A 72,089-nucleotide genomic window follows, 5' to 3' on the forward strand; every position below is an offset into this window, starting at 1 on the left:
GGGTAAGATTTACATGCCACCTGCATATTCAAAAATAGAATAAAGCAAATAAGAAAGAATCATAAAATTATGAGCAAACTGACCATTCTTGACAGCATAAATCTGACAGTTCTGGGACCATAAACACGTTGCCGTGATGGCTTGTGGGCCTTTGCATAGAAGGAGGCAATGTCAGGCAACGACAAGCAACCTCTTCTCGCTCTCACTAGGCTACAATCTGGCTCGGGATTGGTCTGGTTATGCCAATAAATCAGCTGCCCCAAACAGTAGTTCTCACCATATGTCTTGCAATACTCCTTGAAACCTGAACCCAACTTATCCGAGTACTTGGCGCCCAGGTCAAGAGGACTAATATAAACAGGCGGAGAAGTTACAGTCTTGTACTCCTGCAAGCAGAGAGCTCTCTTTAGTCAAAGCAAGAATGTCATTTTACAGGGTTCCAATCCTAGTCTCTCACCATTTCGAAAAGTCAGACAGAAAATTTAGACTCACCCGGACTCTAAAGAAGCATTCTGTGTAAGCATATATGTGGATCAAGTCAGCAGCGGCATCATTCCGGCACTTGTATGTGCATGGAAGATTCCGAACCTCATCCCTCAACCTTAATTAGCAAGAAAAAGAAATTAGTAAGAACCACAACTACTACCAGGTAGTAAGAGAACTACGACAAAAAGAATCAAGCGCTTGTGCTGCTCACCATAGTAAAGATTTCTTAAGTTCTCTCCGGATATCATCAGAACCTGATGGGTCGTGAGCAAGAATCCTGGACTTAAGGTCATTTAGAGCGTCCTCTTCCATATGAGGAGCCATGCACTGAAGTAGTTCCTCAACAAGTGATCCCTCCCCTTTCCAGAGGAGAGAAACTACTGCTTCAGGATTCAGCTTCTCTAGTGGGGGTGGAGCTTTCTTTGAGTCACCAAATACACATCTCATTACATACCTCACCTGTAATACGAATGACATTCAGAACAAGGCCAAGTGATCCCAAAGCTTAATCTATGCAAGAAATTGAGACATTAGGGCTTCAATTCATAACATTCAAAAGATCCGAAACAACGAACAACATTCTTAAAGCAGAAAGAAGATAGAAATCAAGTAATCACTCGTTTTTCCTTCAGTAAGTAGGTATCTTATTTGCTATTTAATAGATGGGAAGAGATTATCCAGAGTAATCATAGTCATCTTGATGACTTATGAAGCAGTAATTTGTGGAGGAAGCAGCAAAAATGTTGGAAGCAGGAATTGGAGAAGAATAGAGATTTGGGAGTGGGACCAATCTCCGTTTTCTTTTGCGAGAACAGCTCCATCTATCACTGCTCTAGCAAATTATAGCATGGATTCTAATATAACCTTCTAAAATGAAGCACGTGGGGGTTGGAGGAGAGAAGGAGGCCAGGGGGGTGGGGGGAGTTTTTTCCTCCCCCTTGATAAATAGAGTTCCCACGGAGTCGAACAAAACTTTCTTAAATTGGGTTATGGCATTTCAGGAAGACTCTTGCATGAGGTTGTATATGCCATTGTGTCTTTTGTTGTTTCAGCTCAGTAGATGGAGGATCTTTTATTTCACCAGGACCAAGCGGATTACTACATTTCCACAATCAATCTAGCTCATGGATAGATTAAGTTGCTCTTGTCCTCGCAATTCTCTGAATACATGATCCCTGACTGGACATCAGGCCCATGACCCAGACTTATTAGGAGTCCAAATTTGTTAGGAGTTATTTCCTTTCTTAATTTTATTTCTGTTTTAAGTTTTTAATTAATGGGGACAGATTAGACTTTTCCTACTTAATTAGGATTCCAGCCACTTAAATGATAAAAATAGAATTTTCTTTATTTTATTAAGTCCCTCTTCAGCTAGGGTGGGTTGGTACGATGGAATAAAGAGTCACAGCTTACTTTAGGAAATTTTTGTAGTTGGTTTCTATTTTAGGAGTTAAGAAAGACTTTCTTTACATATAGCATGTATTTGGATTTATTTACAGAGAAGTGAATGAATGAATAAAGAATTTTCATTTTTTTTAACAGAAACTCCTATAATTGGTCTGAAGCCAAAAAAGTGTGGTCTGAGCCCATTATTGCCTTGGAGTAATTCCTTGGTAAGTTAATTCTCCTTCTTACTCTTAATTGTCTTCTTCTTTATTTCTTCTCTCTCCTATACATTCTGTTTCTATTTCTATTTTCTAGTTTTCTTCAGCCAATCAATCCTCCAAAACCCTACCCTTGCTGTCCATATCCTTCTCTTTCATCTTCTTCTTCTCCTTCACTTTTTATTTTCTGGGTTCGATGTCTGAACCTAACTAGAAACCCAGCAGACCCAGTAACCCTTTCTGAAATTCCAATTCCAGCATTAAAAATCTAAGCGAATTGCAACTGAGATCCAATCAGAACAGGGAAACTTAGCTGCTGACCTTACTCTACCAATTAACCCTAATTTTCATCCTCAAAAGCATCATAAGCCATTAACCATAGGCTGAACCTTCTGCCGCCATTTTCCCAATCCAAATCATCCATATCTTGGCCAAACTTACCCTACCCCTTTTAAATCTACCAAACTACTCAGCCCTTAACCTTTTCCCTCTCGTCCTGCATCAGTGCTCCTAGGGCATCTTTCCCTTGTAATAGATTCATGAAATTGTTGCAAGCTAATTCCAATTATACAGTCAGCATGCAGTATATTTTTTCATAAATAATGTTTCTTATGTAACAACAAGAACAATATGGTATCTTCATGCAGGATACAATTTACTGGCATTATGCTATTCAAAAGTTGTCAATTGTTTCAGTCAAAGATATGTCAAAAAAATGTGGTCCAACCAATTTATATTGGATTTTATTGAAAATAACTAGGATTTATTAAAAACCATAATAAAAATTGTCACCTTGTCAAGAGTCACAGACAAATTCTGAAGCCTTTGGTTGTAGACACCCTCAGCCTGCCTCATGCAAGAAAATAAGAGATGAATATTCATTTAACCATAAATAAACTCACGTATACACCTACTACACACCCACATACACATACACGTGGCCACGCACATTCAAACAGTATAAAATTGCAGAAATCATCACCTGAACGTCAGCATCACTTTGCTCAACCTCAAGGCAAATATCCGAGAAAAATTTCCTCTTCTCCTCCATATTATACCTTAGAATCTCCTCGGGAAGCTTCGTCTTTTCGAAATTTATAAATCTCACCTTAATTAAAAATTTACGTCGATTGTGTCAGAAACCATACTGAAAATGTTAACTGACAGCTAACAATGAGAAGGCAAACTAATTTTGAAGAAGGAAAAAAAACTATGAGAGGCTAAACAAAGATACGCACCAGACGAGCTGAATATGCAATGAGCCAATCTGGCAAACCAGCAAGCAAACAACTGCCCAAACCAGCACTTCGCAGATCAACATAATCTTCTTCAGAAACAAAATTCAACTCACAAGCCTCTAGCATCAGCTGATGGCGGTTCAGCAAACCATGGCATTCCTTCAAGACCTGAAGGATGTTGGAACTCCAGTTAAAAAAAGAAATATAAATATAGCATCACAAGGAAACTGAATCAAAAGAGGGCAAATATTCAATTGATCGTCGCTTCCAACAACAGAATACTGGTCATGCATGCCTTTCAGACTTGGACTGTCTAGGCAGGGCAACAAAAGATCCCCCTTGAAACTGTTTATACTTTTATAGACTTCTGACAGATTATTTTTTCTCAATCTGTATTCTACTGCAAAGGATATTGATTCCATATCTATAACACCAAATTAAGTAATAGGGATGCTGCTGAGAAACATTGTTTCCGAGTTCGTACCTTTTGATAAGCCCCTTCACCAGTCAGATTCAAATAGCTTCCCCGGCAAACTTGGCTGCCACACAGACAAACAGATGCTTCATACTCCTCCTTACTCTGCAGCACAAATAATTAGCATTAATCATTGAGAAATCATCTTCATATGATGTAATGGAGGGTCACAGAGAGAGGATACACACCTCCGTTACCGAGTTGTAATCGAAAGTTATCTCTTCACCATATCCAATCGGCCTTACAGTATAGACTCCAATCTGGTACTGACCATTTACAGCAGTAACTCTGTTTCCATAAAGTGGATGGTTAAGTAGAGAATTTACAAATGATGACCATACAATTCATACCGATTTCACAAAAAATTACTAGATGTGAAATTACTAAATGTGATTGGGCAATTCCTCTACTCTCCTAGCAAGGGAAAGAAAGTCCAATTAATTAGTGGCTATATACGTGTGGTGTTTAGGTGATTGTTTAAATTAGAACCAAGAACCAAGAGTTAAATAAGAACTACAATGTCTTTTTATTTAATTGCTCAAAAATTGAATAACTTCATAATGAACTGCAGGTGTAAAGTGATCAAGGCCATCAACAAAAGATAGTTGGTCTCGCTGAGAATTAAACTCGACTGCAATATTACTAATTCTTTGTACTCTTCGATATTCTATGCACATCCCTCTCTCCCTTCCCCACATAGTCTTAGCTAGGAGAGACAGGCACCATGGAGTTTTAACACCAATCAAAGGTAATTGACAGCTATGCATATAGCTTATATTCCCATGTTTCATGATAGGACGAAACACATTGAAGTTGACTACCATTTTATTCATGAAAGGCTTCATCATAATATTAAAACTAAAGATCAATTGGCAGACTTGTATACTAAATTGTTGGGACGCGATAAGTTGACTTATATTTGCAACAAGCTGGGATTTTATGATATATATTCTCCAGCTTGAGGGAGAATGAGTTAAGTTCGACTCCTCCCACTTTCTCCATTCTTTTCTCTTCTCTAAACCATAATTCAATCTTCAACCTTTCCTATGAAACATCAAGGTGCAGCTGAGCACATCTGACACAGATCTCATACTTGGGGTTTGGAAATTTTGGGAAAAAATCATCAAAATTAGAAAAAATTGGGAAAATTTTGTCTGATGGTTAAGCTGGACTTGAACTCAAGACCTCAAAGTAGCTTTGCAATGTTTCAAACCAACTGAACTATGGAAAAATAAAAAATATATATATTTCAAACATTACACATTTATTATAAGTTCTCAATATATCTTTCAAGCAAAACATATCATTAAATATTTAACATGTACATGAATATAAACCATACTTCCCATTCTCACTAGTCACACCGTTGCCAGACCAAGAGGAGAGAGGAGGAGGAGAGGGTAGCAGAGAGAGGAGAGAGAGTTTTAGCGCTTAGGCTGAGAGAGAGGGGAAATCAAGTGTGTTTGTGTGTGTGTGTGTGTGTGTGTGAGAGAGAGAGAGGGAGTGAGATAGACATTTAGGATTTTTTTTTTTTTCGATTTTATATCATTTTTTAAAATAATTTAAGTGGAAACTTTTTAATAAAAAATATCGTGATGTAAGCAATGAAGGGAAAAGGCCGTGATTAACTTGCAACCTTTTCAGTAAGTCACTGAATTTGATGACAATGCTCATATCCATTTTTATTCATGTCAAAAGGTAACCAAATGGGATTGAAGGACCCCGGTAAAATGGGATAGAAACAACCAATGACAACAAAAGTAAACAACAATAAAACTTACTTTGCTTCGCAATTAGGCCGGCATGAGTGACAGATTCGGCTTGCATAGTTTGCCTTGTGCATGGCATCAACAACAACTAAGTCATACCCATTACGGTCACCCTGCCAAATAAGAAAAATAACTAAATGAATTCATAGACCTAGAGAAGCCAATGATCATACACCATACTCGTACACCTAATGAAAAAAAACCTTTGGTCTCTCCAAATATATGTTGTAGAACTCGGGAGCCGGATCTTTATTGTTTTTTTGCAAAGATCGAATTCCATCCTGCTTCTCAAACCATTTCCAGGCTGGATAAACCTAAACACATTGGAGAACCATGAAACATAAGTGTCAAAACTTTTTTTTATGATAAGTGTCAAAACAAAAGTCGTTATACCATACCTCTCCCAAGAACTCTACAACAAAATCGTCATCTCCAAAACCTTCTTCTTTGTTGCAAACAACTCCAAGCCCCTGATCACCACATTCCAGAAAGGTCAGTGTCGATAAAAGTGAAAGGAAAACAACCCACCCCATTTGAAAGACGGATGGAAAAAAGTCAATAGCGTGTGCAGGATAAGCATACCTTTCTGTAAGCAACATAATTGTCCTCAGGACGACTTCGCATTGCCTTCAAGATGCCCTGACACATTTTCATCATGCGTTTGTCACCACTTTCTTCATAAGTCCTTTGAATTTCTTCAACAACGGGCTGCAAAGTATACATCATAGGGGCATTTCCACTACCAGTAAAGTGCCTGACTTTCATATTCAATGTACGCAGAAGCACATCTTCGATAAACACATGCTTATCTAGGAGTGGCCAATCCAATTCTTCTGGCATGGAATCAAGGAGAAGATTATGTGTATAAGGATCTATACCATAGACTTCCTGTTCTAGGACCTCTTCTCCAAGCTGTTTTCTAGGTTTGTAGTCCTTCACTTCAGGGATTACCATATCCGACTCCTCAATGCCATCTTTCTGTGCATTGAGCTTCTCAACATAATCTTCAGGTAAAGAAACCCGCATCTTACGTTGCACTTCCTGCTCATCTGCTATGATAACATATCGATCAATGACTTCATACTTCCGGGTGACAGGAGGAACAAGGCTTGCTTTTGTCATGCGAGCACCCCATTCACGGTCTTCAGCCATAGATTCTAAAGAATCATCTTCCGTAAAGTATTCACCTCCTAAATCTTGCATTCCACCTTCTGACCGAAGTTCCAAGTCACTTTCTGTATCAGAGGCGGTAGTCTCGCCATCAACCCTACCATCTTCAGAAGACCGGTCAGGGTCATCAGATGTTTCACTTTCTGAACCTAAATGTTTCTTATTCAATTTGGATAATCGCCTTCTAATTTCCCTATCAGATGCATATTCTCCATAATCTCCACTACCGTTGACATAGGTGGTGCCATTACTCCTACTCAAGTATTTTCCTTCACTCATTATTTTATTATAGTGTTTATTTTTATATTTGGAGGCTGTTGAGCAAAACCCGGCTGGTGAATTGTCCTTTAACATCTTCATCATCTCATTTCTTTCATGGGAGGACTTAGAGTTCTCTTCCAAATTTGTGACAAGACGGATAAATAACATAACGATATGATTCATATCACCAGCATCACCCCGATTTTTAGCTCTGCATTGATGCAATATATGAAGTTACAAAAGGAAGGAAAGCATTAAAAAAGAAAAAGTAGCACAAAATAGTACAGAAAAACCATGGCAGCAACCACAAGTTGCAGAAACAATAGCATAGTTAGATAATATTTTTATGAGCAAGTTATAAAACTTGATATCTAGAAAATCATTATTAGAGCTTGGATATATAAAAAGAGAGCCAAAAAAAAAAGATCAGTCTCACTTCAATATAGTCAGTTCCAACATCTATAGAAAGAACCTCAAAAGCATCTTTTGCCATTTAATAGGGGACTTCTATTGTTATTTACTTCAAAAACATCAAATAGTAAAAGAAAGTTTACTTTATAGCATCCCGACACATTCGACTGATATCCTCCTTCACTGAGGTCAAGCCATGGCCCATATAATAACCATTTTTCATCCTATCTTCAATTTCTGCAACCTGAAAAGTTTAAATTTACAAAAACAAATTAAGATAAATACAAGAGTTCAAATGCTAAGTGTAGCAGAGTGCACTCTGTCATCATAAAGAAACTTAAAAGAGGTTACTCATACCTTGGGTACAAAGAAATTGAAGGTATTCTCCTTCATAATGTCCTTTAGACTGAAAGCAAGGAATTCTTCCATCCTCTTATATCCATTTTCTGATTTCCGGCGAAGCCACCGCCTCATGTGGGCATCCCTCGAAAGAAGAGATGAGGACTTTCTGGCATTAAGTAGCTTCGTACGTTTGTAAAAGCTTTGTCTGAGTGAACCACTAGCTGAAACTCTACCATCCAAAGCAGAATAATGATCAAGCGAATATCCCAGCTCACTGGACTCATCCAAATTACTACTCGAGCCCTTGGAAGCCTTAGAAAGTGTGAGACTTTTCTCTGTAATCTGTTTAAGGCTCCTTATCTTAGAATGTGAATCCCCAAAAGTCTTGGTCTCCCGCAAACTATGGCTATTTATCCACTTTACGTTCTGAAATTTGTGCGTCAACTCTCTAAACTGGCCGCAACCTCTGATATCTATAGATGACATACACGGGAACAAATGGAGAACTTCTGCAAGTGTGGTAGCACTAATATTGGTGCAGCCGATTAAGATGATTGACGTTATCTTTGTTTTATTATAACCATTCTGCAAGGCCAAATTAAGAGAAAGATTGAAGTTAGGGCTCAGGTGAATATCTTGATATCCAGTATAACTATAACCAACCAAAATGAGAACATACCATGATCTTCTGAAACATGGAATCAGTGCAGTTGGGGCCTTCAGCTGACAAGTCAACCTGTCTGGAAATATCTCTATAAAACTTGACCGCTTCATTCCAGTGCTTGCAAGTAGAGGCAGAGAAAACAAGGGACTTCATGTTGGCCCTCAGAAAGTAGAAAACTCGTGCTAGAATATGACCTTTCAGCAGACCCCAGCTTTCCATCTTGGATCCAGAACTCGTGCTATTTTCTTCGCCAAAAGAAGCATCACCGCATAAATCTTCAAAGGAGTAATCATCCTTTTGACCTGTCAGTAGACCATCTTCCAAGTAATCTTCTTGACTATCATCACCCAGCATACGAGCTCTTTTACCAGCACGAACGCGATCATCATCTGTTACGAGAAAAAAACACCACAAGAATACCTTTGTAAACATACAAAAGAGGAATCCTCAGAATGGGATTAGAGGATAAGTTCGAAAGAGAATTTCACATACCTGATTTTCGAAAATTGTGCATCAAGTCATGGGAGAGTAAAGAACTCTTTGTGATCGATGAAGTAATTGTGTGTTTCTCCAGCTCCTTCTTCGGCTGCTTTGCATTGATCCATGGATCCAAGACCTCATTTATAGCTGCAGCAAACTCCCTGCTCTTGTAAGATTTCATGACCAACTCATGCAGCTTACCTCGTGTATACCCAATGAATTGTGGATGAAAGCTGTGAAACGAATTAGTACCCGGGTTGACCGCACCAAGAGTACCAACCTCAGAGTGTGAGAGAGGAGCCGAAGATGAATCGGTGGCGGGACCCACTTTTTGTTCTTGTGCAGCAGTAGAACCCAGTCTAGCCGAGGTAACTGGAACCCAAATGTTATCGAATTTCCTAAAGACACTTGTATGCTTCTGGATGATACCTTTCTCAACTAAACCCTTAAGGTCGAAGAAAGATGAGGGTCCATGTTCATGGCCAGCCCCATCGAGGTAGTACCAATCACCCAAGTGTAACTGTAATTCATCTACCGTGCAAACATGGTCTTTTGGGGTGTTAATGGGTATTATACATTTTTGCATGCCCTGCAAGTCTTGGTCGCTAAACCTTTTGGATCGAGAAGCACCTTCTGCTAATGAAATCCTTCCATCAATACTTGAAGAGAACGACCGTGAAGATCTCGAAGAATGCCGTTCGTTTCCTCTAACTGACATCCGAGGCTCGGAAACAGTATGGGCATTGACCACGCACGCATTTATCCTGACCACTGGAAGTATGGTTCCTTTCATGCCCCTCGTAACGAGTGGTGGCTTGATTTGACTCTCTTCCGGCAAGGAAAAAGCCCAAGATGGTAATTCAAGCCTTCTGCTGCACGAAGGGTAGTACAATTCATCTTTCTTATGCCACCGAGGGTCTTCGTACCCAGACTTTGGCATCAGACAAAGTGGGTAACCATTGTTGAGAACAAGTTTCCTTTTAAAATATCTATCTTGAATGGCTTCATCATTCCTCCTCCAATCACTGCCTTTGCATGACCATTGGCCAGAAAATAAATCACTAACGTCACAATTGGGAAAGGCATAATCCTTATTACATGGCGCAATTGACTTGGATTCTGAAACTTCTTGTGATGTAACCTCCAAGGATCTACTCAACTCCTCATCTCTTCGATGACCATATGGCTCCCCAATACCTTGTCGAAATCTTGTGAAACCTGCACATGCACGAAAAATAGGTTATTCATCACGAGATAAAAACCAAATATGTGCATCATATTTTTAGGAACTAGCATGAAAATAGTTACATCCAGAGGATCAATGTATTACGAAAATGGAATTTGAAAAAATAAAATTTGTAGTATTTTGTATTATACAGTGCTATTAGATTAAATTAGTGCTTCAAATTTGAATATAAATTTTATTACTTATGTTATAAATATTAATATGGGAAAAATGATTCTTCCAGAGAAGTTTTCATTTCTCCAGAGAAATATTTTTCATTTAACGCTATAATTATAAAGTAAAATGAGATGTAAACGACAAATATTTTGTGCAAGAGGTGACAGTCTCTCTGAAAAAAATCAATTCCTTGGATCAAAAATAAAATAAAAAATAAAAAAACTTTGCAATATTAGCACCTTTGTTAGAATAAACATAATACAACAACCAAGGGTTCAAATTCTAACCAGAAAATACGAAACATAATGTTACTACACAAGATTTACATAATATTACATTCTAACAGAGGTATTTGACAACAAGACAGCACGAAATTTCAGGCTTCTTTGATCCGTTCTCACCATGGAGCATGCATCTGCTTCACCCAATAGGATAATCAAACAATACAATAGACTACTTTTCCAGACCATTTTATCAAAGATTCACAAAGAAAAGTTAATTGGATGGCCAGGTTCCCCAATGAGGGTGAACATTATGCTATCTGGTGAATGCTCCAATGCCCCTGTCCCCCACTGCGCATGTGGGAATGTGCACCACAACGACATCTCATAGAAGACAAAGCATGAAAATTCATAAAGTCTGCATGGTACTGCACAGACCTGGTATCAAACCCCATCTATACACTTACACCTATCAAAAAATTCATATCTGAATACATATGTAAGAATGCAATATTACATTATTCAATCAGTGTTCATAAAATTGCATGTAAAGGGCAATCCAATATAAGTGGAGTATCAATTCAAAACAGCTCACAGATGGCAACAGTCGTTCCAAATCAACAAACTGATGATAATAATTAAAAAGACAGCCAACGGCCAGGATTTACCTTCAGAACTACCCCATTTTTCCCATTCCATATGTTCAAACGTCATGTGCAAAACTTCTGCAGGATTACAGATATCCAGAAATCAGCAAGAGAGTCAATATCTAAACTGCAAAAAAAAAATAGAAAGAGAAAAAGGAAAGCATACCGCCAACAGTCTCAAGTTCCTTCCCCGGAATAACAGTGTGACCTTTTAACAAAGCTGCAACCCTTTCATCAATGTGGAGGTCTTCCAAGTTCCCCAATTCAACTGCATTGTCATTAGAGTGCAACAGCGGCTGCAACGAAGCAACAGATGATGGTTCCTCGTCAAGCTGATTACCAGATTGACTAGCATCCCCAACATCAGCCAACACATTTCCAGGAGCCTCGGGAGGACTCACTAGCTGAGTTACAGCATCCGAAACAATAGACTGCAAGTTCCCGGGAACCAATGGAGATGCAGCATTTTCGACAGTAACCCACCAGTTACTCGCTGAGTGCTTTACCAAATGATCTGACAATAGAATTCCTTCATCAACAAGCCTCTTAAGGTCACACAATTTAGAAGGACCTTGTTCCATACCAAAATGATCTAAATAAAACCACGTTCCCGACGTAGAATCAGACACAAATGGGACATGTGGTGGTGTGTCAGATATATCCATATCCTCTTCCATTGACAGCAGTTCTTCAGGGGCTCCATTAACTGAAGAAGGAGGTTCTTTGCAATCAACATTCAAATTTTGTGACTTTTCTTCTTTGAGTGCCTGATCATCGGTGTTACTTTCAAAAGAACCACCACCATTATCTAGGGGTTGTCTAGTTGAGGAATGCCTATGAGAATCTTTTCCATTAGAATCCCTCCATCCATGCTTTTCTCCACTCTTTCGACTACTTGTTTCCCGATAATCATGGGGCCGCCCCCGATCAAGTGGGGACCTCTCTGAGTAACCTGGGGTCCGGTCCCGGCGATCATGATGCCGAGCTCGAAAATGTGGGGACCGCTCGCGAGGAACAGGACTTCGGTTCCGGTGATCATGGTGACGGGCATCGCGGGCCCGATCATGTGGGGACCTATCTGAATGGGCCGGGCTTCGGCCCCGATAGTCATGAAAACGGGCCCGATCATGTGGGGACTGCTGCTCATGATAACCTGGGCTTCGGCCATGTCTATCATGCATTCCTCCTCTAGAAGAAAGAGAAGAATCATAATGCCTTGAAGCATACCTACTGGAGGAAGAAGCCCGAACCGAAGAAGAAGAGTGTTTGTAAGACCTCTCTACTGATGAACGTGAATAGTGCTTCTCCGAGTACCCGGAACGGTTAATATCATCAGAAATCCTACGGGATTTTGAACTGGGATGATCACTGAAATCACCATGGAATCTACGGCTGCTACTCTCGGATTCCGTACCATGCCGTTTAAGCCAACTACCTGACGAGTACTCTTTTCGATAACTCTTCCCATCGCTTCCATCATCAAGAATTTTCGATGCGATCTTTGAATCCCTCTCGTTGTTGGGATCCCACCTCAAAGACCTCTTTCTCCATTCACTCCCACCACTTCTACTGAATTCTTTTCTCTGAGAAGCGTCCTCGTCCGAAAACTTTGTTAAAGGTGGTGTGCGCTCTTGCTCACATTTCCATCCTTTCTTACCAAACTCATCCTTCTCTACTTCTCGTTTCCTTGCCTTTGTGAAACCAAATTCATCCTTCACAACTTGACCACCCCTTCGCCATTTATCTGGGATGAACTCTCCTTTCTCTAATTCATCTTTTCGTCCTCTCCCAATACCTAACTTGGACTTCTCGACATCCCCTCTTCGCCATTTCTCGTGAAAATATTCACCTTTCTCTACTTCACTTTTCCGCAACTTTGGTCGAATGAACTCCCCATTCTCCAATTCTCCCTTTGAGTCCTTCCCCGAACCCAATTCTCCTTCTTCGATTTCATCTTTCCGCGATTTTTCCGATACAATCTCTCCTTTCTCGGCTACTTCTCCTTTCTTCACTCTCTCCAAATCGAATTCCTCCTTCTCCAACTCCCCTTTACGTGCTTTCTCCGAACAAAAATCTTCTTTATCTACTTTCATTTCCTTCTCATGGTTTCGCTGAAGCTGAGATTCTGAAAACTGGATTGACTTTGAAGTAAAACCACCATTGCCGCCTCTGCAGTACGTATCTGAAATCGGAAATCTTTCCATAACATGCTGCGAAGGCACACAGGCGACTCCGCCATCGCCCATGGAAATCCAAAACTGCAAAAAAGAACCCTAATTCTCCCCTTCCCTGGGGCTATCGATGCTCATACTGCAATTTCTTCAGCCGGATCAATCCAACCACCAAACTCGAAACCCTAATTTCCACCAAAACATAACCATAAACCAAATCAAAATTAAACCTTAAGCAATGTAGGGTTTCAGAAAAAACAAGAAACATAGAAGCTTAGAAACACGATTCAACGAAACAAGAAAACGATAAGTTTAAAAATCGAAACTTTTAGTTTCCAATCTAAAATCAGAAAAAACTAATCCAAATCAAACCTGGAATTTTTTTTTTTTAAACTCACAACGACAATCGAAGAGCCCGCTTAAACGGATCTGAGAAAAGGCTTCAGAAGCTTCAACTACAAATCACAAACAGACACAAACTCGCTTGCGTACGGATCAAGAGATTCCATGGAAGAACTCGAACGAATCTCTGTATCTCCTTCAACACTTCTCAATCTTTCTCTCTTTCCTTCTCTCTCTCGCGCGTTCGTTCTCTGTAGTTGTCGCTGAGAGACGAAATCTTTCGTTTCTTTCCTTTTTCTTTCTCTTTCACCCTTTACCCTCACGTATTTATATTCTCGTCCTCGAAATATAGAAATACTATCGAAAGTCATGTATACGTAGAAGGAACGTATATGAAATCGTAAAATTTTGTAAAATATACGGTTCGGTCAGCGGGCAGAGGAAAGATGTCTTGCTCTACGGATCTTGTGTGTCCTTGAGATGCAATGTCTACGAGGAGGTTATTTTTTGTTAAATACGAAAACGTTGTAATGTCGTATATGTAGTTTATTGGTTGGAGAAAAGGGTGTTTTCGTCATTTCAAAGGTCATTGAGCTGGGGATGTTGTGGACTTGTATAATATATTGGTTGGTGAGCCCAAGTACTTGGAGTTTCAACGCCTTCTCCTCCAATGGTCCAATTGCTCTCTCCCTCTCTTTCCTTTCCAAGAATGCATGGTACACTACTATTTGTAGATTTTTTTAAATTTCAAATAGAAGGTAGAGGAGGTAGTCTACACTCACAAAAATAATTAAAAATATTTTAAAACTATTAAGGGAAAGACCAATGAAAAAAATTGTAATCGCGAAAGGAGATGGCAAAGGAAAGTACGAAGAAATGAATGACGAAGACGACGGAGAAAATATGTTGGAGGCGACATTATCAACTATTAGGACTATGTGATTGTTTCACATAGTTGGTTGAGAGTCTCGCATTGGGATAGAGATGCTCGTCGAACCATCGTTTCTATGTAAACTATTCATTCATATTTTTATGGTGTGGTAATATTATAACTCAAAATTTATGCGCCTCTGATATATAGGTAATGTGGATACATATCAAGTGACTATGTTAAAATAAAAGCCAAACCTTAATGGGACATTTTGATTTGAGAGACTCAAAGACAAAGGGTCCAAAAAATAAAAACACAAGCAGCCAACTGAAAAAGATGAAAGAAACTCGCTCTAAAACATATGTTGATAATGCATTATCCATATTATGTAGCGAGAAGACACTAAATACACATAAAATTCAAGAAGTAAATGGTGATAACACATTAAACGAGCAACTACCCGCAAAACTTCATGAACGTATGGTAAAATGATATTAAATGACTATGAACAGCTTATGAAACTTAAAAGAACGATAACTATCTATCAATTTAGATAAGAAGACATTAAACGGTGGATCTCATTCCGACCAACTATAGTTGTGGGGTCTACACTATCATATTTTATTGTCTTTCCTTTTCATTCCCCTTTAATTTTATTATCTTTCCTCTCCTGTACCCCCCATGCCTTTCAAAAGGATTGCAATTTAAAATAGCGTCCAGTTCTTATAGGAACAAGCAATGTCTATGTGCCACTTTTTGGTTGGGGATAAAACACATTGGGTTGTGAGATATATAGAAAACAACTTGTTTAAGAACCCAATGTGTTTTAATGTCCAACCAAAAAGTATCACATAGACACCGTCTTGTTGCTATATGAACGGGCACCGTTTTGGATCTTAATCTCTTTTAATAATATCCCCTCTAACTTTATTATCTTTCATTTTTTATTATATTGGCAAATATTGATATATAAATAAAAAGGATGATCACTTACATAATTGAATTTTTTTATATTTAAACTCGGAGTATTTTTAGTAGGTACTTTATTAGTGCGAGAACTACTTACCAAATCTAAAGGGGGAGGAAGTCAACATGCAATTGTTTGTAGCCAAAATCTCGAGGTGTGTGGTTAATCAATAATTTCCTCTTTGTCTACTATATATTTATCAAGTGCATAGCTCTTGTGATTTTGGGTCTATTTTTCACAATTAAAAAAAATCTTATAACTTAGGTTATAAATTATAGAAATGCCATATAAACAAGGCTAATAATATAGTTTTTCGTTGGGATGCACAAAGACTAAAAGATCATTCAAAGTTGTACAACCTATCATGATCTTAGCATCATAAAAAAATAAAATTAAAAACCAAGCTATTAAACTTATATCTAATTTGGTGATTATTGGGGAAACAAAGAGTCCTAAATGGATATATCAACACAATAAAGGACATGTATACAGGGGTATCAATGGATAATCGAAAAGTCAAATCCCAAAATAGTAGATTTGAATTCAAATTATTATTTATATTCAAATGCTTTTCAGATATTAATACATCTTAAATGTAATATCCGATCCAAATTATAAAATATGATTAAAAAAGTGTTTTACAAAATTTTGAAATATCCCTCGATCTCTCCTTTTGCAATCTTAACTTTTCATACCTCGATTTAGAGCTTGCAAACTCAATGGCCATCTTCTTCATTGTCAAGGTAAATCCTTCTCTTTCATCTACTTAAAGGACCTTGGCGGAGGGACTTTTTTTCTTAATAGTCCATAAGTTTGTGATGATTTCTTAATAGTCCATTTAGCAAACTTTTATCTTTATTAACAGTCCTTGGATTTCATTTCCCACATTTTTCGCAATTGAATGTCATAATCATTCAAATTCATCATTTTCATAAATATTAAATTTTAAAAAAAATGAATTTTTGGCATCTCAATCGAGTTTTGGAGGCTCAATTCCATCAAAAATGATTTAAGAAGGAAGAAAAAGTCATTTTCAATGGGAGTTTTCAAACATTTTGAAAATGTATGTAAAAAATTAGGGTTTTTTTTTTCACTTTTTTCTTTTTAGCTTTTGGATGAAAATTGATCAAGAATGATTTTTTTGGGTTGAAATCATTTAAACAAGTCATTATCTCAAGTTTTTTGTTGATCTTTTCATATATTTTGGTTAAAAAAAAAACTCAAAAATTGAAAATGGGTGGATTGTAACAATGTTAATAGTGGTGAGTTCGACAATAAAAATTGTAAACTCGACACTAAATAAAAAATGTAGAGTTTGACAGTAATAAAAAGTGGTGAAGTCGATAATAAATAAAAAAACGGTGAGTTCGTCGGTAACAAGGGACCATTACGAAAGAAAAAATTTACTAAATGTCCTATCAAGCTACCATGCAAAATTTAGGGACTATTTAGAATGAGATCCCTCTGCAAGGGTCCTTTAAGTAATTTTTCCAAAAATCTTTGATTTTTCTCTCATACTCTATCACCTTCAATCTCTTTAACCTTTATGAAGTAGTTGCTTATGTTCAATAGTAAGTCCTTGATGTATATTATATGTTAATGAAGTAGTATTAGTTGATGAGATAATAAAGGAAAGCAATGTAGTACGAATAGTATGGAGAGATACATTAGAATCCAAAGGATGTAGGATAGTAGAACCAATGCTAAGTATTCGAGGTGTACATTTAGCATTGACACCCATGAAGATGAATTCACATATCCACTTAAAGTTGAAGGTCCAGTAATATCTTGACCATCTTCGTTATTTTTGATATATTATATGAGTCGTGATTTTTTGACACACGTCCCTATACGTTCCTGACGTGGCATGGGTTAGAACCATATATTTTTTTACCTTGGGCCGGAATACACAACTTTACACGAGTAGTGATTTTTTGACACACATCCCTATACGCTCCTTAACGTGGCATGGGTTAAAACCATATATTTTTTCCCCTGGGCCGGAATACACAACTTTACATCCCAAAAATATGTACAATTTTGTATCCCGAGAAAAATAATCTATGGTACTAGCACATGCCACGTTGGGGGCATGTGTTAGAGGAGGGCGTCAAAAAAATCATTATTTATATTTTGAGGACTAAGAGATTGAGGAAGGTTTTACCCATAAAATTAGATTTGCATGGTTAAAATAGATGTGCGGTTTTGGAGTATTATTAACATATGCATACAACTTAAACTAAAACATTTTATAAGATGGAAGCAATACCAACTATGCTTAAGGTTGGGTAGTCAAGAAGCATCAAGTTAATAGATTGAAAACATAATAGAAATAAAAGAGTCATGCTTGGGTGACATAGGATTTATTGTGATTCTCACAAGTCTGACATGGACATGCATACATAACCGTAGATGGTTTTTACTCGTATTGCAAGGAAACACATCTATGGTTATATGCACATCCCATGTCAAACTTGTGAGAATCACACTAACTACTTTTTGTCATTTCAACATTTTCCGAGATAAAATGATGAGTGGAAATACTAGGATGGATGAAATGAGACAATAAGAAAATTAGGAAGGATTGCTTATTAATATCTATGAATATTGCTGAAATGACCTCAAGATTGTACCTCACATTGCACTTTTCTGATGTAATTGTGTGTAAGAGCCATAAATACTTTCATCGAGATATGAGTGAAAAAGCATTTATCGTTCTTACACACTTCCACATCAGGAAAGTATGATGTGAGGTAGAATCTTGATGTCACTCTAGCACGACTCTCTCTCTCTCTCTCTCTCTCTCTCTCTCTCTCTCTATATATATATATATATATATATATAAATCTTTTTTAATAAAGTAAGTTAATCTAATCAAATTGAATTAATGACAATGGTCCCAAGGGTATTAATGGGTGCCCATTATTTAGAATAGAACTAAAACCAAATTCGAAAATCCCAATTTCTAATCCTTATTTTCAATATTTGATTAGAGTCAAGTCTAAAGGATTGTGATTGAATAGGAACTAGAATTGATTGATTTTACCTGATGGATACCCGTGGGTATTTAGAACCATTTTTTTAATATTACAAATGGTTGAAAGTTTTTGTACATTTTAAAGTTAGTAGAGATCATGTACAATTTTTCATATTTTCACAAATTATGTATTGTAATTTGAAATGTCCATCTTTCCTATAAGTTTATTACTTCTAAAGATGAATTTTAATTTTTTGAAAAAAACAAAAGTTAACTCATATATTTATTAGAATAATTTATAATTATGTTGATGCTTTTATAGATAATGAGTAACACTATTGAAAGATTTTTTTTTTCAAAATAATAAATAATATTTTATGTCTTTTATTGTGAAAAAAAAAATTCATATAAAAAAATAATGATATCATCACTTGAGTTTTTATTTTTTATTTTTTTATTTTTTATAGGAAAAAACATCCATCTATCAAGAATTGAGATTGATGAGTACATGCGTTTTTGGCAATTCCAATCTATAATTTTAGAAGCGCTATGATAATCTAACTCAAAGGTACGTACTCGATCTATACACGGTTGATATAGCAAGCGCATGGAGTCATAGACATTTTTCTTCAGGATATATAAGGAAAAATATTTAAGGTTCTATGCACTTGCCATGTCAACCGCATATAAACCGTGTATGTTTTAGAAAGTCATTTAGAATTGGAACCAGAATTGACAAGAACTAGAACAAACAAAATAAAAAATGATGATTCATGCTAGGACTTAAAACTAGTTGGGTTCAGGTTGGATGTGAGTAAGTTCATATCCATATCCAAAATCTTATCTAAATTCACATATGGATCTGAATCCAACTTGAATCACACTAGTTAATATCATATTCAAATCATTTTTTAAATGTGATTAAATGATTACTTGAACTTGAGATCTCTCTCATTTTGAAGAAAAACCTTGACCATTACACCTAACTATTATTTGTTGATGAAAGATAACTTAAAAAATATAATAATATAAATTGCAAAGTAATATATCATTCAGATCGTGACGGATATAAGGATGAAATCGTGTTTAACCCATATTCAACTCGATTTAAGGGGCATCAACCTATATCCAAATCAGATTTTAATTTTGATATACTTAGTGAAACCAAACCTGTTAAATTTAGGTTCGGATGATTCGAATATTAAAAAAAAATCCGTACCATTTTAAACCTTAACTCATGCTCCAGAAACTTTAGGGTTGTAACAACACCCCCTACACATCGACCCGTCGACATCCTAAGGTCCCACCAATTTGATAGATTGCTCTAAAAGGGGGCGATTCTTAAAGCATCAAGAGACAGTGGTGCTTAAGGTGAGATGGTCTGGCGGGAGTTTTTAAGTACCAATATCATTTCATGTTTTTGTTTCCGCGCTTTTTGTACTTTTGATTTTGGATCTTGTGAGATCCACTCTCTCCTTCTGTACACTCAGCGAAGCCAAAAGTAAGAGAGAGATAATGAGAGAGAGAAGATCTGTCATGACTTTGAAAGACTTTCATGGTGGTTCCATCTATATTTTTACTGAATTTTTTGTATCCAAACCCTAGATCTGAACATTGAATCATTGTTATATACTCTGTTTGATTTAATGCACTTTTATTGCTTTTCGTTTTTATTAATTTGGAGTTTGATATTCTAAAATATTAGATCTATGGAATATGGATTGAGAAAATAGTTGATCACTAGATGTAAACTCTATTAGGTTTTCAGCATTGTAAGGCCTTCAAATCTCTCTGGTTTCGATCGACAGTTAGGGAACCCTTCATATAGGAAGATCAGGTCATTGTTTGGACCACGATTTTCTTGTGTGATCGTAATTTTGATGGATGGATCTCTATTTCTTTCGCATTCTGCACACATTGCCTGGAATTTCGATGAGTGATTTCTGTTCCAAGAATCAAAATGCATATAATGTGTGAATCCAATGAATGAGGAAGCAAGTTTCAGTATGCTGAGAGGGGTTGGATTGATCAAAATGGGCACATTATGGTGGAAAGAAGTTCTTGGGTTGTGAGGTGGAAACTTATTTTCATTCTTTCTTGCAAAGCAATTTGGGGTCTAAAGATCCTTCCAAGATATCGTTCTTCATTCGGTCAGCTTCTCTTGGAAAAATCCCTATAATGGACTAGATCATAGAATGGGGTAATTTCTGTTAACTTTTTGTTCTCTTTGCAAATTATGGGGGCTTCTGCCAACCCAATATGTATCCATTGTTCTTTTGCAAGAGAGGAATTCCATGGTGCTTTCTTTCTTCACTTTTATCTTGTTTTAGAGCTGGCAGATAAAAGCAATCCTTTGCTCTTTAATCGTATTTGTGATGTGTTGGGGTATTTGGATGGAACAGAATTGCAGGATCTTTGAAGGGACGGAGCAAGTCCTTCTCGAGGTTATCTTGTCCATAGTTGGGCTTTTATTCTGTTGGAGTAAAGTTTTCAAAGAGTTTAAGGGGCTGTTTCTGTTATGGTTTGTGGAGTCTGATGCTATTGGTCAACAAGGTGTACTATGCACCATTTAACACAATACTCGCTCGTCGAGCTATGTTTTCCTTTCGGTATATATTTCTCTTTTCGGTGAAAGGGTGTAATCTGTAACTGTGACTTTTCTCTTCTTAGTGCAATGGGCGTTATCCATGACTTTTCTCTTTGTGTGTGCTTGTGTGTGATTGCAGCTTGTTTCTTTTTTTCTGGTTCTCCATTGTTTCTGCTTTTCTTAACAGCTTCTGGAGGACTTTTGGTCTAAATGAGGTTCATCTTGTACATCATTTGTATTTATCTTGGCCGCCTATCTCTTTTAGCTTTCTAATAAATCTGTTTACCTGTCAAAAAGAGAAAATAAAAGAAGATAAATGGAAACATATTCATTGTACCCAGAAGAGAAATAGTGCGACTCACCAATTGATGGGGTTCAGTCAGCTTTCACTAATGCTTGATAGAGTCAGTCCCATTGAAAGCGCATCGATATCTTCAGAAGTATCGGAGAGGCCTAAGTCGAAGCTTCTTCCAAGATTGAAGCTATTAGAGAGCTCAGAACCACTTGTCGTGGATCAAGCAGGTAGGACATTGATTATTTGATGATGCTTTCTTGAAGTTTTATGTGGGTTGATGTACTTAATGTTAGACATTTGAGATTCAGGGAAATACCAACAGCCCTCTATTTATGGTCATGTAGATGCTTTTAACCAGTTATAAGGAGAAATGCAAGTCCTCCAAAACCAACTTGTCTTGAGGTTAGGACTTTGGAGTCTGGTAGTGGGTTGGATCAAATCGAATTTGAAGCCCTGCTGCCAGACTCTTCAATAATTGGAAGAAAATGTTGAAAGAAGAAGCTCAGTAAGCTTGTATCAGAGCTCTTTGCCAATGTAAATTATTCTAAGGGATTTAATGAATTTTACTATATGCTTGGAGTTTATTGTTTCCACTTTTTCTTGTAGTTTAAGGTCTGGGAACCACAATTGAATGATGGTTTGGAGTAATTTTTTTTAAACATAATTTTATTAAAGAAAATCATGGAGGTATGGGAGACCTCCAAAGAAAGAAAGACAACAATCACAAGCTACCAGCCCCAATGCAAACCAAATCTCAATAAAATAAGTGATCCTCAAAAAACATCCCCTTAAATTCCTTAAAAGCTTTGCACTAAAAGAACAAGAAGCCAAAGATACCAATAAAAACCTTCTGGAAGAGTGACCCTTTCATTCAAGTAGGCAGATATTCCTTTCAATCCAAAACCCTCAACAAACAAACCTCCACAGAACCCTTCTCTAGAAGCAAAGGCCAAAATCTGCCAGTTTTGAAACTACGTTTAGTACAGGGGAAACAAAAATCAGGTTTGTGGTTGGTTGTCTGACGAAAATTTGTTATTCAACATGAATGCATAAATTGTAAAAAATGAGTTCATATAGGAAATGATGAAAAGTTGTCTTGGCTATCTTAGTTTTAATGTCCTTATTTTGATGCTTCTTTGTCTCTCTAAATTTCCAAATTCATTTTGTTCTCTGGTGGTGTAAATGTGTGAGTTCTTACATTATTCTTGGCCGTGGAAAGTTTTTCCATTGGAAATCCAGTAAAATATGGATGTTACAAAATACAAATTGTTGCCTATAAAAAAGTATAAATTACTTTATTGAATGATTGAGTTTTAAGCTGTAAATTAAGAGGTTATCACTTTGATGGGAAAGTTTATTGGTCCTTATGTCTTCTTGCTCTGTGGCTGTTCTTCTCTAATGACTCTTCTGATGAACAAAATATTGACCAATGTTAGCAAACCATGTTCTTGTAACTTGTTTATCCCTCAACATTCTTGATCGATTTGATTAATATCCATTATCCAAGTTCATATTCAAAAAATCCTCAACGTCTAGTTGCCCCAGAGATCAACATTTCCTTGAACTTCGTAAAATGGACAATAACAGATACTCTTGGTCAAGTTCTTTCAGCCTATCCAATTAAGAAAGTCTTTCTAGTTATTGCTGCAAAGAGAACTGTACAGACTGTAGGCTTCTGTTGGAAATGACACAGGTTAGGTAGCTGGTAAACATGTAGGGGTTTATTATCGGACATGTTTAGAATTGGAATTTCCCCACATTTTAGAGATTTAGAAGTTGTGCCCTCCGACATAATGATTTCCAATCTTAGGGGAAAATACGTTTAGTCCCGAGTAAAATGTGCAAGTGAAACAAATGACCTATTTTGTTTGCCAGAGAAGATTCTCCAAGAGATTTGCTAGTTATGGTTTCATTCTCAGTTTCAGCTGGTTTTAGAACTGAAATTTTAGCTTTACGATGTTGCATATTTTCTCAGGTTGTTGAGGAGTGAGGTTGATGATGATGCCATCAACAACCTTGACTTAAGGCAACCATCTAACAGGTACTTCCTTGCATGACTCTGGATTTCTCTCTATGGCATTTGTATTTCTGAAACCTATCGATTATGTGGATTGATCAAGACCTCAAGATATCACAAGCAATGTTTTTTTTTTTTTTTAAACTTTTTCTTCATATTGGTTAAAAGCAGCCTAAAACATTGTCACCCATTGGCATGCGAACTATGGGAAAATGGCTTTTCTTTGGAGCTTAGCCAAGCATTTTCAAGGCCAGTCTCTGCTGTGAAGACGTGCTGGCAAATTAATGCTGAATATCTCGTCTGCTGTTGCTCAATGCCAGCCAAGAGAAGCTGAGGGACAATATTTCCAAACACGGTCAAAAAGGTATTGTGTGGGTAAAAAGTGGTAGAAGACACGTGGTGTAAATAAGACAAATATCAATGATTGATCACACGACAAATTCAATGCGTATCTTGAGGCATCAATTGATATATTTTGAATTAAATTTTATTTGGTTAAGATTGTAATCTTATCCAGGAATAGAAAGTCTCATAATTGACTAGAGCGTATCTATTTCTAAATAAGGATGGATTTGAGGAGAGAATCCCGAAATGTTTGCCATTCCTTTTTAGGATTTTCTATTTCCCAGAAAGAATTGTGTCAATCCTATTTGAATTATTGTGGAATGTTTTGTTTTTTTTTTGCATGGCTCTTTTTATGTATTTTGCAGGCTTATAGGCCCTTAAACAACATCAATGTTTGACACAAGTGGGGATTCTAACAACCTGACCCAATGTCATCCATCCCCTCAACCACATTTAATTATTCTTTCTCACTTTCTATTCATTCTATACTTACCAAGTTTCTTTAAAATAGAGATTCCACTCTTCATTACAGAAGGACAAGAACATGAAAAAACTTTCATTCCCTCGATCTTCCATTGATGAATCTTTATCTATATTAAAGAGTGGGCATCTACACAAGTCGCCTAGAGATACAATTTGGACTGTAGAATGGTGAGGGATTGGATCCAACTCCACCAATTGAGATAAAAAAAGGAGTATTAAATGAGATTATCACTGATCGGGTAAGATCTTTGACAAAGTAAGGATTCACTCAAGAACGTCTCTAATATAAATCGAGCAAGCACATCAGGACCAATCGAGCTATGCACAGTCAAGAAGAGGTATATTTTTGGGTAGGGGTGGAGTCAGGATTTTTTTGTAGTGGGGGCAAATTATGGTTAGTTGTATAGTTGAAGAACTTTCAGATGAATGATTTTAGGGAGAAATTCAGAGGATTTGGTTAAAAGTTGAAGAAATGATATTTAGATTATTTCCAATTATTATATGAAAAGAACCGATTAAGAGGCAATGTCATCAACAAAAAATTGAAAGGGGGGGGGGTTTTGGTTTTGTAATTACCCCCACCAGCTACTTACTAACTTCCACCCTGGTTCTTGGAAGTTGTGAGGCTGAAAGAAAGCATTGTGTCACAGACCTAGCCCCGTGTGACACTCAAGCTAAAGTCAGCCTTACCCACGTGTCCTAAGGGTCACCGCAACTCACTTAGGCACACATACTCAAAAGAATTCTCACACACAATTGTGTATAACTCGGAAGGGATGGGCTATGGTCGAGATGATTCAAAGGACATTCTATTAACGAAGGGCACGAGATCTAAATAAGACTCCAAGGAGGGGATCCCTACTGATCTCCTCCATTTGGTTGTAACAGGGATATCAAATGAAAATCAAATTGTGCACTCTCTAAATTTAAGTTGATAATCGGCTAAATTGATTACTGACTTCAACATCAGAATGAAATAATAGGTCTTTATCAAACTGAATAAGAAAATTAAAAGAGTTATCTTGGATATGATCTTCCACACCACAAATCTCGAGACCATCAATAATTTTGCTCCACAATAAATACTACTTTTGCTCAATATTAACAACCATAATATTTCTATACAATATATAATTATATAGAAATAAATAATATACAAATTGAGATAAACGGCGAGATCAAAATATAAATGACGTCGGAGAGAACACAGGAATGACCGCCGGAACAGAAGTTCGCCTGAAAATTAAAACAAAAAAAAAAAAACCCAATTCAGTCCCACGTTATGAAAGAGAGGGTATGTGCAGTGAGGGCATTTTAGTCACAATGTGAATTAACATATTTCACAGGTCATTCGTCAAACAAAAGAAGGTTGTTTTGGTAATTTCATATAAATAAATGTAGAGGTGAAGATGATTAGAGAGAGACCCAGTCTTATCTCCTCGTACCAATTTCACTCCCATCACCTGAAAAAGTCCTCTTTGGGCTCCATATATTATTTTACTAAAAAAAATCATTAATTAAAAAATAAAATAATATTTTATTCTTCTTCTTCTTCTTCTTCTTTTCTTTTCTTCTTCGTGAGTTAGATTAAAATAGGATTTTTAAAAGTATGAAACAATATTGCCTCATGATTGCACACGTACATAAGACACAATAGCATGTTCAGGGGTATTTTCGTCATCTAAATATTTCAGCCATTACTAGCTTCTAAGGAAAAAAAAAAAAAAAGAGAATTTTCACCAAATTATTCAAAAAAATAGTTTTATTTATTTATTTATTACCGATATTCATTGTCGTTATGGTCCCAAACGCGATCCCTAACCCTCGATCTGTCCTTTGCCGCGACTTTCTTCCCAGATCTGACCGTCCGATCCATTTTTCCACCCACAATAGAGACAACGTTTTCCTCGGAAATCGCACAAAGAGATGGTCGCCACTGAGTCGAAGACATCGAGTTTGATCTCTTCCCGCGTTTCCTACATGGTGAAGGATCGCTCCCGACATAGAATCGAGGCATTAGGTATCGCGATTCCTCTATGCGAGGAGGAATCGTTGGAACCGTCTCACGTTCTATGGATCCACAACAAGAAACTAATTCCAAGAAGAATTTCATACTCGCAAGTGAAGAAGATTCTTCTGATTCTAATCACAACGTTCTCCATCTCTGAAACACAACAGAAAGAAACTCATTCTCTCTCTCTCTCTCTCTCTCGTTATCTGCTTTTGGACGATTCTTTGAGTCCAGTATTTATAGATTCATTAGTTTTACTCCTTTTCTTTAGGGAAATTCTATAGCCACACCAACCTTTTTAGGACGTCCGAAGACGCTGAAATCAATCACTTATTTACATATGAATTGGTGTGTTATAAGCAATAGTTAGTATATTACTAGTAAAACTCTCTCTCTTTAGTTGATTCGTCGTTATCCGAACTTTTATGTTTTTATAAAACTGATTAAATATGTGTTTCTTTATAATTACTCATGCGCCCTTGTTTGGGATTATTTATAGAGGGTATTTTAGTCATTTAAGATAAACTGTTGCATAATACACTAACGTTGGATCATAATGGTGTGTGTCCCACTCTTGATGATATCAGTGCTTGATGGGCCCACATAAATCTGACATTTGATTTTGGGATTTCTTTTTTTATTGTGAGATATGTGAAGTAGTTGCCAAAACGTGCCCAAATGTCCGTGGAAGGTCCTTTAATAGATTCCATAAAATAATTTTTTTTAAAAAAAATAATTTTTTAAGGTTTGACAGTTGGCCTCCAAAGTTTAACGTTAAAAAAGATTCTAAATAAAGGAAAAAATCTGCCGACAAAGTTTGTTACACGGCAGACATCTATTAAAGATTCTTACCTGGATGAAGGCAAAATTGAACCAACATAAAAATTGATAAAACAATTGTGTCCACTAATTAATATTGGTGGGGTTTTGTTAACACGTGTGATGTGCCCTCAAAATTTAAATACACCTCAAAGAAAAGTTTTTATACCTAAAATATCCTAAAAGAAAATTCTACCAAAATTACTCTAAAAAATTTATTAGCAAAGTGCATTTAATGCATCTTAACATATGCCCTTAGAACACACTAGTAAAAAAAAGTGATACTATCACATTATTATGTTATGTGATAAGTTTAGAGGTCTAATTCAATGAATTGATAATGAGTTGAGAGGTCCAAGAGCTTATAAGGAGAAGAATAAGGCAATGAGTATTCGAAGTGGGACTAAACTCTACATTTCCCGCACGTTTGAGTTGAATTACAACAAAACACGTGGAGATATGAATTAAGTGACATTGAAGAGAGAAAAACTCGCTCTAATACGATGATAAGGTTGGGGGTCCAACTCAGAACTAATTGACAACAAGTGGAGATGCCTACAAACTTTTAAAGAGAAAGACAAGATAATGAATGTCTGATGTGAGGCTAAACTCAACATTATTAAAAGTCTTGTTAAAGTGCAATAAATACATATTGAAAATTGAATTTTATATCGAAAATCCCTTTAAAAAATTATTTTTTACTAAAATATTCTTAGATTCCAATTACCAAAGTCTATTTATTGCACTTTACGTGTGCTCTTAGAGCACATGGTAGGGGTGGAGCCAGAATTTTGGCCATGTAAAAGCAACCAAGAGTAGAATTTTTTGTTTGAAGACAACTAAGAGTGGAATTTCTTTTTTTTGTGGGGGACAATAATGACATTTTTTTTTATTGGTAGAAAAAGATGGTTAATTTCCTTTTATAGCCCTATTATGGATAACAAAAAATGATCACAATTTTGTTAATAATAATCAAAGAGTCCAAATTATATGCACTTAGGGTGCCAGGGTGGATGATTGATACCCTCCTCATAGGCTCCCATACCTCAACACATGCCACGTAAGTTATAATTCAATGATTTAATGCCTAAAATATATCCTTTTAAAAATTTCCTTCGATTATGGCCTGTGTGGCATGTATTGGGGTGTGGAAGGAGGATTTCATCCTTCGTGCATACGCTTTGGACTTATGAGTTCAAATCATATACGCTCAGGGTGTAGGATTGATACCCTCCTCCCACACCTCAACACATGCCACGTAAACTACAATTCAATCACTCTCTTGATCGGCATAATCTACATTTTCTCCTTGTTATCAATCAATTTTTACTCTTATGATGTAATAATAGAATTTCTTTTGCCTAATCGGTACTCTCTCAGACTTCTTTCTAGTTGAATTTCTCTTGAAATATCCATATTATCCAACAATTTTTTGGATAATTTTTTTAACCATCTCCCAAAAAAGTCTTACTCTTTTCCATTTATCAATTAAAATAAGGTCATTTAATTCACATGTTTTCTCATAGGTGTATAAAGAAATTGAAAAAACAGTCTTGAAAAAAAAAAATTGGTTTTAAACTATTTTGATAAATATTTTGAAAATCTGGTTGATGTGGTAAATTTACCAAAATCTCTACCATTTAAAAAAAAAAAAAAAAAAGCCCAAAACCCCAAGTAAAAAAAAAAAAGTTACAGATTCTTTGATTAAGATGTAATAGGTACCACCATTGGGGGATGAATCTAGATTCTATACTGACAAGACACAAAAAGGACACTCTACATAAGGAAATTAGTAAATTCTGTATCTGATAAATCATACTTTCTGCGAAAAAAAAAAAAAAAAATCTCACACAATGACACAAATCCGTTTTTCAATTTAATTTGGAAAAAATGCTGGAATGACACAAACGAAATACAAATCAAATGGTGGTGTGCAGATAACCGTAGATATTTTTTATTCGTATCTCGTGAAAAAACCTTCTACACTTAAATGTACATAACCACATCATCCTGTCACCTTTGTGTTTCCCTTTAATTTGGTGCAACCAAATTCCATCTAACCATTGTGACTCATTTGTCCTAAATAGGTGAGGTTGCGACCAGACTTAGAAATATCCATTGTTTAGTATCTTTCAAGTTTTTAAGTAATAAAGGCAATTTAGAATTTTTCTGAATATTGGAGAGAAGGAAGATAATGAAACAGTGCCACGTGTTGAATTATAGGTTAATGTTTTGCCACGTGTGGAGCCCATAGCACTTATATATATATGAGTGGTGGAAGATATTATTTGTACTTTTGATTCTAATTCAATCAATCGAAACAGACTTCAATTGTAGCCACCCAAATGGCTTATGGATGGATCGTTATCATAATAAATATCACCTCGAGATGCCAATTTAGTCAACGATGTAATCATCCGTCTTAATCTTAAATCTTAATTAGGTTACAAAAGGATCGGCATTATGATTCAGTGCTAACAGGGTTAAAAAAAAAGAAAGAGAGCTGCTATTGCTACATCAACTTTTACTAATACCACATCAATTCTTGTGTAAAACTCCAAAGAATTGTACATAGTTGGTGAGGTGTCAGTAAAAGTTGGTATGGCAATAATAACTCTTTAAAAAAGGTAGAGAAATTTATCCGACAGACCTTTCTATTGCATTCTATTACAAGAATTCTCTTTCTTTATAAAATTTATTACTCAACAAGCCTTTGTTTTTTTAAAAAACAGGCTAGCCTACGTTACGAAGTAAGATTTGGAATCTTATTAAAGGTCATTGGGCCCATGTGTACCATCAAATTAGCAATTCAACATCGTAGCCTTTAAATTTCGTGGAAAACTAGATTCACAAGAAAACAATTCAAATAATAATAATAGAATAATGTTGAAATGACTTTAGGATTGGACCTCACATCACATGCCTTGACGTGAAAACGTATAGGAACCATAGATGCTTTTCTCTAGATGCAAGTGAAAAGCATCAATGGTTCATATCCACTTTCACGTCAAGATGTATGATATAAGGTCAAATCTTGAGATCACTTCAGTACGACTAATAATAATAATAATAAAATCTTATTTTAACTTCATCGAAGTGTTGAAAATAGAAGTTTATCAAATTCTCAAAGTTAAAATTGAAAAATTAACTTTATTTTTTGAATTTTGTCCTTTACAACCCTATGGCATCAGATCATATTTTTTGGATGCCAACAATTGATATACTATCTTAGTAGGGAAAGTGTTTTTCTTTTTTAACAAACCTTATAGTGCGATCCACATTTAAAAAAAATTAAATACCTATAATACTCTTGTATAATGGGTATTTGATTGAAAATTTTGAGATTATTATAAGTATTTAATTATTTAAAATGACGTGGATTCTATTCAAGGTTTGTTGAATAACAAAGTTGGTAAAGTAAGGGAGTATTTATGATAAAAATGCAACATATACGTTTGTTTGGTAAATCTCTCTCAAAAAATAAAAATAAAAAACCAAAATTTATCTATATACTATATAATGAGAGAATGGTCTATATTACTCAATGAAATTAAGTAGTTTTTTTAATTATAAAAATATCCTTTCATCTTACCTCTATATAGCACTCAAAGTAGCACTTCAGTGTGGTGAAAATCATAGATTTCTTTTCTCAAGGTACGAGTGTAATGTAATCGAGGACAATTGAAGGTTCTTTGCACATTTGAGTGCTACGTCAAGTGTTATTTCAAGTCATTGTAGCAAGCTTATTTAATTAAAGAGGTCAAGTTATTTGGATTGAATGACTATTTGTCTATATCGACGACATGTTAAGGAGATATTAAAATATATGATGAGTTCCTATATAGATGTAGAGCAAAAAATTTTAAGAATTCTTAACAAAAAGGAAATTTTTTTTGTACATTTTTTATGTTGGTTAATACATTTTAAATTTGGCGTTTAGATTTGGAAAAAACCTTTTTCTTTAAGTCTAATCTAAATTATAAACCCTAAAGGATTAATAAGTCATTTGTGCAAACATGATTCAAATGAGGACCTCAGTCCAACCTCTATATGATCATTCGATCTATATAACATTTTTTTTTCTTAATTAAAATATCCTTTTATCTTGGATTTTTTTTTCATATAATAAAAAAATTTAAAGAATTCATTCTTTTATCTTCCACCTTACTTATGCACACCACAATGTAAATTTTTTTTTTACTCAGTGATTAACTAGAATCCTAAAAACAAATCAATATTTTTTTCTTTATTTTGATTGCATATTGAGAGAGAATCCCATATTTCTTGGGGAAATTCAAATGCACCTTGAGTTATGAGGTGGTATCTTAACAACCCAATTAATAAAATCTTTCTTTCTTAATGGCACCTCACTGCAATCGTTGAGATCAATGTTTTATAATCAAATTTCAATAGCTGAGAAAGACCGATTTCTGCAATTGGATCCAAGGTTGATTTGACAATTTGAATTATTTATCTCACCAATTAGAAGGGGGGAGAAATTAAAAAGAAAAAAAAGTTTATTTAATAGACTATCAAGTTATTGTGAAAAATTTAGGGGGTATTTAAAAAAAAAAACCTCTACCAAGATACATTAAGTAAATTTCCATTTCTAAACCATTGAATCTTATGTGAGGTGACTCCACTTCTCAAGTATCATGGCACGTGTTTCTTGCTAGTAGCAAAGTTGTATCCATTATTGATTTGATCTTTAATGGATATAAAAATAGAATAATGATTTTGTAACTCCCCTCACCCCCTCTAACATACTCTCTTGACGTGACATGTGATAGAATCATAGATTTTTTTCTCGGGATGTATAATTATGCATCCCGAGAAAAGAACATCTATGATTCTGTCTCATGCCACATTATGATAGTGGGAGTGGGAGGGAATAAAAAATCAAAACTCATAAAAAATATAATGATGTAAGACAAGTAAGCTTTATTACCGAGAGAAATCATATCTTTGATTAGATATCACATCTTTAATAAATTTTAATATTACATTAACATCATTCTCATATGATTTACATAATTGAGTCTCCTCAAATACTTTGAACACTCTCTCCTAAAGAACTCCATTACCAATGGGGTCCATCTTTTTTCTCACCAATAATTCTTCAAAAGTCATCGATTAATTCCCACCATCAAATTTTCTTTTATTTGACTTCAAAAGGGTTATATTTCCTAGGAAAAAAAAAAAAAAGAAAAGTAGATTCAGAAACACCAATCATACAAGGGGCTTTTGCCACTAGTTTGGGTGGACTTTGTCTTTGTGACTCATCATTTCCTTTTCTGCCTTTTTTTAAACTATAAAGAGAACTACAATTGCCAAAACGTTTTTTGTTTGGTGATTATGAAAAGGGATTCCCATAAATTCAGAACTTGGATCATAATATTATTATTATTTTTAATATTATGATAAATGCATTAAGATTTTACATTTTTTTTTTCTAAATTGAGGCATCAGGGCCTCTTTGAGTTTCTGACTAATCCTCAGAACATGTAACAAGTAATTTTTGGGACAAATCCTTAAGATTGGCCCCTAAGGAGGGATTCAAACTTAAGATCTTTGCTTTCTTGAGACGTGGTCATGGCCATTTTCTAGTGCGAAAAATATTTTAAGGTAAATTGCCATTTCGTGAGTTGAATATGACGAAATTCCAATTCCAGATAACCGTTCATTTTAATTCTCAAAATATGAACACTGAGATCACAAGTTTTTCAAATGATGACCTCGTAGGTTTAAAGTGGTAGTCCTGTTGATATTTTTATTCCAAAGTGACAATCTAGCTAAAAATAGTGAATCTACGAGATTGTCACTTTAACTTGTGAAATCTTCATTTGAAAAACCTGCGATCTTGTTGCTCACGTTTTATGAATTAAAATGAATAGTGAGTTGGAATCAAAATTTCGTCCAAAGTTGATCACATTTTGGAAAATTCTTAATATTTTAGAGGGTGCTTTGATAATTAACTAAAATAAGTAAAGACATGTTGTATAAGATATGAGAAGACAGTTTTTCACACAACTCAATCTACTTCTTTGCTCGTTCTTTTCACTAGAACTTGTCTCAAAAGTTGAATTGAGATTCGTATCCAAAAATATCTTCTGAATCCAAACCAACTAATTCCCTTGGCTGAGGTCGAGGACTTGGCCAAGGGCCCCAAGCCAAGTCCCCTGCCCCCCAGGGTAGAAGACTTAACTTGAGTATTGCCTAAGCATATACGACCCATTCAAATATACAGAGCTTGATGCCCAAGCTAGCTAGGCACCCCATTAAAAGATTGAAAGTTCGATCGAATCTTGATTAAGTACTCTACCTCTCCTCTAAGGAATAAAAAGGATTAACTAGAAAATCCAGGAAGCCAAATTGAATACTTCAAAGAGGTTGACCACTCGATCCAATCCTAGTCTCCTTGGGTAAACTCAATGGCAATTAAGTAACCATGCTACTTAACCCATGGTACCACATATGGACCTTAGTGCTTTAGCTGTTACAAAATCAACGACATATTGAACAGTTAATTAGAAATTAAGAGAAAATGATGGAGGATTATAAAATCAAAACAGGCACTTATATGAAAGAAATGATAATAGTGGAGACAATTTTGATCAAGGCACAATGACCCTCATTCCTAAGTGCCAATCTTGAACTATTAAAAGGGACAAGACCCCATTACACACTAAAAATCAACTTGATTGATGACTTACATGAGTTTGGATTGAAGCATTTTCATTGAAGACTATAACTATATATATAACTATAAATATAAATAATAATAAAAAAGGCTATCTTTTCATTCCTTCAATGATAAAATTTGAAGCCCAAAAACAAAAAAATCATGAATCGAAATATTTATTTGAATAATGATTTTCTACCCCCCCCCCCCTTTGACATATGCTCTCATCACAGAACCGTAGATCATTTGTCTCGGAATACATAGAATCATAAATCTTTTTCTTGTGTATCTCGAGGTAAATGATCTACAGTTCTATGATGAGGGCATCAAATTATCACGACTCTATTTATTTAGTTTTGAATTTTAGATTCATAAGTTGGTAGACCATATACTCATGGAAGTAGAGGACCCTAAAAAATGGGCCACCTGACAATATTTGGCATCTCAGTTGGCGATCCCAGAGAGCTTAATTTTAAAAGAAATCACTTATTATCTCCACATAGAAACATCCTCTTAAAGACCCATATTTTATATGTCTATTAGAACACCTCAATGTTGTGACTTGCCACTATCCTTATCGAGTGCCATCACATCAACTAAATTCAAAATGCCATCAACAACAAAAGGTTCCTCTGCCAACATTGGACCTCTCTTATATGGCCATGAGACAGATGTTTATGTTCATAAAGTCAAGTTACTCGTTTTTGAGATAAGGAGTGGACACCTGAAAATTCTACATGAAATGATCACAAATTCGTTTCTATCACTTTAAAAATGAATAACTAGGAATAAATATTTCCTATTTAACTTTTGAAGAGCTCTATGAGTATCAAATGGACCTTTTATTATTGGGGATCGATGTTGCTCCTACCTTGTAATTTCGAAGAGTTGTTCCTTCTCTGTGCCTCATTCATAAGATATTGTAGTTTTGCGATTGAAATTCTTGGATTCAGTCTGATCCCATTAGAATTATGGGAGAGATCGGGTGTCGACACTTTATCTAAAGATTGGGTGGAACCTATTTTATTGGACAAGGACAAGAAGGAATCTTTATCGGAGTGAGTTGGTAATGATTTTCAAAATTCAATGTATTTGCTCAAACGAGAAACCGCGCTCCCCTTCGTCCTTGTGTTCACTTTTTCTTTACATGGTATATGAAAAAAAAAAGTCATGTTCTATAATTGCATTTATAATATCTTTAGGGGTAAACTTCTAGTGATCCTAAATGTATTATAAAATATCTTAAATGTACTTTATAATATCTTTAGAGTGATTACTGATGTATCTTAAATGTTACCTTTAAACGAAGATGAAGGGAATAAGGTATTTTTTATCCCTAAAGATATTATAAAATACATTTATAAAAAAGTCATGTTCTATAATAACGATAGTTATTTTTTTGGTCAAAACCTCATTAGAGATTTGTGGGTAATAAATATTGATTTCTTGTGGCTTGTATGATTTCAATCGTAACAACATGAGTGAAAATGTCTATTATGTGCATGGACAATGAATTTGTAACTAAACTATGAATATGAGAATGAAGGAAAGGAAGATGAATGAGGCCATTTTTAACCTTGAAATGCATTAGGTTTGGCATATCCTAAATGCAATTTATAATGTCTTTAGGGGTAAATTTATGACGATCCTTCAACCTTTTCTCATGCATTCTCCAAACTGATGGTCTCGTGGGAGGTCCTTACAAAATATTCTGACAATCAAGTTAACTTAGAATTTGACAGAGTAACAGCCTGAGTATCAATAATTGCATATCTTTGCCTTTGCTTAGCCCCCTATTTTCTCCAAAAGCGGAGAGAAATCCTTTTAAAATAATTTATAATTTCAATTCTGTCCCTTGATCTCTTTTAAGATGTTTTAAAATTTCGAAGTTGTCCCAAATTCTCTTTTGTCAATCCAAACATGATGGAGGTAAATTGAGTTTCTCTTCTCTCCACTTCTCTCAATCCAAACATAACCTTAATTGAATAAATGCTTTGCGTCATGCACTGGGCATTTGCATATTTTTTAATTTAATTAATGCAGATTTCGGTCAACAATATCCATCCTTCAATCATTCTAATAGTAAAGATCCACATGTGCGCATGGGTTTCAATACTCGATTTGATGTCACTGACGAGACAATCCACTTAACTTGGTTTATAATAATTGATTTAGATATATTTAAATTAAATTCATTAGATTTTTTTAATAAGATAAGATAGATTAGAAAATGTTTAGTCATAAAATCATGTTTTAGTCATATAATAAATATTAATTTTTTAATAATTATTTTAATCAAAATCTACAAAATCCAAGTTGACTCGATTGAGATTTTCAAAATATCATCAAAGACATCTCAGTTATCTCGCGATATGATGTGAATATTGAGACACATCGTATATCCGTATCGTTGCTGAACAAGACCGAGATTACTTGGGCGAGTCATCTCGGACGAGATTTAAAACCATGCATATGTATCATTCTACAAAGCCCTTTGGACCATAATTTTTTTTTAAAGACCTTCAATCTTTTATTAAATATAAATGATTCTAATTTCTAACTATTTGATCAAATCCCATTTAATTTATATGTTATTAAACATATGTTGCATGAACTCATGTGATCAATTTTTACTCTTTTTATAATAATTTTATCTAATCATACCCATCAAATCCATTCCAATTTTGAGCCAACTAACATTTATTGTTAAAAAAAAAAAATGAAAAAACAAATGCGGTGAGCGTGGATCGAACACGCGACCTTCAGATCTTCAGTCTGACGCTCTCCCAACTGAGCTATCCCCGCAAAGGGCAACTTTTTATTTGGGGTGAGAGAGGCTCGAACTCTCGACCTCAGGATTACTCAGAAGCTATGAGACCTACGCGCTAGCCAACTGCGCCACCACCCCGTTTGTTGACATTTTTGTTACATTAAACTATTTGTACAAATAAAAGACGGTCAAGTTCTACTGAGACTGAAAGGGAACCTTTTACAAGAAGAAAAAGAGAAACACAGGAAACCACGACGAAGCAACAACACGTGAAGTCGATTAAGGATTTTTAGGTTTTTCGATCTTGCCTTTTTCGATTTCTATTTTACTGGATCTTGATCTCCTCTTTCTGTAAGGAAAACGAGATGTTAGAGAAGATCGGTTTACCTGCAAAACCATCTATGCGAGGAAATAATTGGGTGGTTGACGCGTCTCACTGTCAAGGATGTTCTTCCCAATTCACCTTCATTAATCGAAAGGTTTTTTCTTATTAATTCATCGTTATTTTTTCTCTTATTTAATGATTTTATGAGATTTTTTGAGAATATGAATCATTTATTTTTTTAATCATTTTTTATATATGTTGGGAAGTCTCTTGTTTCTTGATTTTAAAAAGAATATTTGATTAATTTGCATATGTTAGCATGTTTTCAATCTTTTTATTTATTTATTTATTGGTGATTTGATATTTATTTTGGGGTTTGGGTTGTTTGTTTGCTATGCTAATCTCCATGTAGAGGGTGCTTTCGATGTTGTGTTTTATGGGATAAATTGGACTGATAGAACCCTAGAGAACTCGTTTAGAGTCCAACAATTTTAGAATAAGGAGATCAATGCAGAGCAGATGGAATACAATTTTAGTAAGAACGCATCATTAATAATTTTAAACAAGAAATCCTAAAAAATAGCAGGCCTACTGTATTAATAATCACTTCCCGTTCGTCTATACTTATAGATTGCTATGTGAATGATACTTTTCAATCAAGTGAAAAGGAATTATTTTTATAAAATGATAGTAAGGTTGGCTATGCTTGACAAAGCTGAATGATGGGCAATCAAGAAATAAGTATCTTGTTAAAAAATTGAGTATGGAAGAGATGCTGCTTTGTTGAGATGAATGAGTGGAAAGACTACAAAAGATAACATTACAGATGAATGCATTTGTGAAAATGTGGGAATAGCTCCAATAGATGTGTACCAGGGAGACTCTATTGAGATAGTTTGGTCATGTATAATGAAAACCGTCCTCAATTATAAGGGATATATAAGCTGATTGTTCCAAAAGAGGGAGAGAGGACGACAAAAAGAGACGTGGATTAAGATAGTGAGTACAGATTTAAGGACTTCTGAATAACAAATGGCATGAATTTAGATCAATTTAATGGAGGAACATGAGTCAATCAACCGACCCCATATTTTTGAGATAAAGTGTCGATGATGATGATGAATTGAGTTGAGTAATAGCCTAAGAATCTATGAAACTAGTTAGGATAGTTGGAAATGATCCTTGGCACACGATTAGAAAGGTTGATCTTAGATGGTTGATTCCATCAAACGACTCCATGAACTAAAAAAGAAATGCTTTCTACTTGTTCTAAAAGGATATTGTAGCACTTGGCGCAAATCTTGTATTACCCCTGGTTATTTGAACTGATGTTTTCAAAGATGTTGGAGGCTTATGCCTTGAGGTTCATCTTAGGGCAATGCTATAAGAAAAGGCTCAAGGCTTTAAGAAAGGTCTTATTATGGTGGTCTTTACAATTATGAAATCGTCTCTTTTATAACAGTTAATTTAATTTCATTATGGTCCTATATACGTTACATCATTGCTTTTGGCCCTTATCTTTAGTAAGCCCAAGTCAATTTGCAACTCCAACAAGCTATTTTTTTTTTCTAGTTTCTTCTTTATTTATATTCCTCTCCCTATGTCAAAACCACTTCCCCTCTTGATGAAACATCGTTGTAAAGAATTAGATCCCATATGGTAATTGTGGCTTGTGATGTTCTTCCATATATTATTCGTATCTATCTGTTATTTTCCCTTCTCATTTATGAATTTTCTATTATCTGGATTTCAGCATCACTGCCGAAGATGTGGGGGCTTATTTTGCAACAGTTGCACTCTGCAGAGAATGGTTTTGCGAGGGCAAGGTGACTCACCAGTGCGAATATGTGATCCTTGCAAAAAACTTGAGGAGGCAGCACGTTTTGAGATGCGTCATGGCCAAAGGAATAGAACCGGAAGAGGTCTGACTAATAACTTTATACTACATTAAGGATTAAACTAGGCATGTTGTTAAAGGGTATCCTCTGTTCCAATGGTTGAACTCTTTTATTTTCACTACAACAATCGAATATTGAGTCTTTCGTTGTAGGAAGCACATTTTATTTATGATTTTATCTAATTATTAGAATGCTAAATCTTGATGCTTGATTACCGACCATATCCTTTTAATACCCCTGTTAATTTTATTCCCTTTCTTAATAGAAGCAAAATTTGAAAATCTGAAAATTCGTTAGATAATCTAGTGCAACCAAAATATCTGTTTTATAAACTAAAGAAATATTAGTTATAGCTTAAGTTGAACAAAGTTGTATGTGGTCACCGCATTCTTTCAGCAGAAATGTTGAATAGGACACATCTCTCTTTCCTCATTCTTTGATGGACTACATAAGCTAGGATGGAACTTGTGACTTAACAGCTACAACATAGAGAAATAGGCTTGTCACCAAAATTAGGTCTTTGAAGTGGTCTTTCCTGTTCCAAGGTTTCTTAAAGTTCTGGATTGAAAAATTAAGTCTTTTCTCATAAACCTCAAAATTTTTATTAATTAACTATTGACATTCTCTAAATGAAGGCACTAACCAGTCTTTGGACTTCAGATGTATTTGCTTACCCTCATTGTTCAGCATATATAAATGTTATAGGTGCTTCTGGAAACATAAGCTGGTTAGTGTATCAATTAATAGTAAAATTTGGGAAGTAGGAAGCCTATGAATTGGCTGTCAAAATTATCATAGAAATTTAAAAATACATACTAGTGGAACAATTTTTATTTATTTATTTTCCATTGAAATCTTTGAAAATCCAGTTTCTCTTGCCTCCCCTTTCTGGGGAGAATAAGCTGAGACTTTGTCTTTGTGGGATTACTGGCAAGAAACAGTAGTATTTACAACCTCCCCCGTCCCTCTTTTTTATTTTTTGATAGGTAGTATTTAGTATTTACAATCCCTTGCATCATCCTCAACAATATTGTGGAGATTAAATGGAGCTCATGAAGATACAAGAACATCATAAAACCCAAAACAAAACAATTGCTTGTTGACATGAACTCAGTTGTGTTACTTTGGCCTTCTATGTTTCTCAAAGTTAAATACCTGATCATTGGATAGCTGCCAATTTGGTTTGTAGAGTTTTAGTGCAGTCTAAAGTAGCTTTCTTGCGGACAGCAGTACTTTGCCAAATCCATATGGTGGACAATATGATTGGAGAGAAGAAGATCATCCCAAAATCTTGCTTCGTATGGAAAAATTGTGTAGAGTCAATCACTCATTTTTCCCTTCATTATAGACACTCTTATTTCTGAGAATTTTTTTTTTTTGACAAGAGAAGTTCACTTGTGAATCTATATGGAATGCAATTGCTTGTAATATTAGGATGCTTCCATGGTTAAGTGGCAAAAAATAATATAATTTTTTTTTGATCGGCAAGCCTGCTTTTAATGAGATCAGGAACTCGGTAATCGAACTTAGGTCTATGGTATCATCACCCAAAGATTTTACCTACTAAGCTAGCTGGCACCTGCCAGAAAACAATAAAATTAGTAAAAGAAAAAAACTATAAAGTGATGGTACTACCTTTATTGATAATAACTCCTGGTACTAAATAAAGATACATTGAGTAGGTCATGCAACCTTTTACTTATCAAAAGGGAAAAAAAAGGTAATACAATCTAGTTAAACTCCCTTGGCTATTGTTATTTTTATTATGTTTAGAAAGGATCCGTACTTATAATCGCATATGCACTAAGGGAAAATTTACATGGATCAACTGAAGCTTACTGACGTAGATGATAACCACGTACCTTCCTATTTGAAGAGGTGGGAACATTTTTTTTTCTTATCCTGTTGCATTTTGGTAAAGGCTGTCTAGCACTCATATAATGCTTAGGCTTTTAGATAATCTTTTTTTTGAAGGTTTACTTTTAGATTATTTTAATAGATACTTTTGCTGCATTTATATGCTGGCATGAATGTCAATCTTTTTAATTATATGTCACCCCCTCGTGAAAATCAGTTGCATATTTTTGTTTACTCAGTTCTCACACTGGTGTAGGTCACAAACAGTTCTTTCAATAACTTTTTAGCTAATATTTGGTTTTAAGTCTAATCGTCCTCAAAAACATATATTGCTAATTTATAAAATTCAAAGTAGCTCAACACCTAACTCTATTCCAATCACTTTTATTCAGGTACTTCAAAATTGATTCCAAAGCATGAGGATGAAGTGCTAAATCAAATTCTAGGCACTGATGTGAAGCAACAATCTTTGTCCGCAAGGGAATTCACTACCATGAGTGTGGTTTCTGATCTCCAAAGGGTTGCCAGCAATGCTTCTTGTTCAAGTTTTCGTGAAGAAGCTTCTACTCAAGATGGGAAAGGAGAGATCCTTAGCCCAGATGAGATCGTGTCCAGTAGCCCAGAGAAGTTGCTTCAACAGGCATTAGAAGAGAAAAAGAAATATAGAATTTTAAAGGGAGAAGGCAAACCCGACGAAGCTCTATTAGCTTTTAAGAGAGGGAAGGAACTTGAGAGGAAGGCCAAGGCTCTAGAAGTTGCATTAAGAAAGAACCACAAAAAAACTTTGTCTTCCAGCAGTTTGGCTAGCATGCAGAGCTCAAATGATGAACCTGAAGAATCAGGTAGTAGAAAGAGCAAATTTTCTTCCCAATCAAGTAAAGAAAAGAAGGATGACCTTGCGGCTGAACTCAGAGAATTGGGATGGTCTGATGCTGATCTTCATGCTTCAGATACGAAGCCAGCAAAGATGACTTTGGAGGGCGAACTGTCTAGCCTTATAGGAGAAGTCCATAAGAAATCGGGTGTAGGCTCGGGAACGGGTGGCATTGATAAGACCCAAGTCCTTGCAATTAAGAAGAAGGCTCTTATGTTTAAGCGGGAAGGGAAGCTTCTAGAAGCCAAGGAAGAACTGAAGAGGGCCAAAGTTCTAGAAAAACAATTAGAAGAACAGGAGTTGTTGGCCGATGCGGAGGATTCGGATGAAGAGCTATTGTCTTTGATCAACGGTATGGATGATGGTAAAGATGACAATTTATTGATGCCAAATGAACGAGATGGTGGTTTTGATTTTGATCATCTTGTTAATGTCGCTGATGATCTCAATCTTGATGGCAATTGTGAAGTCATGGATGAGGATATGTATGATCCGGAGATTGCCTCGACTTTAAAATCATTAGGTTGGACTGAAGATTCAGAGCACCCTGAGGTCACTGAACGGAATCTGCTTCTATGGATGGGAAATTACTAAATGAGGTTATATCTCTGAAAAAAGAGGCCGTTAACCAAAAACGGACTGGTAATGTTGCAGAAGCAATGACACTGCTAAGGAAGGCAAAATTACTCGAGCGGGATATTGAAAGTTTGCAGTCTCAAGGAAATAGTTCCGTCGCACCCAATCCTACAACGGAAAAGCAATTAACCTCTCAAATTGCAGAAAGATCTTCAAAATTAATGAAGGTGGATGATGGAATGGTTGCACTGCCACCGAAAAGTAAATTAACGATTCAAAAAGAGCTTCTGAATCTCAAAAAGAAGGCCCTTGCTTTAAGAAGGGAAGGACGATTGGACGAGGCGGAAGAAGAATTGAGGAAAGGAAAGGTTCTTGAATGTCAACTTGAAGAAATGGAGAGTGCTTCGAAAGTTAGGACAACTAAAGTGAATATTGGAGGAATGGACTCGGAATCGGCAAGCAAACAATCTGTTATATCTGGAACTGTGGGTCTTGGGGATGAAGTTGATGATGTGGATGTAACAGAACAAGATATGCATGATCCAGAATTTGTGTCACTGCTAGAGAATTTGGGATGGAAGGATGAAGACAGACCTAAGAGAATTGGTAATCGTTATGAGCACACTACTACTGATTCCTCTATAGTCCACACCTCTTCTGAGATCCGAGTTGTGGCACCAAAAAGAAGTAAAGCTGAAATCCAAAGGGAACTCTTAGGTTTGAAAAGAAAGGCACTCACTTTGAGACGCCAAGGAGAGGCTGACGAGGCTGAGGAAATGATGAAAATGGCGAAAGTATTAGAGGCCCAAATGTCTGAGGTCGAAGTCCCAAAGCAAGAGATGCCGACAAACTCTGCCAACAAAGAGACCAATTCAGTGGAGGAAGATGTATCGGAACAAGATATGCATGATCCGGCGTTGCTCTCTCAGCTAAATAATTTGGGATGGAAGGATGACAATGTTGAACGCTTTGAAATCCCAGTTATAGCATCAAGAAATAAAGCTGAAATTCAGAGGGAACTCTTACAATTGAAAAGAAAGGCGCTTTCCCTAAGACGGCAAGGAGAGGTTGAGGAGGCGGAAGAAGTGTTGAGAAGGGCTAAGGTATTAGAGATTCAAATCGAGGAGATGACAGTACCTGAGGAAGAACCACTGCTCAACTCCACCAAGCACATGGAATCTGATGGTGCTGGATCATCTTTGATTTCTCAAGGGAAACTCGGAAATATGAAGGCTGTGAAGGAAGTATCAAAAGATATGTCTGAATTGTATGTGGGTCCAAAGGGTGAAGTTTCTGAGACATCAATGGGGTTTGGCTGGAACAAATATAACACAGGTAATCCTCCTCATGGAGACGACCGGCCTCCATTAATAGCAATACTGGATCCTCCAACCGACACAAGAATAGCTGAACATGTGGTTTCGTTTGCTCCATCGGGTCAGTTGGCAAATCTAATGGACTTGTTAACCGGGGATGATTGGCAAAGTTCTCAATTACCCGTTGAAGAAGTGAAAAATGAAGGATATTCTACTAACATTGCCCCTCTCGATAATCTGTTTATTCAACCTGGCACTTTGAAGATTCCCAACAAAGAAACAGAAAGCAAGGATGAGATTTTATTTGGAAAGAAAGAAAAAACAGTTGGTGTGATTGAGAAAATACCGACCCATGGGATGAGTTCTGCTTTCAATACTGACAATCAAACTTCCCATAAGCATGAAATACTAGTCCATAAAAGAAATGCAGTTTCTCTTAAAAGGGAGGGAAAATTAGTGGAAGCTCGAGAGGAGTTACGGCAGGCAAAGCTCTTGGAGAAGAGTATGCAAGAAATCAGTACCCAATCTGATGTGGGCCCTATCGATGTATCTACTTCTAACGATACTTCGGTTGTGATAGAAGACCGCAGAACGATAGACCAGACTCCAAAACCAATGACAAGTCGAGATCGTTTCAAGATTCAACAGGAGTCCCTTGCGCATAAACGTAGGGCTCTTAAGCTGCGAAGGGATGGTCGGACGGAAGAAGCTGATGCTGAGTTCGAACTGGCGAAGGCTCTTGAGGCCCAGTTGGAAGGATCGGCTGGCCATGATTCATCGAACGCTAGCAAGCCTGTTAATGAAACAGAAGGAATGGATGATTTGGGTGTGGAGGATCTTCTCGATCCTCAACTTTTGTCTTCATTGAGAGCAATTGGATTGCAAGACAGTGAGATTGTTTCACGCCCCCCGGAAAGATCAGAATCTGCTAAGCAGAGTCCTGCAAAGAGGGAACACTCCAACCAAGAGAGAATTCAGCTTGAAGAACGAATCAAGGCAGAGAAGGTAAAGGCAATCAATCTGAAACGAGCAGGAAAACAAGCTGAGGCCTTGGATGCCCTTCGACGTTCCAAACAGTTTGAGAAGAAGCTCAACTCTCTAGCTTCATAAGGAACTATGGCATATTGATATGTAGTTCTAAATTGAGACGGCAATAAATTGATATGTTCTGATGAACGCTTCGATGTTGGAAACTTTTGTATAATTTTTCTTCCTTACACTGATTTGTGTTGTATTGAATTTTTTTTTTTTTTTCTTTTCGTTCTTCCTCAAATTCGTGGATATTTAAATATCATCTTTACATTTTTTATTTAATTTTGATCAACCATATTATTCGTGGCACACAAGGTTCAGAAGCTTGAATATGAATAATTGCCAATTTCAAGTATCCTTGCTTGTTACGCGCCATGAAATAGAAGATCCTTGAAGCTCCGTTGAGGGAAAATAGTGAATTAAAGGTTTCGTAATTATTATTCCATATCAAGAGTCAAATAATTTTTTTATTTTTGGTATGTAAGCTAGACTTGAACCCAGGACCGCAAAGTTGCATTGCAGTTTCATGGGTGATTCGTCAAATTTAGGTTGGGCGTGATGGTAAGACTGGGTGTGCTCCCCAGGTCTTGTCTTCGAATCCCCTTCCCACCACCTTGTGTGGCACTTAAATGGGTTTGGGTTAGTCCCCTTAAATCTCGTATGGGGTTGGTCATGCGGGGCCCCCAAGGGAGATTAGTCTGTCACGCTTACGTGAGAGTATTGATGGGATACTCCCTCGGTTATTAAAAAAAAAAAAAAAAAAAAAAATTAGGTTAGCTCACCTTGCCATCCATGCAATTTATACCTTCTGCTGCTTCATTTACAGTAGCATATCTGATGAAACTGAACTCTTTGCAACATCCATGAACATTGTCTATCACAACCTGAGCAGTAAATCATAGAGGTTAATGATCAATCTTTTGTTAAAGCAATTTTCCCGAGTTCTTGAAAAAATGACACAAACCATTGACGACTTGACCAACTTTCGAAATGGCTTCTCTAAGTCTGTTAAGCACAGTAGAAAAATCATGAATTGTATCGGCAACTCAATAACAATTGATTTAGGCTATTTTTCATTAGTTTAGAGAGACAATACTGTGGGTATCAGATATTTTCCAGCTTCATTCTCCCTGATCTCAGTTTTGATGGCGAATCTAGTAGTTGATTTATAGCTCTGTGGTTTATGTGATTGCACTTTGACGATTAAGTCAGTATAAATTTGAGAAGGTAGTAGGGGTTCTCTTGTTCAAAATTGCATACATCTTCTTTTGTTGACTTCATTTATATAATTTTCTCAATTTTCTAATTGTATTGTATAATTTTCTGCTCATACCGCAATAAGAAAAACATTAACATGTGTTTGTTTTAAAGCTTCAAATATAATTCATTTTACATGGTGATTATATGTCGGTGTAATTTGATTTTTCTATTTGTCATGTCACATGCTTAATTGGAATAGGTGCTCACCTCCATTTTGTTGTGGATCCCAAGTCAAAAAATGTTGGGATAATCTCCACAAAACTCTTGGTCATGTATTGCGAACTTTGGAATCGGGTTTGCCCTATAAAACTCTATAGTCATCTAACCGTGTCTTTCTTGGAAGCCAGCTAGTCAATAGAGCTTTCGGACTTGTGTCACAATTTGTACAAGACCACACAAAAATAGTTGAACAATCTATATTTGACTTTGGGACAGCCTGCCCAAGAGAAAAGACTATTGATATATGATTCTATGCATTATAGGTAGGGAGTGTACAAAGAGCATCAATTTACCATGACTCAATTAAAAGATTTGAAGATAATTGATTTTAAGGAAAAAAGTCAAATTTTGTTTTGATTGAAAGTTAAAGACAAGGACATTTATGTGATGTCTAGACATCTTGGTTTGGTCTTTAAGAACCATTATTAATCCTGTCGAGGTTAGAAAGGAAATTTAGGTTGGATCATGGTTTTAAATCTCGTCCAAAATCGAACTGACTCGTCTGATACGTCTTGATATCGTCCACCAACGAGACAAATAGATAAGTCAATTTATCGGACAAGATTTAAAACCCAGGTTCATTTTTCTCATTGTTGAACGAGGCGTCTCAAACGTATCGAAAAACTCGTTCGAGACAACTCGGTCTCATTCACAGACAAGACCAGCTGTCAAAACGAGCTTTAAAACCAAGGATTGAATAGGTTTACAACCCAGAAATTAGGTGATTATCATCGTCAAATTGATAACCAAACATGGACACTATCAAACTACAAATGATATATCAAGATCACTTTCAACATCATTGGGAAGAAAACAACACCTGATTTTGACCCCCGACCTAAAATTGTAGGACCCCCTCTATAGTGTTGGCACTTGGCACCACCACATGTATTTTATTAGATTAAAAACCACTAGATTGTTATATATTTAAAACATTATTGATTTAAATTATTATTCTTAGTCATGCTTTAACCCAACCATAGGATTTCATATTTAACGAACAGGATTACGGGTTTTTATGTGAATAATTTTCAATGGCACATACGGGCCCAACATTGAATCCTTCCAACACCTATAAAGCATATATCAACTAAATCAAAAATTAAGTAACCATGTTTAACAACATCATATAAATAAAAAAGGGATCATTATCATAATAAGAAAAACAATCCCAACACTGTTTCAAATGCTAATTAAGATTAGGATTCATGAGATACTTGGATTATTTTTAAGATTTGTGATTAAATTTTTTATTTTTATTTTTTATATTATAAATATTTGTAATCAGCCCTTTCCCCGAAGATACTCCTTTGTGAAGAACTAAGGGGATTATTATTAGAGTCGTGATGATCTAACTACCTCACATGGCATACTCAATCGACTCCCCTGATGTGACATGTGCGAGAATCGTAGATCTATACTCCTTGTGATACACAACTGCACATCCCCATAAAAGTGCAGTTGTGTATCCCGAGGAGTACAGATCTAGCACATGTCATGTCAGGGGGAGTCGAGATTGAGTATGTCACATGGGGTGGTTAGATTATCACGATTCTTATTATTATTAAGGCTCGGATTACTTGCACATAAAAATGTGGTCGGACGGCCTAATCTAAAAATAATTTTGATTTTGTAGTTTTTAAGTCCTTACGATATTGCCCAAGGCAAAAACTACTTTCCACACCAATTAATATCCCTTTGACATACTCCCCCATGCTCTAATAGATTTTTTCCTCGGGATACACATCACATATTTATGGGGATGTGAAAGTATGTATCCTGAGCAAAAAATCTAAGATTCTGTGCACGTGACTGTTAGGAGAGTATGGTGGAGTATGTCAGAGGAGGGAGTCCGATTATCACAACTCATTTCTCTAAAGTACTTTTTGCCTATAGTTCTCTGTAGTACATTTCAACGGTTGAGATAACACATATAAAAATCTCTTTGTTGAAAATTTGGAGTTCAATGACTGCTCATTTTCAAAGCCTTTGATAAGATTTAATTTTTTTTTTTCAACTTTTTTAAAAATATGAACAAGGTCATGATTTTTACATGCATGATAATTATAATAATAATTATTATTCAATGAGTCACTCTTCTCCATTATGGAAATTGAACAAAGTACTACGTAGGATAGACTCGAAGTAATCACCATGTTTCTCACTTTAAAGTGTTGTCGGCAATATCACATTTATTTCTTAAAGCAAATATAAATTGGGGGTTACTTAATTGATTAAAGATGGGTAATAGTTATTTATATCCCCCAAGATAAGACATGCCTTACAGGTTTAACTTCATATTTTCACAAATTAATAGGATTAATAAGCAATGAAGTAATTTTATCTTTGGTTCGACCTGTAGAGTCGCTGTACCCATCTCCATACTGATATATGACTTCACTCATTCGTGTAAAGTTGAGAACTGGCCTAAGAAGATCTAGAGGGAACCAATAATTTCCTTTGAGGCACTCTTCGTTAATGTCTTTCCATGCAATTGCAACCAATTTCCTTATCTCATCACACGCCTCTTTTTCTGAGGCACCGTGCTCCTTCATATAGCATTGAACACTCGAAGCAACATCTCCTCTACTTTGCTCAACCTTCAAACATGTTAAATAACATGAGTACATTCCTTTAAATATCTAGGTTTTTTGTACAAAAAAAAGAGAAAAATAAATGACGATAATCCTTGTATAACAAACCTTGTTAGTTTGGATGTCGTCAAGAAATCGAGCAATCAGAGATGAAGATCTAACAATCTTAGGGACACCGATCAGCCAATCAAGGGCTTCCTTTGTTGCCTCTTTTCCAATAACAATAACAGCTTGGACAACAAGCATAGGGTACCCACTGCTCATTGTTGAAACAGCCAAACACTCCTCAAATGTTGGAACGTATCCTTCATTATACCAATTGGCTTCTACAAAGTAGGATCTAACCAAACCTTTCATCTGGTATTAACCAAAAAAAGCAATAGGCCTTTATAAAACTAATGACATTTATATGTATAAACATAATAGAATCAGAGTTAGTTTCTGATTTCTATCAAGCATGTCATAATCATTTTAGTGAAAATTTAGCACCAACAAAATAATCTATTAATATGTTAATTAAACATGAAAGATCAGAGTATGCCGTACTGCTTCTTTTGCGTAGTATACACAGTGTGATCTTCCTTCCTTTCTCATATATTCTTCAAAATCTTTGACAACATCCAATAATGCAAGAAAACACACATTCATGTACTCCGGTAGCGTATCAGAAGCCTCGACATCCCACCTGTAGAATTTGAAGTGTTATTTATTTAACAAGGAAGGCGAACAACAAAGATGATTCTAGCTAGGAATTAGTGTAGCTTACCATGTTTTATTCATGTTTAAAAGGATTTAACAATGGTGTTAAATACATAGAAAAATATTACAAGTTCTGAACTTAGAAATTGAAATCTAAGGATTAGTTACTTGAGATGCAAGAGAGCATGATAAAACACATTAAATCAACTATACTTACTAAGAAAACTGATATTAACTTGTAAATCATCCATGTACAAACCTTTCAATTGCATTTGTAAATAACTCAAGTTCTTCCAAAGTGCCATGTACGTCGTAAATGTCATCTATTACAGATGTAATAGAGACAATTTTGGTCAAAAACTGTCTACCAAGGGAATATTGGGGTTCAAAATAAACCCCCAATATCCAAAAGTAGCACTCCACCAATCTATCTCTAGCAAATGATAGCTTTGATTTAAAGTCAAGATCCTTCCACCACCTATAAATTGAAAAATTAGTATGTATTATAGCAATTTTCCAAAATAATCCTCTGTGAAACAGGCTAAGTTGATTAGTCATTTATTGAACTTACTTTGAGACATCCCTTATCTCTCTCTGGTGCAACGACTGTAATAGATTGAAATCGACCTTCGCAAACTCTAGTAATGAATCATTACGTGCCATATCATCTTCATAGACAGAGATATAATGTCTCGCCTCTAGTCTTGGCATACCTTTGTAAAGCGGTAGCTGTAGTGCATGATCCACTTGTGCCTTACAAGGGGAGCTTAGATGGTTCATCATGGTCATTAGGTTTGTGCTGGTGAAAGCAAGGGCTTCATCCAATATATATTCTCCTTGTACACCAAGATGTGAGGCTTCATACAATTGTAGCATGCCTCTTACATCATTAATTAAGACTAGTTTGAAGCCACCATCGTCATCCTTGAATTTCATGAACACATCTGCTTCACATTCAAAATTCCCTTGATCAAGATATATCGTAGCAAAAAAATTTAGAAAATAGGAATCACAGGCTGCAAAATAAAACAGAAAGTAAGGACAGATTTAGGAGGATCACCCTTTATATATGGGCTACGTTCTTGGAAGTGATCATTTGTCTTTACTATCACAAGTGAAGGATTACAAATTAAGAGATTTAACCTTCTCCTCCACTGAAATCTCTTTTCTCTCAATCATGGAAAACCTAAGGTTGAAGTTATGAACTTGTACTTCTATATAATTAATTACATAATTTTCCTTAGTGCACAAATAATTTTCATTGAGTCTCCAAAAGGAACATGATCCCCCAAAACCCGATGCATGACCTCAACAAATTGCGTACTTACAAACTGAATACAAGACACACCTCTGCTCATCAAGATACATGTGAAACGTGGATAAAGGAAAAGTTGATAATGATGGACATGCATGGACTTACCTGAAGACACGTTATATCCTTGTTGTCTTAGAAGCCAAAACCGAAGAGCAACAGTATATAAATTATCATCACCATCATCATCATGTTTATTATGGGCATCATATATAAGTTGTAATGCTTCTTCGATCTCCACTTTGAAGTGATATGCCACACCGAGATGTTGGAGGGTGTTGATTAAGTTCATTTGTTCGAGGGGTTTCTTGGCAGTATCGCATAGTAGCTTCTTTACCTCTTCCTTCAGTACTTCAACTCTCTCTTTAGCTGATGATGTCTGCGTGAGTGAGAATGATAATAATTATTAATTCTTCAAATTAAAATAAATGGAGATCAATTTTCATTCCCTTAGTTATCATACTTGTAGTTATAAAGATTAAGCTCCTAAGTCATCTCAAAAAAATTTAAGTAATATTATTTGAAGTCCAATGTTGATTTTATTTGAAGTTCTACGGAAAAAAAAAATGGTGACATGGTACACTCAGTTACTTACTATGTTCTCTGTGAAGGAGAAGTGGAGGAAGTAGTCACCCCAAACGCTAGGGTGATAATTCGCAGATCTGCGGACCGCTTCATCATGTTGTTCTTTACTTTTTGATGAACAATTCAAAGATGAACTCATTGTGCAGGTGAAGTAGTGATGCAAGTAATGGGTGAAAATGGTAAATTGTGATCAGATATTTATAAGCACGATTTCTTCATTTCTTTAGGTATGAAGTCATTAATTATAGTGTTTTATTCATCCAACTACTTGTAGTTGGAATACTGCCATACTGGGATAGATAGAGGCGTACTACACTGGCATCCAACGACATTGTTTGTGCAGGGAACCATCGATTTTCCTCGAGTGCACCCAACTCATATCTCGATGAAAGATATATGGTTCTGTACTTCACAACATCAGTGCAGTGCGGGGGCAGTGTTGTATAGAGTCAGTTCAGCATTCCCGAACACTTATATGCATCGTTAGAAAAAGATTCGTGCTGGTGTGACCTCAAGATTGTACCTCATATCGCACATCGTGACGTGAAAGTGTATGGGAAGTGGAACCATAGATGCTTTTTCACTTGTATCTTGATGAAAGCATCTTTGCTTCTTATCCACTTTCAGGTTAGGATGTGCCATGCGAGGTGCAATCTTGAGGTCACTTCAGCATTGTTCTTAGAAAAAACTTTATCCCATTCAAATTAGAGGAAATTACCTGATAGATCAGGTGGTAGGGACGTCTTTCTACATGCACCAAGTTTTGGGGTGGAATCTTAACAACCCAGGTTGTAAAATCTTCCTCTTTAATGCCCCCTTGCCCCAATAAAATGGTGAACTCAAATGTTGGGATCAACCATTCAAATTGTATTGAGATGAACAATTTGAATGGTTGATGTCGATTATTCATGTTCAAATGTTGAGATCGATGATTTATAATCATTGATCTTGCTGTTTGTAAAACATTGATCTCAACGATTGGGTAAATGGTTGATCTCAATGATTTGAATAGCTAATATTCATTATGTGAAAATTGGAAAATTTGACAGAAAAAATTGACGGGCCAAGGTTCACGAATTTTAGAAATTGAATTTTGACAGTCTAGGAACGTCGAAATTCCTGATGTTTCTAGATTTGACGGTTTAGAGATGTCAAATTTCTCCAATCCTTCATTAATTTGACAGTTTCGGCCCGTTGAAAAAAATAAAAAAATTGACAATGAAAAATTCGATGCCAATTCGATCTCTTGGTCCGTCGAATTTTATGAAATTTGATGGCCCAAGGCCATCAAATTTGGGCTTTTTTCATATTGTGATTGACAAATTGAATCATCGATCTAACCAATGGATATGGGCTAAGGGGCAATTAATAAAGAAAATGTTTACTAAATGGGCTATTAATAAAAAGTTAGGGAGTTTTTCCAATTTTCCCTTGAAATAGTGATTCAAAGTATTGGTGGAAAAGTAGCTGCATTTATCAGCATCCCCCGGTAGATGGGGGTTGTCACCTACAGGTCATTAATGATACTATTCAATATGATAAGAAAAGAAAACGTGGTACATAGGAAAGAAAATATCTAAGAACAAATGGGGCAATGACCCAATGTGAATCACGATTCAAAGTATTATTCAAAGTATTGAAGAGAACGGACATGAAATCGATCACAATATGTGAAGTCATGTGAAAAAATCCAAAATCAGGCATCGTTTACACTACGCTTAAAAGGGAAAAAAAGAATAGAAAACGACTATACATACCCCCAATTAATTAGTGTTAACATCCAAACAACACCTATAGATAAATAACATCAGCAAGTTGCACAGAATAAATGTATGAAAACTAATCTAGTACGTTTGATGGACACTAAAGGTATGTTTGATTGCACATGGAAAATAGGGTGGAAAATCAATTTCCATGAAAAATGACATTTTTCAAGTGTTTGATTGCATATGAAAATGGAAATTCATTTTCCACCCCCTTCAAAAAGTCCACAAAAACATGGATTTCATTTTCCCACCTATATGGGTGGGAAAATGAAATCCACCCATATTTTCCATCCCCAATTCTTCCCCACTCATATCTTCTTCTTCCCTACCACCACCAACACCATTACACTAACCTCGTCGTCGTCATCATCGTCGTTACCATCGCCATCGTTATCTCCGTCTCCGTTATCATCATCTCCGGCCACCTTCTCTCTCTCTCGCCTCCTTCGCCACTACTACCACCACCACTTCCTCCCCCGATTTTTCTCATCATCTTCTTCCTTACTTACCTCTGCCGTCGCTGTCGTCGCCACCACGTTCTCCCATCTTCTTCCTCACTTACCTCTATCGTCGTCGCCGTCGCCGCCACCGTAGCCGTCGCCTCCGCCGCCATCGTCACCGTTGCCGCTACCCTCGCCGTTGCCACTGCCATCGCCGCCACATCCTCTCCCTCCCTCTTCCTCCTCATCTTCTTCTTCTTCTCCCCCTCCTCCTCTTCTTCTTTTTTCTATTATTTTCCATGATTTTGTCCAAGTAAAATCAAACAATGGAATTTAATTTTCCAACCCTACCTATTTTCCACAACTATTTTTCCATGGATTTCAAATTCCATGGACAGTCACTTTCCATGCAATCAAACATACCTTAAGTGAAAAAAATGGTGAATTCGATGTGACACTTTTAAACAATAGATAAAAAAAAGGGTAAATTTGATGGACCTTGGCGTTGAATTTACCCCCTTTTTAACTCATGATATAAATTAGAGTTGTCCTAGAGTAATTGTGTAGGACACTGCATTCAACACTAAGCTGATGTGGAGGTACACACTGAAACGTTGATGCGTTTCACTTGTTTCTCGAGAAAAAACATCTATGGTTTTGTACACACCTCCACATCATCTTAGTGTCGAACGTAATGTCTTGTGCAATCAATTTTCCTATAAATTAACATAAGCTTGTGTAAATGGGGATGAGGCTTTAGATGATCAAATGACAAAGGTACTATAGATTGATATCTCGCATACGGGCCAAGAAATTAACCGATCATTCTAGGCTATTATGGTAAGAACATGAAGGACATGAAGTCCCATGTGTGTGTGTGTGTGAGAGAGAGAGAGAGAGAGAGAGAGAGAGAGAGAGGGGATGAGGTTAGGGCTAAAAAAAATGAGTCCCCTCTTTTGTTGCCTTAATATCCTATTACTAGGCAAAGGGGTATGAAATGACTAAAATGCTCTTCTTTCATCCAATGCCTTGCAATTTAATGGAATTCTTAGATAAAATGTGTTGGATCAAGATGAAACAGTTCAAATAATCTCTTGAATTCAAAACCCACCTTTCTCCCCCCCCTCATATTGGATGTATTAATTTTCCACCTCACTCATGATCAGTCCATATATGACATTAGTCTATCAACTACTTAGACAACTACTGGCCTAATTGGGACCTTTTTAGTCAAGGTCGTGGATTTAGAGGTCCTTTCAAAAAGGGTCTAGATCATTCCATTTGGAAGAACGCATGAGTGATCCATATATAGATGACCAATGCCAATGACATCTAGCATGAAGACAAAGAGTGATATGAGTCAGGCAATAGTGTTCTCACTTCTTGAAAGACCTACATTTGGGAAGGGAGCGATTGAAAGAAAAAACATCTAATGAGATGAACACCTGAGAAGGCAAGCTGTACACACTAGGAAGCAAATAAGCGTCTGACGACACAAACATCAGGAGGTGACATCACCTGTGGGGAGGTTGGGGGTGGAGCATCACCCAAATGCTATTGAATATTATCAAAATAAATAAATAGTTTTGTGGTTTATTTGTTTGTTTTTTTTCTTAAGTTAAGATTTTGAGATTTTTGTATATGTAAGGTTTAGTCTCACATTGCTCAAGTAAGATAGTGATGTACCTTATAAGTAATAGTTAACATATTTAGTTATATTTGTGTCATACCTTTAAGGCTTTGATCCAGTGCTTCGAGGTAGTATGAATCATCACCCCCGCATGCGCACACGTATATGAGTCGTGCGAATAGACGATTGGGCGTTTAGGGCGCATTAGGTACTTTGAGGCGCACTTTGCACTTCGCAAGGAGTTGGGGAGTCTTAAAGTTTTTGGTATACGAAACCATCCAATGATTGTGATTGATTCGTCACGTGTGATGGATCGGGTGTGATTAGCACCGCATAATCAAGTTAATATCTGATTGGATACTAATAAGATATGATGGATCAAAATAGTACTAGATCGGGAATGATCCGGTGCATTGGATCAAATTAGTACCTGATCAGAATCAATCAAGTATGTTGATTCATGATTGGTATCCGATCAGGGACGATCAGACCCGTTAGATCAAATGACAACTGATCGGTTGCGATCAGAGCCACTAGATCATACAAATTCAACTAAAAGGTATTGGTTAAAAGGCATGAGACACATACCTTCGATAAAGTGTAGTCTGGATCGTTAGATCTCAGATCAGATACAATTCAACAACTATTATACCAAGAGACTTTAAATCATGACTCTTGGTCAACAGACTATAAAAAGTCAATCAGAAATCAGATTTCTTCATTGAAATTTTTTGTATTCTCCTCTTTTTAAGCTTAAGTTATAAGTATCATCAGTTTTTTATTTTTTTCGAGTGTTTTAGATTAAATCGGACTGTACATAATCTGATTTAGTAATTTAAGTGTAGACTTCTTTCTATCTTTAAGGTATTTATTCTTTGATCCCTTATGTATTGTGGTTCAACCAGTAAGGGAGAATATTTGTCTAAAAGAGATTGAATCAGATTCGAGCCTAAAAGTTAATTTTCTTCCTTCATTGAATTACTCTTAATTTAAAGGTTAGAATTTTCAACAGTTTGAGACAAATATACTTATTCGATGGAGGCTTCGACATTTATTATCTCCAAATGATGAATCAAGATGTGTTTCGTCTTGACCGATTCAATGAACAACACTTTACTTGATGGCAATAAAAATGTTGTTTTTTCTCACTGCATTGAACATAGCATACGTTTTACAAGATGATCATAACTCATTCCTGATGTTACTTTAGAAGACAATGCTAAATTGAAAGAAAAACGTAAGAAACGAAAGGCGAATGACTTTCTGTGCAAAAACTATATTCTTAATGCTCTCTTTAATTCGATTTATGATATCTACCGTACGATCAAATCAGCCAAAGAACTCTGGAAAGACTTAGAAAACAAATACAAATTGAAGAGACAAGTAATCAAAAATTTCTTATTAGTAATTACTTTGAATTTAAGATGTCAACGATAAATTGGTTCTGTCTCAAGTACATGAATTTCAATTAATCATTGGGGATCTTAAGATTGCCGGAATCGATCTTCTAGAAGATTCTCAAGTAGGAGCTATCATTTCAAAACTTCCGCAATCCTAAAAAAGTTATAAGAAAAAAATAAAACATGAGGAGAATAAGTATACTTTGGAATCTCTACAACGTCATCTTCGTATAGAAAAACATGTTCATAATAGAAAACATAAAGATGAGAAAATAGAAAAAATCAAAGTAAACATGATTGAGGGTGATAAGCCCAAGAAGATTGATTTTAAGTTAAAACATAAGAAAACTTTCTCCTTCAAGAAGAAAACTGATAAAAATAAAAATAAAAATAGTAAGTGTTTTTATTGTAATAAGCCTGGTTATTATGCACGAGAATGCCGACATCGAAAGAAGGAATTCAAGAAAGAGACAAATACGGTAGTGACAGAGGAAGCAATGGTTGCAACAATTTTTTATGCTCGTTTATTAGTAGATGTTGTGTCAAACAATAGTAGTTGGTGGGTTGACATTGGAGCAACAGAACATTTATGTAATGATATAAGTCTCTACACAAGGTATGAAGCTTGTGGTGAATGTATAAAAGTGAAAATGACAAACAGTTCTCTTTCCAACATTTTTGGAGTTGGGACTGTAAGTCTTAGATTCACTTCTGGGAAGACTATCCTTTTTTTTAACGTCTTCCATGTTTTAGATATCACAAAGAATCTCGTATTAGGAGAACTGATTAATAGATCAGGTTTCAAACTTGTGTACGAATCAGATAGGCTTACCTAGTCCAAAAATAATGTATTTGTGGGACATGGTTATTCTTGTAGATGCATGATTTGCCTAAATTTACATAATGAAATTTCTTTTATTATGTTTATTGTTGATTCGTTATGTTTGTGGCATGGTAGATTAGGACACATTAATTATGGTTCAATTAAACGTATAATTAATCTAAGACTTATTCCTAAATGTAATTTAGAGAATATTTTTAAATGCCAAACCTGTATTCAATTTAAGATAACTAGAAAATCCTTTAAATCTGTTGAAATAGCTTCTTCTATCTTAGAGCTTATTCATAGTGATGTATGTGACCTTAATAGTCAAACACGTGGAGGCAATATATATTTTGTTACTTTCATTGATGATCATTCAAGGTATGCATATATTTATTTAATGAAAACTAAAGATGAAGTTTTTGAGAAATTTTGAATATTCAAGGCAGAAGTTGAAAATCAACTTAATCATAAAATTAAGATTCTACATTCTGATAGGGGTGGTGAATACTATCCAAATAAGTTCATTAAATTTTGTGAAACTTATGGCTTAATCCTTCAAGTTACGGCTCCTTACACGCCGTAACAAAATGAAGTATAGAAAAAAAGAATAGAACCTTAATTAAAATGGTAAATTCTATGATTATTAATTCAGATTTATTTTATTCGTTAGTGGGTGAAGTAATTCTTTCTGCTTGTTATATTTTAAATATTGTTCAAACAAAGTGTAGACACCTCATTTTTGCATCTGCCTAATTTGATAACTCGTTGTCCGATTGCCGTGAATTCCTAATGATGATCGCAAATAACTCGAAGGCTTGTGAGTACTGTTTCTGACTTTTCCCATTTCCAATCCTTTCACCCTCCTCACTCGTTACGACTTGACATAGTAACTTACGTACGCTTAAGATCGCTATACCTTACACCTGATTTAGTAAACACGTACGTTTAGGGTCGTCATACTGTTCAATAACTTAGAGACTTCACTACGCCAGGAAAATGCGACTTTAAAACTTAGAAATAACCACGTTGGGATTGAAAGAAAACTCACGTTAAAATTCATAAAAATCTGTAAAAATCGATAAAATGACGAAAATACTCCTAATAAATTTTAGACCTTCAAAAAATCTCGAAGGTACCTCCATTGCATTCAGAACATGATTTCAAGTCTAATGGGACCCAAACTGATGAAAATAGAGAAATTTAGGAAAAAATTATAAAACTGATCGAAATGCCCCTCAACATCCAAATTCAATTTAGAGATCCCGATCCTTAGAAAAATGTAATAAAAATCGAAATCTAGTTAAAAATCCAATTTAACTAAAAATAAAACTCAAATTAAAAATTAAACAATTAAAATTTAAATAATTAAAACTAAAATTAAAAATTAAACAATTCAAATTCAAACAATTAAAATTAAACAATTAAAATTAAACAATTAAAATTAAACAATTAAACTATTAAAATTAAAATCAAGCAATAATTAAAATTAAACAATTAAAATTAAAATCTAACAACCGATCAAATTAAAATTAAAACGTAATCAACAAATTAAATCTAATAAAAAAATTTAAAATTGATCAACTAAAATAAAAATTTTAATTAATCAACCATTAAAATTAAACTCAAATCAACAAATTTAAAATTCAAGGTCTAACTCAATTGATCGACCAAATAAAATCTAAATCAAATGGTCAATTAAAATTCAAATTAAAAATTAAAATCAAATTAAAAATTTTAACTAAACCCAAAATAAAAATTAATCAACTAATAAAACTCAAAATTAAAAAATTAATCAACCAACAAAAACTCGAAATAAAAACTTTAACCAATTGACAAAATGAAAATTAAATCGACCAACCATAACTCGATAACAAGAGACCACTATCGTGGTACGAGTAGCGTGAAATTTTCCACCCCCATCCTCCAAAATAGAAAGTAAAAGAAAATAGGAAAGAGTTGGGCTATAAAAGAGAGAGACATCTCTATCTAAGGGGGCTGGACGTCTTCTTCTTTCTTCACGCTTTCTTCTCGAATGGTTGCTGTGCCAACGTGCCAAGCCTTCTCATCTCTTTCTCCTTGTTGCAATCCCCCTTGCCATCCTCTTCCCCATTAACTTTGTTGCAACGCCTTTTACTCAAGTCCTCATCTCTCACATTTTGCCCTGCCATTGAACCTGCACTCATGTTCCGATCAGCTATTGAACCTGTACTCTATTAAACTTGCTACACTCACGTTCTGACCGGCCAAGTCCTTCAATCTTCATCATCTCCAACACTCCACTTTCTTTATCAACAATCAACTTCTTCTAACAGCCTCTCTCTTTGTCTGCAGCAGTCATATTTTCCAGTCCTCTCTCTATCACGCCCCCATTACATCACCCCTTTCTGTCCTCATCCCTCTTTATCCCTATAACGCAGCCTCTTGCTGCATTCACGTACAACAACATAGCCATTTTTACTATCCAGTCTCTTCACACCATTGCTGCAATCAGTCCTTGCTACCCAGCAAATCCCTTCAACTCGTTGCTACGAAATAGCTACAACACGTATAAGTACATCTACTTCTCTGTCTTCGTCCCTCAATAGTGAGTGCTTGTGAGCCTTTGGATTATACCTAGAGGAATAAACTTGCTATTGTCGATTCAATAGGTAACTTTATTTTCGATCTAGTTTGTTATTTTTATTTTTGTTCTCCTCTTTTTCTCCTTCTTTTTCCAGTACATTTTCTTTCTTCTTTCCCTCCATGTTCATGTGTTTTTAGTTAGATTTTCCCTTGCATTGATGTCTCCCATTGATTTATTTTTAGCATCTTGATTATTGTAGAGTTTATTACGGAAGAAGTTTTTTATTTATACTCATGATGCTATGTAGTGGTTTTGTTGTGTTTCGAATGATTTACAATAAGGGATGTGCATTAGTTTACTTTTTTTTAGCATTTATTTTCACCTGTCGATAACATTAAAAGAATTTTTAGGTATTTTTTCTATGTTTTTGTATATCAATATGGTTAGGGGAACATTGCTTTTATCTATTTTTCCTACATGTTTTTTTTTATTTTTATATATATTTTTTATTTTTTATTTTTTGCATATTGATAGAATTAGGACAACGTTTTTTTTATTTATTTTTTATTTTTATTTTTTTTATAATGTATTTCTTATATATATATATATATATATATATATATATATATATATATATATATATATATATATATATATATATATATTATTTTTACATGTTAATAGGATTAGGGGATTTTTGTGTTAAAATGTTATAATCGAGATTCAAATCGAATTTGTATGACCTATGATGATATTCGTGCTCTTCATGTTATTTCAAGATGATTTCATGTGACTAATGCACTTCTTGATTTAACAAATATGCATGTTGGCGGATGATAATTGTTTTGGAAAGATCAAAAGTAATGTGTGCCTGCCTATTTGGTTATTTTGAGAATGGGTTGAATGTAGATTCCTTATTCAAATTTGGAAATTTTGTAGGCATAGATATTTGTCAATCTCCAAGTTGATAAGCATGGTGATGCGGGATTTTCATTATTATTTTATTGGTTTTCAATTTGGTGATTCGTCATAAATTCACGATTTTTTAATTCGAAAACTCATATTCATAATTTTATTTTGGAAAATCAATATTTGGAACGTTCTAATTTGGGAAGTACTTCTATTTTGGGAGGACATTTGCTCATAAATTTCTAACTTAGAAATTCCACATTTTAGCAGTTTCCAATTTGGAAGATTCTGCATCTTCACATCTAGAAAGTTCATGTTTATGGATTTGGAAACTCATAATTTGAAAATTTTATTCCTTTTGGAAACTTTCCCTTTTGGAGGATTCATTTTAGAAACTTCTAATTTTAGAGCTCATCATATATTCTCGAATTCTAATTAAGAAAAATTTAAATTCCTAATTTAGAAACTCCATAAGTCATAATTAAACATTTTCCCATTTATAATTTTCCTATTTAGAGAATTTTCATGAGTTTCTACTTTAGATGTTTTGGAGAATATTTCATGTGGATTTTCTTGATTGACTTTAGATTATGGTGTTAAATTAAGGCTTTTTCAAATATTTCTATTTTGTGCGGCGTTTGATAAATCATGTAATAATGGGAGAATCTTAACCATAAGATTCATTTGGCAAACCCAATATAAATTGATGATGATGATTAGACCATAGTCTTCTTTATTGACCATAGGTCAATTTTGAATCGTAGTAGAGTTCGATCATGTTGATTGGGCGAGTTCGGTGCCTAACACCTTCCGAAACCCGTATACCCCTTACCCATCTCTCTGATTTGTGGATCGATCCATATTCATTTGGAGTTATTTATGGTTCCTAGACCTAAACTAGGTGACGACTCCCATTTATCAAAAGTCCCCCCATTTACAAATCAGATTTCTCCTCATTATTTATTGAAGAAGGGTCGAGGTGATTTCACAAAGAAAAATAATGTTACTCTTTATGAACATTGGTTCAAAAGGAAGCCTAATCTCAATCGTCTTAAAGTGTGGGGGTGTTTTGCCTATGTAAGAAAACCTAGCCCTAAGAGACCAAAGTTAGGAGTTAGAACCTACAATTGCGTATTTATTGGTTATTCTCAGAATAGGCTAACTTATCATTTTTTAGATCTGGAAATTAGTGATATCATTGAATCTGTAGATGTAGAATTTTTTGAGGATTTGATTAAGTCAAGTTCTCATGATCCAATTTCTGAAAATTCTATTCCTAAACAGATTCATCAAACTGTTCAAGATAACACTAGTGGTGACCAAGTTCTGATCAACAAGATCATAGTTAGTAATTCGGTGGACAAGAAAAAAATGATACGAAAATAAATCGAGTACTATTCGGAATAGCGATGCATCGGTTTGCTTGAAAATTCAACAAAAAAAATGTAGGACGATAAAAATACGTTACAGAAATAGTTCGAGAATGATTCGGATCCAACAATTTTTAAAACTTTTAAAAATTTAGATATATATAACATATGATATGACTTAACAATTCTAATCTACTAATCAAATTATCAATACTTAAATTAAAAATATCTTAAGTAAACAAGTAAACAATCCATAATCACATTCATCTAATAAAATATTTATTCGCAATTAAAGATTTAGTTTTAATCCATCTAATAATCACGGACAGAGGTAGAGCAGAGTAACAGATTACAGAGAGAGATAGTGTGTGTGGGGGGTGGGGAAATTACTTATAGAAATTGTGAGGATGCGTGGAGCCGTAGAGCAATGGAAGACCGAGGATATTCTTGGTCACTGACAATCTAGCAACAAAAATTTCACCGGACAGTGGACGACATACGGCCAACGAGGAAACTCCACAATGGGCAAGTGGGGGCGATTTTCAACTTAGGATTTTTTCCCTTCTCTTGAGTTTTTAAGAGTGACAGATAGACGCTAAGAACTGAGAACAGGGAAATACAACATATTTCATTAAAATACTTATGAATTATATGTGTAAATCGTGATCTAGTCGTTGAGATTCAAAGATACGTGAATTAATCTGAATTTTTGAAACCAATGGTAGTTTTGATCGGGAAGAGTATTATATGTCTAATTCGTGAATCAATCGTGAATTGATGTATTTATTTAATCGTTCTTTAGTTGTAAAAACTATGGAAGCTTGATCCCTATTTGGGTACGTAGGCAGCCACTTAAGTGGTGCAGCTGTTTAATATTATAAATATATTTTAACTATTTATATTTTGAAATAGTGGGGGTTTGTTGAATATTTTCAAAATAAATAAATAGTTTTATGATTTATTAGTTTATTTTTTTAAAAGTTAGATTTTGAGGTTTTTGTGAATATAAGGTTTAGTCCCACATTGCTTACAAGTAAGATAGTGGTATACCTTATAAGTAATAGTCAACATAATTAGTTATATTTGTGTCACATCTTTAAGGCTTTGATCCAGTGCTTCGAAGTGGTGCGAAAGGACGATTAGACATTTTTAGGCCCACTTTGCACTTCATATGTACGTATCGTCGCTAGGAGTTAGAGAACCTTAAAGTTTTTGGTATACGAAACCATCCAACGGTTGTGGTTGATCAGTCACATGTGATGGATCGGGTGTGATCAGCACCACACAATCAAGTTAGTACTTGATCGGGAATTGATTGGATACCATGGATCAAAATAGTATCGGATTGAGAATGATCCGGTGCGTTTGATCAAATTAGTACCCGATCATAATCGATCAGGTGTGTTGATACATTATGGATATCCGATCATGGATGATCGAATCTGTTAGATCAAATGGCAACTGATCTGACGTGATCAGAGCCATTGGATCATACAGATTCAACTAAAAGGTGTTGGTTAAAAGGCATGAGACACATACCTTCGATAAGGTTCAATTTGGATCGTTAGATTTTAGATCAAACACAATCCAACGACTATTAAACAAAGAGATATTAAATCATGATTTTTGGTCAACAGACACAAAAATGACTATAAAAAGCCAACTAGAAGTCAGATTTCCTTACTGAAATTTTTTGTGTTCTCCTTTTTCTAAGCTTAAGTTATAAGTATCATTAGTTTCTTATTTTTTCAAGTGTTCTAGATTGAATCGGACTGTACATAATCCGATTTAGTAACTTGAGTATAGACTTCTTTGTATCCTGAAGGCATTTGTTCTTTGATCCCTTGTATACTGTGGTTCAACCAGTAAAGGAGAATATTTGTCTAAAAGAGATCGAATCAGATTCGAGTCTAGAAGTTATTTTTCTTCCTTCATTGAACTACTCCCAATTTAAAGGTCAAAATTTCCAACACATGCAACATCATTCGAAGGTGGCATCTATTAGATATAACATCACTAGGAAGCAGATATAGGCTTTACTAATGTCGGTTCTAGAGATGTAGGTCTAAAAATATGGACCTTAGATTTAGTTTGATCTGAAATTTGGAATATGTTAGTTGGTATTCTTCGCTCAAGTGAATAGAGATTTTTTGTTAAGAAATTTCTATGTTAAGTTGAAGAACCAATAGGATGTTGCCACGTGTATTTAAAAAATAAGTGAAACCCAAAATCTTAATGCAACCGCTCATAAATGTTTCCCTTAATTTCTCTCCATCGACCAATCATGCTTGCTTTTTCAATACACGTTGTGTCATACCATTGGTTCATCATAACACATAAATTTTCTAACAGCAAATCTCTGTTCCGCTCAATCCTAGGTTCATTATGCTGTGTTAGGTTTGGCTCAATATATATTAATCTCCTGATTCTTGGGTTAAACATGCTTATTGCTGATGAAGCAACTGCCCAATGGTATGGGGTGTGCATTGCCCAATTAAGTAATACATGTTAAGTCGCATGATATATATACTTAAAATGTCTAAACCTAATAGGGCTGCTCATTTTTTTGGCAAAATGGGTTATCATGGGATTGGGTTTTTTTTTTGTAACCGAGAATGTAGCACAAAAATTGACGAGAATCCTATTAGAGGATATGTGCTGTAATTATTCTCAATGATGTAATGTTCGTAGAGGGGCTCTCCAACCCCAGTTTATCAATACTGATGTGTGACTTACCACCTAGCTTGATTAGGAGGTTGTGAGAGGAATTTCAACGTAAATGAGGATGTCTACTTTACATTATTATATGAGACAATCATCTGTGATGATGTAACTTATAACTACATTCGCGTCTCTTTTTACCATTTTAATGAATGTGTGGTGGCGCACATCTAATTCCTGCTTATCAATTAAACAAAATCCAATAAAAAACACATGATAATAAAAGTTGGCCTCAAATTATATCAGTACAAAAATTGAAAGTTGGTGGCACATCATTATTCTTTAGGAAATCAAAATATCATGGTTTTAAAACTGTACAGAAACAGCTTCTTTCTGGAGTCCAACTTTGAAGTGGGTAGCTCGCTTCAAATTTTGAAGGAACCCTCCTCGTTACAAGACACACGGCATTTTGAATTTATTACACACCACTAAATTTTCACCAAAATTTGAAACACCTCCTTGGCCACACGTAACCCTTTGAAACGGGCTGCCCACTTCAAAGATTTTTCCTTTTTTATGTGTGCATCTACGGAGATGCATTGGACAACGAGGCCATGTTTTGGTGTGAGAAGCAGTGTTCCTTCCTACTCTACAGTTTTAATGGGTAAAAAATAGGGTTTTGTTCAAGGTGTTAAGAGCATTTTATAAAGAGTGTTCTAAACTGACTTAAAAAACACTCAGTTGATGGAGCAGTGTGCATAGAACTGTAATTTTTTTCTTGAGATACAAGAAACAAATCTCGATAAAAAAATCAATAATTATGTGCGCACTAACATGTAAGTTTAGTATTTTTTAGTCAGTTCAACATTTTTCTTTTTTAAAACACCTGAAATATGCATTTATGGGTATATTTTGTAGGAAATTTTATTTGGGGGCTCTTTATGTAGAAAAATACATTTTGGAATTGTATTTAATGTATCTTAATTGCCCTTAGGGTATAAGTTATCAACATATATGTAATAAAAGTTGTTATGATCAGACACCCCCATCATAAAATTGTAGATCATTTGCCTTTGGATACACAAGAAAAAGATTTATCATTCTATGCATCCCGAGGCAATTGATCTACGGTTATGTGATGGGGGTGTATGTCAGAGGGGGGTGTCATTAAATAATTATTCAAAAATTACTTTTTTACACTCCATATACATCACTGCATGAAAATACCCTTAATTCGACGACCCACAACCGTCGATTTTTCACAATTCAACAGCCTCACACGTCGAAATTTTTTGTCAAAATGGGCCATGTCGAAAAAAAAATTTGACGACTGGAAACCATTGAAAATATTTTCGTCGGCCTTGAAAACCATCGAATTTGGCATTGAATCAGAAACTCCACGATTTCAAAGGGTATCTTTCTATCGAAGAGATTTCAAATGCTAATTAAGATTAGGATTCAGGAGATACTTGAATTATCTTTAAGATTTGTGATTATTATTATTATTATTTTTAATATTTGTAATTAGCCCTTTCCCCGAAGATGCTCCTTTGTGAAGAACTAAGGGGATTATTATTAGAGTCGTGACAATCTGACTACCCCACATAACATACTCAATCAACTCCCTTGACGTGACATGTGCAAGAATCGTAGATCGGTACTCCTTGTGATACACAACTGCACATCCCCATAAAAGTGCTGTTTTGTATTCTAAGAAGTACAAATCTAACACATGTCATGTTAGGGGTGAGCCGAGATTGAGTACGTAACATGGGGTAGTCAGATTATCGCGATTCTTATAATTATTGAGGGTCGGAATACTTGCACATGTAAATGTGGTTGGATGACCTAATCTAACAATAATTTTGATTTTTAAGTTTGAAGTCCTTATATTGCCCAAGGCAAAAACTACTTTCCACGCCAATTAATATCCCTTTTGGCATACTCCCCCATGCTCTAATAGAAATTTTTTTCCTCGGGATACATAATTTCACATATATACGGAGATGTGCAATTATGTATCCCGCGAAAAATCTAAGATTCTATGCACATGCCACGTTAGGAGAGTATGATGGAGTATGTTAGAGGAGGGAGTCCGGTTATCATGACTCATTTCTCTAAAGTACTTTTTGCTGTACGTTTCTACGTTTGACATAACACATCAAAATCTCTTTGTGGAAAATTTGGAGTTCAATGACGGCTCATTTTCAAAGCCTTTGACTAGATTAAACAAAATAAAATAAAACAGATTTTTAACGTTTTTAAAAAATATGATCAAGGTCATGATTTTTACACGCATGTTAATTATTATTATTCAATGAGTCACTCTTCTCCATTAGGGAAACTGAGCAAATTGTAATCACCGTGTTTGTCGCTATAAAGTGTTGTTGACAATATCACATTTATTTGTTAAAGCAAATATAAATTGGGATTACTTAATTGATTAAAGATGGGTAATAGTTATTTATATCCCCGTAGATAAACATGCCTTACAGGTTTACTTCATATTTTCACAAATTAATAGGATTAATAAGCAATGAAGCAATTTTATCTTTGGTTCGATCTGTAGAGTCGCTGTACCCATCTCCATACTGATATATGACTTCAATCATTCGTGCAAAGTTGAGAGCTGGCCTAAGAAGATCTAGAGGAAAACAATAATTTCCTTTGAGGCACTCTTTGTTAATGTCTTTCCATGCAATTGCAACCAATTTCCTTATCTCATCACACGCCTCTTTTTCTGAGGCACCGTGCTCCATCATATAGCATTGAACACTCGAAACAATGTCTCCTCTACTTTGCTCAACCTTCAAACATGTTAAATAACATGAGTACATTCCTTTAAATATCTAGGCTTTTTGTACAAAAAAAGAAAAATAAATGACGATAATCCTTGTATAACAAACCTTGTTAGTTTGGATGTCGTCAAGAAATCGAGCAATCAGAGATGAAGATCTAACAATCTTAGGGACACCGATCAGCCAATCAAGGGCTTCCTTTGTTGCCTCTTTTCCAATAACAATAACAGCTTGGACAACAAGCACTGCTCATTATTGAAACAGCCAAACACTCCTCAAATGTTGGAACGTATCCTACATTATACCAATTGGCTTCTACAAAGTAGGATCTAACCAAACCTTTCATCTGGTATTAGCCAAAAAAAACAATAGGTCCTTATAAAACTAATGACATTTATATGTATAAACATAATAGAATCAGAGTTAGTTTCTGATTTCTATCAAGGATGTCATAATCATTTTAGTGAAAATTTAGCACCAACAAAATAATCTATTAATATGTTAATTAAACATGAAAGATCAGAGTACGCCGTACTTCTTCTTTTGCATAGTATACACAGTGTGATCTTCCTTCCTTTCTCATATATTCTTCAAAATCTTTGACAACATCCAATAAAGCAAGAAAACACACATTCATGTACTCCGGTAGCGTATCAGAAGCCTCGACATCCCACCTGTAGAATTTGAAGTGTTATTTATTTAACAAGGAAGGCGAACAACAAAGATGATTCTAGCTAGGAATTAGTGTAGCTTACCGTGTTTTATTTATGTTTAAAAGGATTTAACAATGGTGTTAAATACATGGAAAAATATTACAAGTTCGGAACTTAGAAATTGAAATCTAAGGATTAGTTACTTGAGATGCAAGAGAGTATGATAAAACACAATAAATCAACTATACTTACTAAGAAAACTGATATTAACTTGTAAATCATCCATGGACAAACCTTTCAATTGCATTTGTAAATAACTCAAGTTCTTCCTAAGTGCCATATACGTCGTAAACGTCATCTATTACAGATGTAATAGAGAGAATTTTGGTCAAAAACTGTCTACCAAGGGAATATTGGGGTTCAAAATAAACCCCCAATATCCAAAAGTAGCACTCCACCAATCTATCTTTAGCAAATTATAGCTTTGATTTGAAGTCGAGATCCTTCCACCACCTATAAATTGAAAACTTAGTATGCATTATTGCAATTTTCCAAAATAATCCTCTGTGAAACAGGCTAAGTTGATTAGTCATTTATTGAACTTACTTTGAGACATCCCTTATCTCTCTCTGGTGCAACAACTGTAATAGATTGAAATTGACCTTGGCAAACTCTAGTAATGAATCAATACGCGCCATATCATCTTCATAGACGGAGATATAATGTCTCGCCTCTAGTCTTGGCATACCTTTGTAAAGCGGTAGCTGTAGTGAATGATCCACTTGTGCCTTACAAGGGGAGCTTAGATGGTTCATCATGGTCATTAGGTTTGTACCGGTGAAAGCAAGCGCTTTGTCCAATATATATTCTCCTTCTACACCAAGATGTGAGGCTTCATACAATTGTAGCATGGCTCTTGCATCATTAATTAAGACTGGTTTGAAGCCACTATTGTCATCCTTGAACTTCATAAACACATCTGCTTCACATTCAAAATTCTCTTGATCAAGATATATCTAGCAAAATATGATACAAAATAGGAATCACAGACTGCAAAATAAAACAGAAAGTGAGGACAGATTTAGGAGGATCACCCTTTATATATGGGCTACGTTCTCGGAAGCGATCATTTGTCTTTACTATCACAAGTGAAGGATTACAAATTAAGAGATTTAACCTTCTCCTTCTCTCAAATCTCTTTTCTCTCAACCATGGAAAACCTAAGGTGGAAGTTAAGAACTTGTACTTCTACGTAATTAATTACATAATTTTTCTTAGTGCACAAATAATTTCCATTGAATCTCCAAAAAGAGCATGATCCCCTGTAACCCGATGCATGACCACAACAAATTGCGTACTTACAAACTGAATACAAGACACACCTCTGCTCATCAAGACACATGTGAAACGTGGATAAAGGAAAAGATGATAATAATGGACATGCATGGACTTACCTGAAGACACATTATATCCTTGTTGTCTTAGAAGCCAAAACCGAAGAGCAACAGTATATAAATTATCATCACCATTATCACCATTATCATCATGTTTATTATGGGCATCATATATGAGTTGTAATGCTTCTTTGATCTCCACTTTGAAGTGATATGCCACACCGAGACGTTGGAGGGTGTTGATTAAGCTCATTTGTTTGAGGGGTTTCTTGGCAGCATGGCATAGCAGCTTCTTCACCTGTTCCTTCAGTATTTCAACTCGCTCTTTAGCTGATGATGTCTGCGTGTGTGAGAATGATAAAAATTATTAATTCTTCAAATTAAAATAGATGGAGAATTTTCATTCCCTTAGTTATCATACTTGTAGTTATAAAGATTAAGCTCCTAAGTCATCTCAAAAAAATTTAAGTAATATTATTTGAAGTCCAATGCTGATTTTATTTGAAATTCTATGGAAATAAAAAGGTGAGATGGTACACTCAGTTACTTACTATGTTCTCTGTGAAAGAGAAGTGGAGGAAGTAGTCACCCCAAACACTAGGGTGATAATTCGCAGATCTGCGGACCACTTCATCATGTTGTTCTTTACTTTTTGATGAACAAATCAAAGATGAACTCATTGTGCGGGTGAAGTAGTAGTGCAAGTAATGGGTAATAATGGTACTCAAATTGTGATCAGATATTTATATGCACGATTAATTGCTTCATTTCTTTAGTTATGAAGTCATTAATTATAGTGCTTTATTCATCCAACGACTTGTGGTTGGTGCTACACTGACATCCTACAACATTGTTTGTGCAGGGAACCATCGATTTTCCTTGAGTTCACACAACTCGTATCTCGAGGAAATATATGATTCTGTACACCACAACATCAGCGCTGTGCGGGGGCAGTGTTGCATAGAGTCAGTTTAGGATTTCGGTACACGTATATGCATTGTTAGAAAAAGATTCGTGCTGGAGTGACCTCAAGATTGTACCTCATATCGCACATCGTGACGTGAAAGTGTATAGGAACCATAAATGCTTTTTCACTCGTATCTTGATGAAAAGCATCTATGCTTCCTATACACTTTCATGTCAGGATGTGCTATGCAAGGTACAATCTTGAGGTCACTTCAGCATTATTCTTAGAAAAATCTTTATCCCATTCAAATTAGTGGAAATTACTTGATAGATCACATGGTAGGGACATCTTTCTAAGTGCACCAAGTTTTGGGGTGGAATCTTAACAACCCAGGTAGTAAAATCTTCCTTTCTTAGTGCCCCCTTGCCCCAATAAAATGGTGAACTCATATTGTTGGTATCAACCATTCAAATTGTAATGAGATGAACAATTTGAATGTTTGATGTCGACGATTCATGTTCAAACGTTGAGATCGATGATTTACAATCATTGATCTTGACAGTTGTAAAACATCATTCTCAACGATTGGGTAAATGGTTGATCTCAATGATTTGAATTGTCATTATTCACCATGTGAAAATTGGAAAATTCAACAAAAAAATTGACGGGCCAAGCCCACGAATTTTAGAAACTGAATTTTGATTGTCTAGGACCGTTGAAAAAAAAAAAAAAAAAATTGATGCCAATTTGATCTCTTGGTCCGTCAAATTTTATGAAATTTGACAGCCCAAGGCCGTCAAATTTGAGTTTTTTTTCACCTTGTGATTGACAAATTGAATCATCGATCTCACCAATGGAACTGGCCTAGGGGGCCATTAATAAATAAAATGTTTACTAAATGGGCTATTAATTTGCTACCAAAAAATTAGGGAATTTTTAGAACTTTCCCTTGAAAAGTATTGGTGGAAAAGTAGCTGCATTTATCAACATCCACGAGTATTTGGGGGTTGTGTGAGTACCAACAGGTCATTAATGATACTACTTAATATGATAAGAAAAGCACATTTGGTACACAAAAGAAAATATCTAAGAACAAATGGGGCAAGGACCAATGAATGTGAATCAATAGAAAATGCGGTTGAAAAATCTCCAACTTGCAATCCTGAAGCATGAAATCGATCACAATATGTGAAGTCATGTGAAAAATCCAAAATCAGGCATCGTTTTCACTATGCTTAAAAGGGAAAAAAAAAATAGAAAACTACTATAAATACCCCTAATGAGGGAAAAAAAAGAATAGAAAACTACTATAAATACCCCTAATGAATTAGTGTTAACATCCCTATAGATAAATAACATCAGCAAACTGCACAAAATAGAGGTATGAAAACTAATCTAGTACGTTTGATGGACACTACGTGAAAAAAAGAATAAATTCAATGCGACCCTTTTAAACACTACATGAAAAAAATGGGTAAATTTGATGGATCTTGGCATTGAATTTACCCCCTTTTTCATTCATGATATAAATTAGAGTTGTCCTAGAGTAATTGTGTAGGACATTGCATTCAACACTAAGCTGATGTGGAGGTACACACAGAAACGTTGATGCTTTTCACTTGTTTCTCGAGAAAATGCATTTATGGTTTCGTACACACCTCCACATCATCTCAGTGTCGAATGTAGTGTCTTGTGCAATCAATTTTCCTATAAATTAA

The 72,089-nt window shown here is 35.3% G+C and overlaps 4 protein-coding genes, 2 long non-coding RNA genes and 2 other non-coding genes across 11 annotated transcripts in view; 2 read left to right on the forward strand and 6 right to left on the reverse strand.

The window, feature by feature from the left end:
- SDG2 (SET domain protein 2) overlaps nt 1-13,990 on the reverse strand; it is a 15,242-nt gene extending 1,252 nt beyond the window's left edge. Inside the window, exons 1-19 of one of the 2 annotated variants that reach the window (XM_086420912.1) lie at nt 13,740-13,990; nt 11,337-13,526; nt 11,192-11,248; nt 8,913-10,118; nt 8,436-8,809; nt 7,772-8,341; nt 7,558-7,658; nt 6,155-7,214; nt 5,971-6,042; nt 5,776-5,886; nt 5,585-5,685; nt 3,992-4,091; nt 3,813-3,908; nt 3,329-3,496; nt 3,073-3,198; nt 2,883-2,936; nt 698-945; nt 493-601; nt 84-386 (exon numbers count right to left, since the gene is read on the reverse strand). In XM_086420912.1, the coding sequence (XP_086277038.1) occupies nt 84-386; nt 493-601; nt 698-945; nt 2,883-2,936; nt 3,073-3,198; nt 3,329-3,496; nt 3,813-3,908; nt 3,992-4,091; nt 5,585-5,685; nt 5,776-5,886; nt 5,971-6,042; nt 6,155-7,214; nt 7,558-7,658; nt 7,772-8,341; nt 8,436-8,809; nt 8,913-10,118; nt 11,192-11,248; nt 11,337-13,416 (6,936 nt within the window). In that variant the 5' untranslated portion in view covers nt 13,417-13,526; nt 13,740-13,990. Of the gene's footprint in view, nt 1-83; nt 387-492; nt 602-697; nt 946-2,882; nt 2,937-3,072; nt 3,199-3,328; nt 3,497-3,812; nt 3,909-3,991; nt 4,092-5,584; nt 5,686-5,775; nt 5,887-5,970; nt 6,043-6,154; nt 7,215-7,557; nt 7,659-7,771; nt 8,342-8,435; nt 8,810-8,912; nt 10,119-11,191; nt 11,249-11,336; nt 13,527-13,713 lie in introns of both variants that reach the window. The other variant, XM_086420913.1, reaches the window with a different exon arrangement.
- Nucleotides 13,991-19,781: 5,791 nt separating this feature from the next.
- Nucleotides 19,782-24,071, forward strand: LOC147387330 (uncharacterized). Of its 3 annotated transcripts, none has more exons than XR_015171508.1 (4): nt 19,782-21,607; nt 21,725-21,914; nt 23,356-23,421; nt 23,569-24,071. It is a non-coding gene; the product is annotated as an uncharacterized LOC147387330 (long non-coding RNA). The 3 variants fall into 3 exon arrangements; XR_015171507.1 differs by having other exon boundaries at nt 23,632-24,071; XR_015171509.1 differs by having other exon boundaries at nt 21,739-21,914; nt 23,632-24,071.
- A 1,154-nt stretch (nt 24,072-25,225) lies between these two features.
- Nucleotides 25,226-26,637, reverse strand: LOC147387331 (uncharacterized). Its single transcript, XR_015171506.1, has 2 exons — nt 26,007-26,637; nt 25,226-25,461 (listed from the first exon to the last, which is right to left on the reverse strand). It is a non-coding gene; the product is annotated as an uncharacterized LOC147387331 (long non-coding RNA).
- A 9,832-nt stretch (nt 26,638-36,469) lies between these two features.
- Nucleotides 36,470-36,542, reverse strand: TRNAF-GAA (transfer RNA phenylalanine (anticodon GAA)). The gene has a single exon. It is a non-coding gene; the product is annotated as a tRNA-Phe (tRNA).
- An 18-nt stretch (nt 36,543-36,560) lies between these two features.
- On the reverse strand, nt 36,561-36,645 carry TRNAM-CAU (transfer RNA methionine (anticodon CAU)). The gene is given in 2 exon segments: nt 36,561-36,596; nt 36,608-36,645. It is a non-coding gene; the product is annotated as a tRNA-Met (tRNA).
- A 74-nt stretch (nt 36,646-36,719) lies between these two features.
- LOC147387334 (phosphoinositide binding protein) lies at nt 36,720-44,608 on the forward strand. The gene is given in 4 exon segments (XM_086420461.1): nt 36,720-36,986; nt 38,586-38,754; nt 40,980-42,017; nt 42,020-44,608. Coding segments are annotated over 4 exon segments (3,765 nt in total). The 5' UTR covers nt 36,720-36,872; the 3' UTR covers nt 44,464-44,608.
- A 3,428-nt stretch (nt 44,609-48,036) lies between these two features.
- LOC147387335 ((-)-germacrene D synthase-like) lies at nt 48,037-51,220 on the reverse strand. Its single transcript, XM_086420036.1, has 7 exons — nt 51,065-51,220; nt 50,578-50,848; nt 49,729-50,101; nt 49,417-49,635; nt 49,005-49,143; nt 48,567-48,815; nt 48,037-48,464 (listed from the first exon to the last, which is right to left on the reverse strand). The coding sequence occupies exons 1-7, from the start codon at nt 51,191-51,193 to the stop codon at nt 48,168-48,170; spliced, it is 1,677 nt and encodes a 558-aa protein (XP_086276162.1). The 5' UTR covers nt 51,194-51,220; the 3' UTR covers nt 48,037-48,167.
- A 17,358-nt stretch (nt 51,221-68,578) lies between these two features.
- On the reverse strand, nt 68,579-70,144 carry LOC147387336 ((-)-germacrene D synthase-like). Its single transcript, XM_086421561.1, has 3 exons — nt 70,016-70,144; nt 69,525-69,804; nt 68,579-69,049 (listed from the first exon to the last, which is right to left on the reverse strand). The coding sequence occupies exons 1-3, from the start codon at nt 70,142-70,144 to the stop codon at nt 68,673-68,675; spliced, it is 786 nt and encodes a 261-aa protein (XP_086277687.1). The 3' UTR covers nt 68,579-68,672.
- Nucleotides 70,145-72,089: the final 1,945 nt, after the last annotated feature.

Source organism: Akebia trifoliata, chromosome 13 (genome assembly GCF_017979445.1).
Source record: "Akebia trifoliata isolate Shusen 1 chromosome 13, ASM1797944v1, whole genome shotgun sequence".
NCBI lineage: Eukaryota > Viridiplantae > Streptophyta > Magnoliopsida > Ranunculales > Lardizabalaceae > Akebia > Akebia trifoliata.

What these genes read in the sequence shown, in the direction of transcription:
- LOC147387335 (XM_086420036.1), bottom strand. Translation starts at nt 51,193, where the DNA reads ATGAGTTCATCTTTGAATTGTTCATCAAAAAGTAAAGAACAACATGAT. An exon ending in TTTACAAATGCAATTGAAAG is followed by an intron (nt 49,144 to 49,416) that starts GTTTGTACATGG and finishes CAAATTCTACAG; the next exon opens with GTGGGATGTCGAGGCTTCTG. An exon ending in ACGACATCCAAACTAACAAG is followed by an intron (nt 48,465 to 48,566) that starts GTTTGTTATACA and finishes ACATGTTTGAAG; the next exon opens with GTTGAGCAAAGTAGAGGAGA.
- LOC147387336 (XM_086421561.1), bottom strand. Translation starts at nt 70,144, where the DNA reads ATGAGTTCATCTTTGATTTGTTCATCAAAAAGTAAAGAACAACATGAT. An exon ending in TCTCTTTCACAGAGAACATA is followed by an intron (nt 69,805 to 70,015) that starts GTAAGTAACTGA and finishes TCACACACGCAG; the next exon opens with ACATCATCAGCTAAAGAGCG. An exon ending in AGGATATAATGTGTCTTCAG is followed by an intron (nt 69,050 to 69,524) that starts GTAAGTCCATGC and finishes AATGTGAAGCAG; the next exon opens with ATGTGTTTATGAAGTTCAAG.